The sequence below is a fragment of the Pelophylax lessonae genome (genome assembly GCF_965119305.1).
Source record: "Pelophylax lessonae genome assembly, chromosome: 5".
NCBI lineage: Eukaryota > Metazoa > Chordata > Amphibia > Anura > Ranidae > Pelophylax > Pelophylax lessonae.
In genome coordinates this window covers 314,949,087-315,021,175 of record NC_138772.1, presented here as the reverse complement: position 1 = coordinate 315,021,175, position 72,089 = coordinate 314,949,087, and the positions used below count along the sequence as shown (strand labels likewise).

The 72,089-nt window shown below is 41.8% G+C and overlaps 1 protein-coding gene across 1 annotated transcript; it reads left to right on the top strand.

The window, feature by feature from the left end:
- Positions 1–14,060: 14,060 nt before the first annotated feature.
- Positions 14,061–46,952, top strand: LOC309555700 (MARVEL domain-containing protein 3-like). The gene is made up of 3 exons (XM_082257745.1): positions 14,061–14,244; positions 16,727–16,902; positions 46,179–46,952. The coding sequence occupies exons 1-3, from the start codon at positions 14,078–14,080 to the stop codon at positions 46,868–46,870; spliced, it is 1,035 nt and encodes a 344-aa protein (XP_082113871.1). The 5' UTR covers positions 14,061–14,077; the 3' UTR covers positions 46,871–46,952.
- Positions 46,953–72,089: the final 25,137 nt, after the last annotated feature.

The following is a 72,089-nucleotide window of genomic DNA, read 5'->3' as shown; positions in this document are numbered from 1 at the left end:
ACTTTGTCTAACAAATTTCTGAGACTATACTGCCAGTGTGCACTAATGGTGACAATGCTAGGCCTAAACCGACTGGGTAGGCACTGTCCATACAAATTAAAGGAAATGGGAGAAGGGAACAAAGGGGACTTGCTGGATGGCTTTACAGGAGGGACAGTCCTTTATGCTGTTCCTCTGCCAGGGGCCCTTTTAAGAAGCATTTGTGCAGTTAATGACAGTTTTTTAAAAGAAAAACAGCATGCAGTATATGTTTGGTAAAGATGCAGTAAAGGTGTGGTGTAGGTGCAGTATACTTTAATGTACTGCCTTCAGTAACTCGGTTCTACTAACACAAGGAACAATGGACAATTAGCCCTCTCATATAAAATTAATTGGCTGCTTCAATACAGCCCACCTAACACAAAACAATATGTTGTGTTGGGCACATATGTTAACATAACACATGGTTTAAAGCTGGCCTTAATATATATACAGTAATCCCCCGCTACATCGCGGTTCAGTTTTTGCGGTCCCGGTAATTCGCGTTTTTTTTTTGTAATGTTATTTTACTTTATAAATCATTAAAAATGAAAGATTTTTGTGTTTTCCATAGCTCTTGCTCTGTCTCTAAGTATCTTTTATGTGTTTAAATGAGTTTCTATTGTTTTAAAAGTGTGTTTAAAGACCTTAAAATGCTTCTACACGTACAGTGACAGTAAAAAAACATGCCTACAATGCATTTTAATAGGGTTTTTCTATTTCGCGGAATTTCACTTTTCGCGGCTGGGTCCGGAACGTAACCCCCGCAATGGAGGGGGGTTTACTGTACACTATATTACCAAAAGTATTGGGGCGCCTGCCTTTACACCCACATGAACTTTAATGGCGTCCTAGTCTCAAATTATCCATAGGGTTCAACATTGAATTCTCACCTTTTGCAGCTATAACAGCTTCAACTCTTCTGGGAAGGCTGCCCACAAGGTTTAGGACTGTGTCTATGGGAATGTTTGACCATTCTTCCAGAAGCACATTTGTGAGGTTAGGCACTGATGTTGGAGAGAGGACCTGGCTCGTAGTCTGCTCTCAAATTCATTCCAAAAGTGTTCTATTGCGTTTTGGGTTGGGACTCTGTGCAGGTTAGTCAAGCTCCTCCACCCCAAACTCGTTCATCCATGTCTTCATGAACCTTTATGGACCAATACTTTGGGTAATCTAGTGTACCTCTTTTTTAACCCTTCATTTTAATTAGGCAACTGAATAAATTCAACTAGAGATTGGATTGCATTATTGCTAATTTTGCCATTAAAAACCACTTGCCGACTGGCTGACTGGGAATGTATGCTATGATTTTGACATTTAATACTGGGGTTAAGGCAGCAGCCAGCAGCTAGCTGGCTTTCAGATAAAAGTGACCTTGGCACCGGATTCAACAGGGGATCACTTTTATAGGCAGCAGGAGAGGAGCTTACTGGAGCCGTCGGTAAGCCTGGAACCGATCAGATGCGGCTGGGGGGGTGGCGCAAGACAGCCCCCACACAGCTCTATGCCCTTGGAGGACCTGAACAACCTCGACGACCACTCCAGTTCGGGGGCTTAAAGACATTTTTTTTTTTTTTTTGTCAAAGTGTCAATTTTTTTGCTTTTACTTTCAATAGTTTTTTATTGATTTTTGCAAATACAAGAAATGAAGATACAAATAACATACACAATGTTCCAAGCATTAAATACAGCAGTTCCAACAGGTTTAAAGGCGTCAAACAAAACAACGGTATTGCCATATAGAAACATGGGATCATCATACAGCAGTAGGACTTGTCAAGATTCACCATATAGGACCATATAGAGTTCACGGAAGAGCAGGCGCATTGAGTGAGCGGTACCAACCTAACCATGCTTGCCACACTAAGAGGGTCTTTAAGTAATTCCCTCTACTGGAGGCAAACATTAGCTCATACGTACAATGGGTGTGGACCAAGTCTAAGACAGATTGAACAGAGGGGGGATGTAAACCTTTCCAATTTCTGGTGATAGTCAATCTGGCCGCCAGGAGCACATGAGTAATGATGTGCCTAGAATCGTGAGGGTAGTCCTCTATTGTAAGATTTAGCAGGGCAAGGGCTGGGGAGGGTGCCACGGTAGTGTGTGTGATTTCCTCCAATTTGTTAAATATGTCTAGCCAGTACTGTCTCAGGAGTGGGCAGTCCCATAGAATATGGAATATATCACCTGTGTGACCGCATAGTCTCCAGCAGAGCGGGGACGTCGATTTGTAAAACGTAGCCAACTTGGAGGGCGTCAAGTGCCAACGAAGGGTAATCTTGATTGTTTGTTCCCAAAGTGCTGAACATTTTGTGTGCTTGTATGCATGACGGAGTGCCGTTTTCCATTGGCATGGTGTGTAAGTATGCTTCAGGTCCGCCTCCCATTGCAGGAGAGGACGAGATAATTTTTTTAAATGTCAAAAAGGGAAGTGATTGGCGCTGCCAGGAAAGTAGGTTAATGGGAAATCTGGGTAAGGCTCCTATAGTTCAAGACCAAGTTCAACACATGCAAATGCACATAGAATGTATGTGGGAATGAGAACTATATAAGTAATAGGATATAAAAACACAATGGGTGTGTAATATGTGTGTAAAATTAACACTATGTGCTGATACCAAATCAATAAATAAATAAATGTGTTCAATACCTAATAGACTTATTGAGACTCAACATAAATAAGCAAATATATGTAAATGTAGGTATAAAAATATAAAAGCATATAAAGATAGTATTAATAAATTATGGTGATATAGAGAGTTAGTGTGCAAAGGTGCTAAAAAATAAATATAGTGCACTAATCAAACTAAATAAGGTGCATTCCGAATAGTCATAACCATCTATTCAATAAAGTGCAACTGCATACTCATAAGCAATGAAAATAAATAATTGGGTGAACTACACTGGTGACAATATAAACACTAGTAAATAAATAAGTGCAGCCGTGCAAATAACTATATAAATTATGAAAGTGAGAACCATATAAATTCAAAGGCTCAAAAAGCAGGTTCTGTGTATTTTAAAATTGTCCAAAAATAGTGCAATCAGAGCTGGTACAGAAATCATAAAGTTCTATAGTCCATATAAGGATGGAGTAAGGTGCTCTTTTTTTCTATGAAGCCGGGAGTGCAGTGAGTGGTTGGAAGATAGGGTGCTCCCCCTCTCCTGGGGTCCTGTGCTTACCGGATGTCCGTACCCCTACAGGGGTAAATGGCGGGTCGATAACAGGGATCGCTCCCATACACCGGCAATCTGGTTCCGTCCTATCCTTCCTATTACCACTCGTATCCACTCCTTGCTCCGGTACACATAGGGGTTAAAGCATCAGGGAGAGAGCTCCAGTACAATTCCCGGGTATATGAAAAAGGGGAAAAACAGAAGCCTCCGATAGTGCAGGATTGCCTTTAAAACTTTTATTTAGATTCCAAAAAAGACATGTACTCACATAAAATCAACATGCAGCGCATCCGTATGGCATAGGGTCCGCAACTACCTCGTTCGCGGTGCTCGCCTGGGATCAGCGTGCGTCCCAACCGCCGGATATGCGTTCCTAGCCTCGGGATCGTTCAGACGGAAGTGATGTGGTCACGTTCTCGACGCGTTTCATCACACTGACGTCATCTGGAGAAGCGTTGACCACGTCTATTCCGTCTGTTTAAGTATTAAGAGGTTACCAGGCAACTTAGTGGAGGAATGTGCAAATGTAAATTCTCCGGCCATTCATCGCAAGGGGCCATGTAATGTCATCTATTGCTAGGCAAACATATTTGGTACGGGCATAACATTAAAAAATCTACTCGCTATTTGGCAAATAGAAAAAGAGGGGATATCTGAATATAATCTGTTGCTAGGCAGAATTGTATTACTGAAAAACGGGCTAATGGATGGTAAACAAAGAGACAGGAAACCTGTGTGCTCAAGTTCCGTCTCCCCATGCTCACTTACTCACATAAGTAGCATATTTGTTGGCGGCATATATGTAATTAATCTCAAGGGGGATTCATATATAATATATGTCAATAAGGACTAGTCTATGCAAATACCGATAAAAAGAATTAATTAAAAACGGGGTTATTTTATATTACAGATAATAAAAATAATTGATCAGGCATTATGTAATATGGAATTCGGGGGGTATTTTGTATAATTATTTGGATGAGGTCCAGAGAAGGCATATTATATGTATAGTATAATGATGGAACTATTTAATCTGATACAATGTTATTATGTTAATTGGACTTTGCTTAATGGTCATCATAGGGGGATTAATTTAAGTCAGGGTAGTTCTATCTCAAAATAGGTTAAAAAATTAATGTATAAAAATACTTAAAAAATCTTAAAAAATCATTCAATTAATGCTATCCAAGGAACAGATTTTTTATATAATCTATGTATAATCAGATAAACTTTGGCACCAGTGGACTGGTAAACTCTCAATACTATAATTAATATGTTAATCACAATTACCAATACAGGAATAATATATGAAAAATATATATATACATATATAAATACAAATAATAAAAATAAATTTAGATAAATAAAAAAAATATTAAATATAGCAGGTCTCTCTAGGTCAAGATCATGAAAGACACTAAGAAGTGAAAGTCGAATTATATGTGTAATATGTGCTAAAGGGCCCGAAAATGAAAATAAGTGGAAAAAATAGATGTGACCCTTATAGAACTGAAATTAAAGGTGAACAGTAGTGTATATACTAAAGACTAAAAATGTGCTTAAAAGTTTAAATATAGAAGGTGTAAAATTATATAGATATTGTAAAAATTTAAATAAAAATAGATAAAATTATGGCATAACTTGGTTGCAGTATAAAATTGGTAAAACCTGACATGACAATTCAAACATAATTAATTTAGTGGTTGGAAATGAAGCAATTCAGATCTATATCAAGGTTCAACCCTCCAGGTTGGAGTGATTCCAATTGGAAAATCCATTTCGTTTCGTTTTTAGAGATTTTTCTCGTTTTATTCTCTCCCCTCCAATGTGCTCTTATAGTATCGATGCCATAAAATAATAGTCCCTTGGGATTCTTATCGTGCGTTTCCAGAAAATGTCTGGATAACCCATGTTTGGGGAAACCCTTTTTGATGTTTTTAATATGTTCTCTTATACGCACATATAGCGGTCTAGTGGTCCTGCCCACGTATTGTTTATGGCACGGGCACTCAATAACGTAAGTGACGTGAGTGCTGGAGCATGTAATCAGCTCATTAATTTTGAATTTCCGTTTATTGGCAAAGGATCTAAATTCCGTCATCTTTCTTGGTTGTGCTGTATTATTTTTGCATGCAAGGCATTTACGGCATCTTATAAACCCTTTTAGATCGGGAAAGATTTGTATTTGTTTGGGTGGGTCTATCACATTATGAACTAACCTATTCCTGAGTGCAGGTGCTTTCCGATAGATAAATTTTGGTTTGCTGGGTAGGATCTTAGCCAAAGTCCTATCTGATCTTAAAATCGGCCAATATTTTTTAAAAATAGTTTCCATTTGTTTATATTGATTATTAAAACCAGTGATAAAAGCAAGGTCAAAATCATTTCTATTGTTCTTGGGTTTCTCTATCAATAACTCCTCTCTTCTCATGTTCCTAACTTTATCCATGGTTATCTCAAGTATTTTCTTATCATATCCCTTTTCAATAAATTTCTCAGTGAGTGTTTTTGCTTGTGCGTTATATTCTTCAATCCTGCCACAATTTCTTCTTAACCTCATATATTGCCCCTTTGGTATATTCTGCTTCCACTTGGGGTGATGGCAGCTTGATGTAGGGATATACCCATTCTTGTCTGTTGGTTTAAAAAAAGTCCTTGTAGAAAGCATATCATTATCTTTAAAAATTTGTAGGTCTAGAAAGTCAACTTGTCTTAGATCCTGGTTACTTGTAAATTTGATCCCATACTGATTGTTATTCAGTTCCCTAATGAAGGAGTCCAATGTATCTGATGGTCCACTCCATATCATAAAGATATCGTCTATGTATCTTCGGTAAAGACTCAAATGGGGCCTTTGCGTATTATGAATGAGTTCTTCTTCTAGTAGGTTCATAAATAAATTAGCTACGCTGGGGGCGTATCTAGCCCCCATTGCAACACCTTTCGTTTGGACGTAAAAATCACTTGAATGCCAGAAGTAGTTACTAGACATAGCCAGTTGTAATCCTTCCAAAATGTAATTTAAATGCGTTTGTTTCAGGTTGGAGTCCTCGTGTAATGCTCTCTTTACCCCTTTTAGTCCGTCCTTCTGCCTAATGCTCGTATACAGTGAATTAGCGTCCACTGTAACCAAAAAACTATGTTCCTCTACCTTTTAAATTTTGTAGTTCCCTAATGAGTTGTGCACTGTCTTTTAGATACGATTTCCCTTTAGGTACCAGTGGTTGGAGGTATTGATCCAAATATTCCCCCAGTCTTGAAAATTTTTTTGCTTTTAAAGGTTAAAAAGATGTGGGGGGTCTTTTTTGAAAAAAAAAAAAGTAACATAAATAAGAAAAAATACATTTAAAGCACCGCATCCCTCCGTGCTCACGTGCAGAAGCAAACTCATACGTAAGTCACGCCCGCATATGTAAATGGAGTTTAAACCACAAGTGAGGTATTGCCACGATCATTGGAGTGAGAGCAACCATTCTCTCTAACTCCAAACCGGTAAACATTTTTAAACGTCGCCTATGGAAATTTTATGTATCGTAGTTTGTCGCCATTCCACAAGCATGCACAATTTTAAAACATGACATGTTGGGTATCTATTTACTTGGCATAACCTCATAATTACCATATTTATCGGCGTATAACACGCACTTTTTTTCCCCTGAAAAAATAGTGCAAACAATGGGTGCGTGTTATACATTTTTTTTTTTTTTTTTTAGCAATGTGGGGGGGGGGGGGGGAGGAATCGGCGGTCCGGAGGAGTGGTGTCAGGCTGGCCGTCCCGCCTCTCCTGGCCCCGGGACAGCCCTGTCAGCGTATTCTGCAGTTAGGAAAAAATCTGCGCCAGCCCCTTCTTATAAATCCTTCCTTCATTATATCACGCTCATGTCAAAACGCTGCCACTAAATACCTTGCTTGTTTCCTTCTTTCTGGCCGCACTCCTCCTCCTCTGAGTGATCGGTCATTCAACGTCAGAGGAGAGCGGTCACATGATCGCCCATTCAACGTCAGAGGAGAGTGGTCACATGATCGGATTTGAAAGAACGGCGCTAACAAGGTATTTAGAGGCATCGGTTTACTATTACACTGACAATGTAGGAAGCATCTATGAAAAGGGGCTGGCAGTGATTTTTTTCCTTTTACTTTAGAGTACGCTTGCAGGGCTGTCCCAGGAGACTCCTGGTAATGCATGGGGGCTGCAGTTTAAAGGGGGCTGTAGAAAGGGAGAAAAAGTTAATGTATAACCCAATTCATCTCCAACACACCTCAAATCCCTCCCAAGTCCCACAACTACAATACATGTAGGGGCTAAACTGGGAAGTACTGGGGTGTAGAGGTACTAGGATGGAGACAGTGGAATGTATGACTCCTCTTGACACCCCCTCTAGATTCAAAGCTGCTGTGTCCTACTGTGCATTAGGGAACTGTGTAATGTAAAGGGGGACTGTATAATGAAAGGGGCTGTACTATTATTTTTATTTGATTAAAATGTTTCTTTCCTGAAACTTCCTTCTTAAAATGAAGGTGCGTGTTATATGCCGGTGCGTGTTATACACCTATAAATACGGTATACAAATAAATGGGCTAACTTTACTGTTTGTTTTTGTTTTTTGTTTTTTTTTTATTTATTAAAGTGACTTCTTTCCCAAAAAATTGTGCTTGAAAGACCATTGCGCAAATACAGTAAGACATAAAATATGGCAATGACTGCCATTTTGTTCTCTAGGGTCTCTGCTAAAAAAAATATATATAAATGTTTGGGGGTTCTAAGTAATTTTCTTGCAAAACATCTTAATTTTAAACAACAAATGGAAGAAAAAAGCCTGGTCTTTAGGTGATTTATTGCATGAAAGTGACTCAATTCAACCATATTTTACTTATAGATGGAGCCACTCGAGTCAGACCTGGTATTCTTAGGTGTCTTGGATATTTCATTATGTATATATTATGTGTATGTATGTATATATATATATATATATATAAAAAATATATATATTATGTATATTTAATTAAGTAGAGAGTGTACAGCTTGTATAACAGTGTACATTTGTTGTCCCCTCAAAATACCTCAACACACAGCCATTAATGTCTAAACCGCTGGCAACAAAAGTGAGTACACCCCTACGTTAAAATGTCCAAATTGGGCCCAGAGTGTCAATATTTTGTGTTAAAAGGTATACATGGTGGCGTGAGCAAAAGGCATAGGGAACTAATAATTATCCATAGGGCTGTCATGTAGACTGCCCTTATTGTCCTTATAGTGTGTAAGAGAACAGTCTTTGTGCTCAGGGCCAGCCTAGTGGGGAATGGAAGCAATCTCCAGACATGTAAGGGAACAGAGAGAAAAACAGGCACCTCTGAGTAAGGACTGTAAACATTTATTTGGCAAAGTACATTAAAAACTTACATGGAAGTAAGTAAATGCAGATGTGTGGATCGTCCGGTGTCCGGGGTCAGCATGGGGCTACTGCTTTAGGTCGGCTGTGCTCACAAGTCTCCAGTTCCTGTCCAGCAGGAAGTGTTGTAACGTAGGAGGATGAGTCTGAGGCCTGGACCACAGGGTGAGCCACAATGTTGCCATCTAGGATCTTCCAGTATGCTTACGATGAGTTTTGGAGCATGCGCACTACGGTGGAATACCAGCGCGCGCTCCTTTATCAAGCTAGATTCCAGACACCGGACGATCCACACATCTGCATTTACTTACTTCCATGTAAGTTTTTAATGTACTTTACCAAATAAATGTTTACAGTCCTTACTCAGAGGCGCCTGTTTTCTCTCTGTTCAATATTATGTGTGGCCACTATTATTTTTCAGTACTGCCTTAACTCCCTTGGGCATGGAGTTCACCAGAGCTTTACAGGTTGCCACTGGAGTCCTCTTCTACTCCTCCATGATGAAATCACAGAGCTGGTGAATGTTAGAGACCTTGTGCTCCTCCACCTTCTGTTTTGAGGATGCCCCACAGATACTAAATAGGGTTTAGGTCTGGAGATATGCTTGGCCAATCCCTCACCTTTACCTTCAGCTTCCTTAGCAAGGCAGTGTTCGTCTTGGAGGTCTGTTTGGGGTAGTTATCATGTAGGAATATTTCCCTGAGACCCAGTCTCCGAAGGGAAGGGGATCATGCTCTGCTTCAGTATGTCACAGTACATGTTGGCATTAATGGTTCCCTCAATGAACTGTAATTCCCCAGTTTCGGCAGCACTCATGACACTCTCACCACCATGCTTGACTGTAGGCAAGACACCCTTGTCTTTGTACTCCTCACCTGGTTGCCGCAGCATACACGCTTGACACCATCTGAGCCAAATACATTTATCCTGCTCTCCTCCAGACCACAGGACATGGTTCCAGTAATCCATGTCCTTAGTCTGCTTGTCTTCAGCAAACAGTTTGCAGGCTTTGTTTTGCATAATCTTTAAAAGGGGCTTCCTTCTGGGACAACAGCCATGCAGACCAATTTAATGCAGTGTACGGCGTATGGTCCGTGCACTGACAGGCTGACCCACCCACCCCTTCAAACTCTGCAGCAATGCTGGCAGCACTCCTACATCTATTTCCCAAAGACAACCTCTGGATACGACGCTGAGCATGTGCACTCAATTTCTTTGGTCAACCATGGCGAGGCCTGTTCTGAATGGAAACTGTCCTGTTAAACCGCTGTATGGTCTTGGCCACCATGCTGCAGCTCAGGTACAGGGTCTTGGCAATCTTCTTATAGCCTAGGCCAGTGATGGCGAACCTTGTCAGCTCAGATGTTTTGGAACTACATTTCCCATGATGCTCAACTACACTGCAGAGTGCAGGAGCATCATGGGAAATGTAGTTCCAAAACGTCTGGGGTGCCAAGGTTCGCCATCACTGGCCTAGGCCATCTTTATGTAGAGCAACAATTCTTTTTTTCAGATCCGCAGAAGTTCTTTGCCATGAGGTGCCATGTTGAACTTCCAGTGACCAGTATGAGAGAGCGAGAGCAATAACACCAAATTTAACAAACCTGCTCCCCATTCACACCTGAGACCATGTAGCACTAACAAGTCACATGACACTGGGGAGGGAAAATGGCTTATCGGGCTCAATTTGGACATTTTCACTTAGGGGTGTACTCACTTTTGTTGCCAGTGGTTTAGACATTTTTTGGCTGTGTGTTGAGTTATCTTGAGTGGACAGCAAATTTACACTATTATACAAGCTGTATACTCACTACTTTACATTGTAGCAAAGTATAATTTCTTCAGTGTTGTCACATGAAAAGATATAATAAAATATTTACATAGGTGAGGGGTGTACTCCTTTTTTGTGAGATACGGTATATGTAGCACTGTCCCTGTAGGGCTTGCTGTGTAATGACTTCTTGGGTCTCCTCTGATTTACCAGCAGACAGTCACTAAGTGACAATTCACTCATCCATCCTTTCTCCCAGTTGCTCGTTACTCAATAAACAGTTCAGGGGATTTGGGTTTTGGTATTTATTGTGGAACTTGGATGGGAGAAGGGAACAGTGGGATACTCCAACTTGAACTATTTACAGTTAAGGACAACTCTCACTTGGCCTCACCGGGTTATTTGTGGAAGCAGACACACTGCTTTAACCAGTTCTGGACCGGGAGGATTTGCCCCCTTAATGACCCGGCCATTTTTTGTGATTCGGCACTGCGTTACTTTAACGGAAAATTGCGTGGTCGGATGACGCTGTACCAAAATAAAATTGATGTAATTTTTTTCCCACAAATAGAGCTTTGTTTTGGGGGGTATTTGATCACCTGTGCAATTTTATTTATTTATTTATTTTTTGTGCGCTATAAACGAAAAAAGAGCGACAATTCTCAAAAAAAAAAGAAAAAAAAAAGAAAAAAAAAAAATATATATATATATATATATATATATATATATATATAGTACAGACCCAAAGTTTGGACCCACCTTCTTATTCAAAGAGTTTTCTTTCTTTTCATGACTATGAAAATTGTAGAGTCACACTTCCAAGAGGTAGTCACCTGAAATGGTTTTCACTTCATGGGTGTGCCCTGTCCGGTTTAATAAGTGTGATTTCTTGCCTTATAAATGGCGTTGGGACCATAAGTTGTGTTGTGCAGAAGTCAGGTGGATACACAGCTGATAGTCCTACTGAATAGACTGTTAGAATCAGGGCTGTCTTTAACACAGGGCAAAAGGGGCAGCTGCCCCGGGTCTAGTCATTGTTGTGGGGCCCAAAGCAGCTGCCCCTTGAGCCCCCAAATAGTTAAGTGGATTCAAGAGGGCCCAAGAAACTTTTTGCCCAGGGTCCAATCAAGAATAAAGACGGCCCTGGTTAGAATTTGTATTATAGCAAGAAAAAAGCAGCTAAGTACAGGAAAACGAGTGGCAGAAGAGACTTGTTTGGGCTAAAGAACACAAGGAATGGACATTAGACCAGTGGAAATCTGTGCTTTGGTCTGATGAGTCCAAATTTGAGATCTTTGGTTCCAACCACCGTGTCTTTGTGCGACGCAGAAAAGGTGAACGGATGGACTCTACATGCCTGGTTCCCACCGTGAAGCATGGAGGAGGTGGTGTGATGGTGTGGGGGTGCTTTGCTGGTGACACTGTTGGGGATTTATTCCAAATTGAAGGCATACTGAACCAGCATGGCTACCACAGCATCTTGCAGCGGCATGCTATTCCATCAGGTTTGCGTTTAGTTGGACCATCATTTATTTTTCAACAGGACAATGACCCCAAACACACCTCCAGGCTGTGTAAGGGCTATTTGACCAAGAAGGAGAGTGATGGGGTGCTGCGCCAGATGACCTGGCCTCCACAGTCACCGGACCTGAACCCAATAGAGATGGTTTGGGGTGAGCTGGACCGCAGAGTGAAGGCAAAAGGGCCAACAAGTGCTAAGCATCTCTGGGAACTCCTTCAAGACTGTTTTAAGACCATTTCAGGTGACTACCTCTTGAAGCTCATCAAGAGAATGCCAAGAGTGTGCAAAGCCGTAATCAAAGCAAAAGGTGGCTACTTTGAAGAACCTAGAATATGACATATTTTCAGTTGTTTCACACTTTTTTGTTATGTATATAATTCCAGATGTGTTAATTCATAGTTTTGATGCCTTCAGTGTAAATCTACAATTTTCATAGTCATGAAAATAAAGAAAACTCTTTGAATGAGAAGGCGGGTCCAAACTTTTGGTCTGAACTGATATATATATATATATATATATATATATATATATATATATATATATATATATATATATATATATATATATATATATATATATATATATATATATAATATATTTTTTTTTTCATATTCTGCTATATAACATTCCCAAAAAAAATTAAATGTCAAAATTTTTCATCCTTTTAGGCCAATTTGTATTTTGTCACATATTTTTGATTGGTTTGTGCAAAAGTTATCGCGTCTACAAACTAGGGGAAAGATTTATGTCATTTTTATTTATCTATTTTTTACTAGCGATCTGCGATTTTTTTTTTTTTTTTTTTTTTTTTTTTTTTTTATGTAGGATTGCGGCAGACATATCGGACCCCTAACTGACCTTTTTGACACTTTTGGGGGGACCAGTGACATTACTACTGTAATCAGTGCTAAAAATATGCACTGTTACTATAATAATGACATTGGCTGGGAAGGGGTTAACCTAGTTGGTGATCAAGGGGTTAAATGTAAGCCTAGGGGCGTATTTACTAACTGTGGGGGGTTGGGCTTTTGAAATGATCATAGAGACCTGTGATCCTATATAGAAGGATCACAGGTGCTCTGTGATCATTTCAGAGCAAAGAACGGTCTGCTGTGTTTTCAACAGCTGCCCGTCCTTCTCTCTCAGCGGGGAGCGATCGCGGGTGCCGGTGGCAATCGGGGCCGTTGGCCCCATGCATTGGCATCCCCGCTGCCGAGTTGGGGTGGGAGCATGCCCCCCAGCACCAGGCGTGCGACCGACATATGCCTACGTCAGTTCGCGCAGGAGGGGCTGCCTGCCGCAGTATAACTGTGGCGGGTGGTCCGTAACTGGTTAACCATACTGCCACTTGTATGGAAGAATTAAGTCCTCTTGCCCTCTCTCTAGCAGCAGACTTGATGCAACTACATTATCTTCAGGACACTCTCTAGCATCCCCTAGACTGACACCCATCCACTGACTCTTCTAGCAGAAGGGGATGGCCCTCACAAAACAGGCCCTATGACACAGATTTGCACTGTAGGCAGAATCAGATACCCCCCCCCCCCAGTGTCTCTATGGCAGCTTCTAAAGAGGGGCAGCCGCCCCCTCCATTTGGGACCCTGCTCTCCAGCTGAAAGACCAAGAGCACATGTGCTATTGGCATTTATACAGTATCCCAGCATGCACTTTCCTCTGCCAATCACCAGGGCTGTGCTAAATGCCTGTGCACTAATTTGTCAGGTTTCCTCCCACTGACTAATATGCCTCTCTATTGGACCAGTGTGAAACAGTTCAGATAAGCTGAGCTGCACCTGAGCACCATGAACAGACCTCAGTAGCAGATCCTGCTCTTTGAGCAATATAAATTTTACCTAGCCATCTCTCTGGTAAGCAGAAAGACCCCAAAAACTATACTCTCTCTCTTCTAGCACCTACCTAGGAGGGTGCTACATATACAAATTAATGCCATAGTACCCAATTTACATTGTGCTGTTTTGTGCCATATTATTATAGTAGCAAGGAAAATTGGATAGTAAAAAAAAAATGATTACTAGAACCACATGCTGAAAATTCTATCCATACATATGGTATCAATTTTTTTTGCTGCTAATTACATTGGAGTTCCAGATGTATCTCATATGCTATGTCATTCTCAACTTAGCACTGAGAAGATTATCACTGTTCTACTGCACGCCTTGTGGGCTTCTATGAGCAACAATGTCGCGTTCCCAGAGAAGCGCAAATAGCGACAGGATTCCACCGTCCCAAAAATCCTACAATGATAGATCAAGGAGAGAACGCCCTAGCCACAATGGTTCAACAAATCAAGACCATCCTAGATACCAAGCTGACCATGAAAGGAGAGACCGGAGATCACATGAAAGGTATTGTGTCTGTTGGAATTCTGAAGCCATATTTGCAATGTCTCATGTTTAAAATGTTTGAAGGAATAGTTATCCATAGCAACTAGGCTCTTGTTTGCTCTTCCACCCCACACAAAAAAAATGACAATTGCAGTATGATTAGATACTGGTCTAAGCTGCATGACAAATTAAGCCCAGAGAGAGCCGTCAAGTTGCAGGACCGGTAAACAAAATGAAAGAACCGTGTACTTTTTACTGATATGCTTGGATGTACGACATCAGACTTGAACCCTGACTATTTGAAACATGGAAGGATTAGAATATCTGTCAGGTTTGTTTGTGTCTCTGTTGAGGATATTTTCATGTCAGGACAGGAAGTGTAGGGAAATCTCCCTAATGCGGGAAACAAAGTAATAAAGCCTTTACAGAGTTCCTAAACCTATCTCTTATTGCTGTGTCTATCACATTTGCCAGTATATTCCTTATAACGGAGAAAGTGGTATTGTCCTATTGGTATGCTGTGTTAAATAGATGTGTACATCTGAGGACTAAATGGACAGAAGTGCAAGTCCTTTTGGCAGCTTAAACCACTCCCATACATGTATTTCATCTTTATGTTCACATGTTTACCTGGACTTCTGCTTTAACAAAGTTAGCACAGTCATAGGTAAAGTATAAAGAAAGAAGTAAAGGAGTTTGTTCTGCACTTTACAGGCGGTATCCACTGCTTAGATCGGCAGCTGGCTCAGCATCTCAGCTGCGACACTGGGAGACTGAGCTAGCTCTCCCTCCCCAGCCTAGCACTGTACGGTAGAGCAGAGAGCCGCTGACTGACAGTGCCGGCTCTCTGCTCAGAGTTGAGGGGTGATCAGGATGATTAGCAGTGTTTGATCACTCAGTTCTCACTGCAGAGCTGGTGGGGGATACGTGCAGCATCGGATTGATGCTGCATCCACTTAGGTGAGTATAAGGTTTTTTTTTTTTTTTTTAAAAACCCAATACTTTTCTTTTAAAGGCAGATGTTTTATTTTAGATTTGGATAGAATTGAGGGAGGATAGAACTGCTGTCAGTTTTTTATTGCCCTCTGTGTCCCCATGAGGAGATTCACTCTCTCTAATTATCCTGATCACAACTGTCACTGGGGATGAAAGTGAGGGCAAATCCAAAATTTTGAACAGGAACAGAGAGAAATTTTTTTCCGATGGGAACACTTTTTCTGTGACAAATGTCTTAAGGGGGATTTCCCTCACACTGGAAAGATATCCTTTCTCTTCCTGTTGCATGTACCGGAGAGTATGTAAAGGGAAATCCTCCCCTACTCTGTCCAAAATAAAATATAATCCTCCCCTACTCTGTACAAAATAAAATATAAAAACATTTGGCTTTGGATGTACTTTGAAAATAATCAGAGACTTTAAATATTGCTGTAATTAAGAAGAGTAGGTGACCAGGGGATTGGTGGATGCCACAATATATGAACTGTCATAGGAGGCCTTTCAGTCTCTGGTTTTTCATCAATATATTTAAGATATCTCTCCCATGAAATCAAATCAATATTAATAAATTCCAGTAGACGCTAGAGCAATCGTATACATTCAAAGCATGGAGTGTTAAAGTTCTTCAAAAAGTCAATGCTGAAGTCCCACACATAATATGACTGCCAATAACTGTTCCAATCGCGCAGAACAAAATGTGATTATCCCACTCCGTAATCAATAACCTCAAGTGCTCACCCTATGAGAGTCTCACTCACCAGATGGATACGCCTTACATATAAATGCTCAACATAAATCGTTCAGAATGCCCCACTCCTTATAAAGGATCTTCCAATAGGCTGGTGTGACTGATAATCAGGTGGTTCCTCAGATATTAAGCATAGAAAAGGGGGAACTCGCATAGTGGATTACCATTAAAAACATTCAAATTTATTAAACATCCAATAACTAATCAAAAACAGAATGGTGTCAAAGGCATATCACATATTCCACCTGATCACTTAGCAGTGCAATTGGCTGTCCCACACATCCTCTATTGGTGTGCCAATATACCGGCTCTCACCCGGCTCATAGGGCCCTTTTGAAAAAAATCAGTGGATGAAACTCTGCATCAGGGTGCAGCTGCACGGCGATCTTCTTTGAAGTTATACACTATCCTTGGAGGTGTTGACGCAACTTAGAGAAAGCTATGAGGCAGATGAGAGCTCCTCATAGTATAGGGGAGCATGCACATCTATGACTGTCAATCACAGGCTGTGTACTGGAGCTCTTCTCCCCCATCACCAATTATCTCTTGGAGTCAGGAAAAGCTTCAGAAGTGACCAATGCAGATAACATAGGAACAAGGCAGCAGAGAGAAATCGCCCTCCGCTCTTTGAATAGAGACAAGTACACAATATAGAAGGATGTGTTGTGTTCATATTTCATGTCTGAGGTGTACAGCCACTTTAAGGGAAAACTTCAAATTACTCTTAGAAGAAAACATTTCTGTGTATTTTATATGCAGGTTGTCTACACAGACCCCAGTACGAAATCAAAATTCTAGAGCACCAACAGTTATTTCAGATCATCATTCAAGGTACGGTAGACCATCCCCTTCACAGTACAATCATCCTACTCCGAGAAGCCATACGGAGAGGCGGACCTTCTCAGAAAAGTGCTCCAATCTATGTTCACGAAGAGGTATTTATGCTGAATATATACAATTGTAATTTAATCATTTTCCTAAATATTTTAAATATAAACCCTTAAATACTTTACCTTTTTAATGTTGATTCTTATTGACTTTCTTATTGACCTAAATGACTAAAGACTGCTATTTGCATGTCTTAGGCCAGCCATACGCAGTTTGAGGAACAGGAACCAGCTGAGATTCGAACCGTTAAGGGGCAGGCTAAATGTACCACGTTGAACGATCGATCAACTTGGGTTCGACCAGTCTGCTATAGCCGCTAGCGATAATCATTGACTTCTCCCAGTGGGGGCGGCTTCCCCTGCTCGCCCCCGCCAGATTAGACAATGGCTGGGTAGGAGTGATTGCCCTGTCAGCACTATTTGTGTTGATGGGGGAATCATGCAAATTTCTTTCCTGCAACCCCTGGTTGCTGGAAAGAAACTCACACCAGGTATGGCCTGCCTTACCAGCTAGTGATCTTTGCTATTAGTTAATTAATATTGCCTCTCCGCTAGTATAGTAATTAGAGTGAACAAAGAGCCAAACATCTGCAGCCTTCTGGAAACTATAAAACTGTTTTTGATTAATTTTATGTTTTTTGCTTACATTGCCTCATCACTAAATAGTCCAGTATTGTGACTCTTGTGCCTCCTACTACACAGAGTGGGAGAAAGCATTGCATTCTTGTAGTTCTTGCATTACTGGACTTGTTCCCTCGGTTTGCACAGGTATTGGTAACCCAGAAGGCAGTGGAGAGCACCAAATCCATCTTTCTGCATGAGTACTTAGTGGCAGGAATGAGTGTAAAATTAACCACTTCGGGACCCCCTTAATGACCAGACCATTTTTTGTGATCGGGCACTGCGTTACTTGACAATTGTGCGGTCGTGCAACGCTGTACCCAAATAAAATTGATGTCCTTTTTTTCCACAAATAGAGCTTTCTTTTGGTGGTATTTGATCACCTCTGCAATTTTTTTTTTTTTATGAACAAAAAAAGAGCGACAATTCTGAAATAAACATATTTTTTACTTTCTGCTATAGAACATTCCCAATGAAAAAAAAATGTTTTCATCATTTTAGGCCAATATGTATTGTGCTACATATTTTTGGTAAAATAAATCCCAATAAGTGTATATTTACAAGGTACAAGAGCTTCTTTGGGGCGTCATGCGATTTTTTTTTTTGCGCAATGTTACCGCGATTCGGCAACTTCGCACATCGTTTGGGGTGCTATTGCAAATCACGGGCAACGCACAGGCATCCCGCGATTCACAATGATTTCCGGATCGCGGGCAGAATCGCGGTGATTCTGCCCGCGATCGATACGCTGACATGTGAATGAAGCCTAAGTTCTAGAACCCTCCAGTAGTTCCAGAAGCCAGGGGGAGAGAATAGAGATTCAACCCTTGGAGCTTTGCCATCTAACTCTAAACAAATGAATCCTGGCTTCTCTGACTACAGAGGAGCCAGCCAGACTAAATTTTATCACACTGCAACACAGAGGGTGCTACATAAAGTATTAGCGGGAGTTTGGCTTCAATTTGTTACTGTATCTAAATCTGCTAGTACATCTAACGCACCCTTCCCCTCAGACTGACAATGTAGCTGTCCAAATCTGTCCCCTGTGCTCCTTCATCCAGAGTAAAGGCACTATAATATAGGAGGTGTGTTACTGGGCAGATCACCACAGGAAAACAGAGGGAAAAAATCCTAAAAAAAGAAAACTACAGGATCTAATGATTGGTAATCTGCAATATACTATATTTAAGGTTTGCGGTTTAAGACCTTTTTAAATTCTACTAGCAGTGATTTGTAGTATGTGGCTCTATTTTTTATCTCTGAGGCCATCTATCTTGTGAGTATAGCAATGGAGGAGCTTTGTTTGTTTGGCGAAATCGTTGTGGGTTTTGACTGGCAATTTTCAACTTTTTACTATTAAATCTTGAAAAAAAAATTTGGCCAAATATGCTATTTATCAGTTAGATATATTCAGAGCAGTCGTTAGAAACCACGAGGCCCATACATCCAACCTGACAAGGCCCCCCCCCCCCCCTCCTCCAAAACAAAAAAAAAAAAGTTTTCTTTCCTTGAGTTATGAATGAATACAGTGAGTAATCAGCACCCATCACTCATTGTGTTCATTTAGGAAAGGAAGGGGATCCTGAAGGATCCTATTGTGTGCTTGCTGCTGCCAGTGGTAGGGAGAAAAGGGAAGCTGGTGCACTGTGGGGGTGGGGGCACATAGGGGGGCCTAGGCAGCTGGGAAAAACATATGGTGCACTGGGAGGGTGATGGGTGCAGCAGGAGGGGGCAATTACTGGAATCAATCACCTGTATGAATCTCTCTGCAGCACCTGAAAGCAAGCAGGACAGAGAGGAGAAGAAACCAGCTTTCTGCAGCTGCAGAGAGAGCCATACAGGGGATTGGTTCTAGTAATTGCCCCCCCTGCTGTGCTGATCACCCTGGGTCCCATACAGGAGGACTCGTGGTACCCCGTTTTTCACGGCCCTGGATATATTCACTAAATGACATGATAATCATTCACTAGATATAATGTTATGGTATGCAAGTCTCCTAATAAAACACACTGGGGGGGTAGTTAATAAAGCATTTACCACTTTTTTCTGGCGGAAATTTCCTTTTAGAATTTCCTGTGTCTAATTCAGACAAGCATTTTGGTAACATTTGCCGAGCAGGGCCAAGTCCTGCTGTCTGTGTCAATGTACGCAGCAGTGGGACTCGGGAGCGAGCCCGCAGGGGTGCCCCCATGGAAGTCAGCTTTTCGTGGGGGCACCTGATGAAAAGGAGGGGCCTGGAGCTTCGGCAAGGCACTCAAAAAGAAGAGGTTTGGGGCTGCTCTGTGCAAAACAAATGCACAGAACAGGTAAGTATAGGCATGTTTGTTATTTTTATTTACACAAAAACAAGGGTTTACAACCCCTTTAAGTCCGGCTTTGAACTAAAATTCAGAGGTATGCAAGTACTCAAAATGGGGAATGTCTGTGCTGAGAAGTCTTGAATGACCATTTTTTGCTCTGTACCCAACCCCATTTAGCTGTTGACTAGGAGATTCCCAGGCAAAAGCTAAATTTAAGCAAAGGGGCTAGGGATACTGGTGATGTCATTACCCAGATATCGCACTGGGTAATGACCCAGATATCGCATGGCCACTTTTGGGAAATTACTTGAGTCCTAGAGGTGACCTATGGAATCGAGAACTAGTCCCTATAGTCTTAGCACCTTTTGGGTGGGTTGAACCTGATAGGGAACGAACTGAGAGACTAAATCCCCATCATATCGGCTATACTTTTGATACTTTGAGTACCACTTTAACCACTTAAAGCGGTTGTAAACCCTATTAAAAAAAAAAAAAAAAAAAAAAAAACCTGCAAGACAAAGGCATAATGAGCTAGTATGCATTGCATACTAGCCCATTATGTTTAACTTACCTTAAAACGAAGCCCCGACACGGACCCCCGGACATCGATGCGGGCGCTGCCATGATCCCTCGTCGTCTCTTCCGGGTTCGGCGGCTCCGGCGCGCTGATTGGCCGAAAGAGACGGCTCCAGCGCGCTGATTGGCCGGAGCCGCGATGACGTCACTCCCGCGCATGCGCGCGGGAGTGATTTTTCCGGCAAGCTCCCGGCAAGATAATTGAAGGTCCCCCCGGACCTTCAGAGCGCATGCGCCGCTCGCGCGAGCGGCTGCATGCACTGTAAATATCTCCTAAACCGTGCCGGTTTAGGAGATATTATTTGTACCTACAGGTAAGCCTTATTATAGGCTTACCTGTAGGTAAAAATGTCAAAAAGCGGGATACAACCGCTTTAAGCCCTGGAAGATTTTACCCCCTTCCTGACCAGGGCCTATCTTGCGATTCGGCACTGCGTGACTTTAACGGACAATTGCGCGGTCGTGCGACGCTGCTTTTTTTTTATCATGCGCTATAAACAAAAAAAGAGCGTCAATTTTGCAAAAATAACAATATTTTTCAAATTTTTTTTATATGAAATTCCCCCCAAAAAAATTTAAAAATCAAAATTTAACATTTTAGGCCAATTTGTTTTATGCTACCTATGTTTGGTAAAAAAAATCACAAAAGCATATTTTGATTGGTTTGCGCAAAAGTTATTGTGTTTACTAACTAAGGGAAAGATTTTTGTAATTTTTGTTGTTGTTTTTTTAACGAATAATGGCTGCGATCTGCGATTTTTTGTTTTTGCGGGACTGCGACATTGCGGCGGACAGATCGGACCCTTGACTGACATTTTTGAAACTTTTGGGGTTACCAGTGACATTACTACAGTAATCAGTGCTATACATGTGCACTGTTACTGTAAAATGACACTGGCAGTGAAGGAGTTAACTTTATTTGAGAAGGAGGGGTTAAGTGTGTCCCTAGGGGCGTGCTTCTAACTGTGATTGGATGTGGCTTGAGGTGTAAGAACAGAGATCAACGCTCCTACATAGCAGAACCGTATGATCTCCATTCTTACACAGGGAAGAATGACAGGCGGCTTTGTTTGCATTAGCCGCCTGCCTTTCTCCTGCTGTAACGGACAATCGCAAGTGCCTGGCGGACATCCGGTCTGCCGGGCACACGCGCGGGGGGGTCCGTGAACAAGCGCTGGCGGTAGCGCGCCTCCGGCAGCGCTCGCTCGCTCCCTAGAGCCTCACAGGCTAGCAACGCAGTACTACGTCGCTTTGCCTGTGAGGGGCTGACTGCCGCAGTAAATATACTGACGGCAGTCGGCAAGTGGTTAACAGTTTACAATCTTTTCTTTCAGTTAAGCAAAGGGTTTGTATAAAGAGGAACTGTTAAACTACTCCTAAATGATGATTGTTTACATCAAGGCCATGCAACAATGTGTTGTAAAAAAAAGTAAACCTACCTACAGTTTGTCAGTGGATGCATTGAAAATATTTGGAAGTGCATGTAAAATTTGTACATTTAGCCCCCCATTCACACCGGTGCAGCTTTGAAATCGTGCTACTTCAGTGCAATTTCAATGCCACTCATCAGTGCCATTTGCACTGCCGATTTCATTGCGACTTTACTTAACCGAAGTCTATACAAGTCGCAATGAAACTGGCAAAAAGTAGTGCAGGAATCTTTTTCATGATCGCTGCAACACAAGTCGCTGTGATACGAACGATTCCATTGCCGGCAATAGGATGCGACTTGTCATGTGATTTGGAACTGTTAAATTGCATGAAAAGTCGCACCAGTGTGAACGGGGGATAAGCTACGAAAGGGATGCTGCTAAATGTTACAATGTTGGGCCTCAATAAGCTAAACTGCAAAATAAGTCAATTTAATGAGTTGCTTTCTGAGAAACTGGATATAAGATTATTCACTGCACAGGGTTATTGTATCACACACAAAGGAGTAGCAGCAAAGAATATCCGTATTTTTATTTATTTTTTTAAATCTATCCTTCCAGGTTCAATACAGACAACAACATTTTCCTATCTAGCTCTTGTTGATTACTTGTGTGTAAAGAAGAATGACCTCAATTCTTTGCTTTTAGCACATCGACAGGAATTTCTGGCAGCTAGTAGTGATCACGAGCAACAAGCCAATGAATGCATTGTGTGTGAAAAATGACACTATGGGTTTCTTAGCCATTGACAGAGTTTAATAGTGATACGGATGTTAGATGACTGCATCATACCAGTGATTTTTTTTTTTTTTTTCGGTTTTCAGTTCTAGTGTCTGGATGAAAAAAACAATCCTTTTTTTTGCACAAGCAAGTAAGGGCTCTTTCACACGGGCGGTCCGATCAGATCCGCCTGTCAGTTTTTTAGGCGGATCTGATCGGATCCTCCATGCAGCTCTGTGGGGCAGCGGGTGTCAGCGGAGACACCTCCGCTGACACCCGCTGCCATCCGTATCCGATCCTGTCCGTGAAATCTGGACAGATGGAAACCCTATTTTTCCATCCGTTCAGGGATCGTATCGGATCGGATGAGAGTGGACAGGCGGTCCGCTCTCATACGATCCCCCATAGAGAGCAGCAGGGGCTGTGACACCTCCCTCTCCGCACTGCAAGCGGAGACAGAGCTGTCACCGCTGAGCAGCACGGATCCGTCAACGGAGGCGGACCGTGTGAAAGAGCCCTAAATACATCTGAAGGCCTTTTTGGACAAGTTTTTCTTGTACTATTTAGCTGGAAACTAACTTAGGTTATCATGTACCTGTCTATGGCCCCTCTTATACTATGAGTTCTACTCTCCTTTGCTATATATAAATATCTGTAATTTTGTTTTGTTCGTTTCATTTCACATCTCATTTGGTGGACTGACGTGCAGTATCTCTATGATACTCTCCTGCAGTTTCTGTTGTAAAAGAGTCACAGTTATAGGTATAACCATTTTCCTAGGAACTCGCTAACCTAGTGTAGCACCCTCTTAGGTAGGTGCTAGTGAGAGAGTATAGTTTTTGGCTCTGTCTGCCTATCAGAGGAGCAGCAGGGAAATCTATATTGCTTTCTGCCTACCAGAGAGCAGGGTCTGTGAGTTAGGTCTGCTCAGTGTGTTCAGTGTGTGATTCATTGGGTCTAGATAATGTTTTCACACTGGTCCAAAAGGGAGGCATGTTGGACGGTGGGAGAAAACCTGACCAATGAGTACAGAGGCCTTGATACAGTCCCAGTGATTGGAAGAGACTTGCTGTCAGTGCGTTATGGGATACTCTATAAAAGCCAGGAGCACATGTGCAGAGTCCCAGAGAGAGGATGGCAGCTGCTGCCTTCTCTGTAGCAATGGCATGCGGTTACAGGCTGTTGGCCTGGGGATAAGAGGAAAGGGACTGAACCCAGAGGCCCAGGAGAACTGACTGGAGAGACACTGGAGACCCTCGAAAAAACAGTATAGTGAGTACAGGGGATAATGTCCAGGGGCCTGACCTGAGGGGGTCACCCTAGTATAGGATAGTCAGAGGACGGGTGTCCAGTCTGTGGAGTGAAAGGGGATACTAGGCAGAAATCCCGAAAGATAATCTACCCAATTAAGTCATCTGTACAGAGGCTTGACCTAAATTCATCTAGTGGCAAGGTGAATCTGCAGCCGGGCTGCACCTTCAGACAGGAGTCCTCATCCGTTGTTCAATTTGGAGTATCCCACTCTTCCCTTCTCCCATCCCTATTTAAAATAAAACACCAAAAACAACTACATACCCCTGGACTGATCATTGACTGAGCCAAAGAAGTAGAGTGTTAATCTGTGAATGCCAATGTTGCTAACGGTACCCCAGGGGGGACCCGAGAGTGTATTATCCAGCAATCTTCAAAGGGGCAGTGCTACAATAGCAACACTATTGCAATACATGTAATTAAAGCATATCCAAAGCTATTTTTTTTTTATTTGGATGAAACTCACTCTATAATTGTCTTGGAGCTAGGAGCTAACAAACTTAGCAACATTATTGTAATACGTGTAATTACATTTGGATAGTGATGATTAGTTTGAACCTCTGTTGGGTTTTTATACACTAAAGGCCCATACACACTTGATGGAAATCGGACGAAATATCCTCCGATTTTTTTTCTCTCTCTTGCTCAGCGTTCATAACCATTTTTAGTTGACAGTGCATAAATGTTCACCACGAAATTTCTCGTCCAATTTTTTTTTTTTTTGGGGTCATTTGTTCCTAGACTTCCGGGTTGTCAGCAACTTCAGATCATGCGCGGTCTTTCGTATCCGATTTTTCACGGACGTACTGCATACACATTAAACGAAAATTGGTCGCCTGGGGACGGACGATAAAAATTTTGGTGTTTGTCCCTCCATTTTTGTTGTAAATGACGGCATCGGCTGCTGAAAGTTGTGTACACACTAGCCGAAAATCGTGCGATTTTACCTCGGACTGGAATTTTCGGCAGATTTTCTACTAGTGTGTACCCCACTTGACAGTCCCCAGTGAGGAACCTCACTCTCTATTTGCCTTGGTGATCACTGTTATTAGACCTGATAAGGTTCAATCCCAACTTTTTAATTTGTTGTGTAATGCTCATGCTCATGGCCAACAGCAATGAGCAACTTGATGTTTACAGAATGAACACAAGACGAATTGGCATACAATTGCAGAGTTTTGCCGAAATGGGACTTTTGTTTCTTTACGAGATGAATTGACAATACAATCAGAATGGTAGGAAGATATGCAATAGTGCTGAACAAAGAAAAACAGTCAATAAAACTATCTTGATAACAGGGATATTTGATTATTTTCTAAACTTGACAATAGAGTATAACAGTGTATAAGAAAAGTACACATGCAAAACAAACACTGTAGCACATATCCGAACAAATACAGTTTCTTGCAGTTCCCTGGAAAAGGGGTTATCTCACTATGAGGCTGAATGAAGCTGTTAGTTCAGGTAGTGGGTTGTAGAGATCCTATGTAGGCTCCACCAAGGTAAGGTTGGATGAGTCTTCAGTTTGGAGGTTCAGGTGGCTGAATGCAAGTCCACCCATGCATTGCAGTGTCCACTGTGATAGGGGATTACATAGAAGATGTATACTTTGGTGCTCACCGATGTCCCCCATGCAGGACACAAAGTTGTAAAGTCCAATGCCTGGTGACAGCTCTCCTGTCCACTCTCCACTGTCCTTTCTGACGTGGTCCTTTTGAGCCCTGAAAGGCTGGAAACCATGCAACTTATATGTTGCACCCACTGTTGGACAAGGTGGGTAAAGCGGAACCCCACCACAGCCTGTCACAGAACAGGAATAGAGAGAAATGTTTCAGTGGGACACTTGTAGGCAGGTTAAAATATGTGCACAGTTAAGTTAGCCTGCATCCGACTCAGGCTGAGGGAAAAGGGTAATTGTCTTAGCTCAGTTCCTAAATTTTTTCATCTTAGCTGGCCCACCTATGCTATAAAAAGGGGGACAGGTAAGGTCCACAGCTGGTTGAAGTGGGAACAAGAATGCAGGTATTGGAGAATCTTGTTGCAGTCTTTGTGGCTCAGCTGAAGGAACCAGGAATAGCAGAGGACATCCAAGTCATGGACAATGGCACAATGGACTCTCACTTCATGGAAGTATGTCTGGGCTAACACATCATCTTAGTTCAGATTAGGGACAGGACGTTGTTCATATTGAACTGTATACCACATCCTGTTGAGTAAAGTCACATTAACCGTTGTGAGCCTAGTCTTAAGTGATTCAAAGGGGTGCATGTTAGTTCTGGAGTATTCCAAAGAACTTGCATCTGTAAATGCAATAAGGGGTATGAAGTAACACTAATACAAAAAGGTTAACTTTGCTAGACAAGGAGTGTGTAACCAAGTGAAAGAACAAGCTACAAGCAATCGGTCGTTAGGCATTGTACCTTAAAAGGGGTTTAGGCCCCTCACATTTTTGTAAATATTTTATTATATCTTTTCATGTGACAACACTGAAGAAATGAAACTTTGCTACAATGTAAAGTAATGAATGTACAGTTTGTATAACAGTGTAAATTTTCTGTACACCCCTAAGTGAAAATGTCTAAATTGAGCCCAATTGGCCATTTTCCCTCCCTGATGTCATGTGACTCGTTAGTGTTACAAGGTCTCAGATGTGAATGGGAAGCAGGTGTGTTTAAATGTAGTGTTATTGCTCTCACTCTCTCATACTGGTCACTGGAAGTTCAACATGGCACCCCATGGCAAAATACTCTCTGAGGATCTGAAAAAAAGAATTGTTGCTCTACATAAAGATGGCCTAGGCTATAGGAAGATTGCTGAGACCCTGAAACTGAGCTGCACAGTGGCCAAGACCATACAGCAGTTTAACAGGACAGGTTCCACTCAGAACAGGCCTTGTCATGGTCGACCAAAGAAGTTGAGTGCACGTGCTCAGCGTCATATCTAGAGTTTGTCTTTGGAAAATAGATGTATGAGTGCTGTCAGTATTGCTGCAGAGGGGTGGGAGTTCAGCCTATCAGTGCTCAGACTATACGCCGCTCACTGCATCAAATCGGTCTGCATGGCTGCCATCCCAGAAGGAAGATTCTTCTAAAGATGATGCACAAGAAAGCCTGCAAACAGCTTGCTGAAGACAAGCAGACTAAGGACATGGATTACTGGAACCATGTCCTGTGGTCTAATTGGCAAGATAAACTTATTTGGTTCAGATGGTGTCAAGCGCGTGTGGCTACAACCAGGTGAGGAGTACAAAGACAAGTGTGTCTTGCCTATAGTCAAGCATGGTGGTGGGAATGTTTAGATCTGGGGCTGCATGAGTGCTGCCAATACTGGAGAGCTACAATTCATTGAGGGAACCATGAATGCCAACATGTACTGTGACATACTGAAACGGAGAATGATCCCCTCCCCCTCCCGGAGACTGAACCGCAGGACAGTATTCCAACATAACGACCCAAAAACACCTCCAAGACGACCACTGCCTTGCTAAAGAAGCTGAGGGTAAAGGTGATGGACTGGCTAAGCATGTCTCCAGACCTAAACCCTATTGAGCATCTGTGGGGCATCCTCAAAGGGAAGTTGGAGGAGCGTAAAGTCTGTAACATCAACCAGCTCCGTGATGTCATCATGGAGGAGTTGAAGAGGACTCCAGTGGCAAACTATGAAGCTCTGGTGAACTCCATGCCCAAGAGGGTTAAGGCAGTGCTTGGAAATAATGGTCGCCACACAAAACATTGACACTTTGGGCCCAGTTTGGACATTTTAACTTAGGGGTGTACTCGCTTTTGTTGCCAGCAGTTTAGACATTGGCTGTGTGTTGAGTTATTTTGAAGGGACAGCAAATTTACACTGTTAGTGCCCGTTCACATACGAGCGACGCTACTTCGCACCGCGACCTCCGAGGTCGCGGTGCGAGCAGCGCGCCACGACCTCGGAGCGGCCGCCACGGACTTCATAACATTGAAGTCTATGGCGGTCGCCTCCTGGTCGCCCCAAAGAAGCTCCGGACCCTTTTTCTAAGTCGGAGCGACTTGTGTCGCTCCTATTAGAACGGGTCCGCAGCTTTCCTATGGGAGGCGACCTACGGCGACCTGTGAGGCGACCAGGTCGCCTTAGTGTGAACGGGGGCTCATACAAGCTGTATACTCACTACTTTACATTGTAGCAACGTGTCATTTCTTCTGTGTTGTCACATGAAAATATATATTTGGTGTACTCACTTTTTGTGAGATACTGTATATATGCAAAAAATGATAAAAAAACCTAATTAAGGGCTTATATACACAGATATTCTGGCTGTTTAAATGAATCGTTTGTTCATGTGGCTGGAGCACTCTTTGGGAAAGCAGCACCTGTACGAACACAGCTGCAGGTCCCAATTTGACAGTTGTGCAGGTGCAGGTGAGTGGCCACGAATGAACACTGTCTGTGTTCGGGGCTGTACACTTGCACCCACATGCCTGTCAAATTATAATCTGTGGCTATGTTCGCAATGCTGCTTCATCCCCAAAGTGTAACATAGGCCCAGAGCAGTGCCCCTCTGCAGTAGCTCTTCCTCTCCTGACAGGACTCCTTGAGAGCAGTGGGAGTTATTGGCTCCTGCTACTGTCAGTCAAATCTGGTGAGAAGGGCACAAGGGGTGGGGCCAAGCCACACTGTGTGTGACTATGGAAGCATACAGTCCTGCTCAGAAGCATGCCCACACAAGTGCTCCCTTAGCACACAGCTTGCTGAGGGGGCACTCATAGAAGAGGAGGAATAGAGGGTGCCAGCAGGGGATCCAAAAAAACGAAGTAAGCAATATAATTGAACAGAGCAGGTACAGTAAGTATAACATATTTGTTATTTTAAGGGGAAAAAAAAGCATTTACAACCACTTTAAGGTGATTACTCTATTTGTCCTGGTAACCACTGTCATTGGGTTTTAAAGTGAGCGAAAATCTAAAATTTTGAGTTGTCACCAGAAAGGGTACACTACAATTTTCCCTATAAATGTTTATTATACTGTTATATGATTATTTTGAAAACAACGTTATAAAAAGCAGTTTGGTAATAATGATCTGCTTTGGATGTCAAATATTTTATGTGCACCTCATTCTTTTATTTAAAACCTTCTACAGCTCACTGATCATGCCTATATACTGTGAGCTTATCATTTTTATAAAGGGGTTCCCTGGAACCTGAAAAGCCTTTTAAGGGTTCCTTCAGAGTAAAATTGTTGAGGGGCTGCTCTACAGCATGCTGGAATGGGACAAGCTTGTCTAGTCAGGATTTTTTTGTTTAATCCAATTAAAATGTAACAATTCTAAAAGTAAATATAATATGGTATATGTAAACCACAGGCTAAAATCTTTAGGGTTTACAGCATAATACTTCATTGTTCTCTGAGATTCAAACAAATGTGGCAGCCCCAATCATGCCATAATTATTGCATTATATAAGAGGCCATTGGCTGGAAAGCCCTCATAATTAAAAGCAAAAGCCCAGTAAATAATAGAAATACAATTTAGATTTGTAATTGTATATTAAAATACCACAGATAGTCCACTGAGGAGAGCTGACTCCAGGCTATTGTCCAAATAACAAAAAACACATTTTCGTTTATTAGTTTAATGTGATATCACACATTTTTCTGATTTAAAAACAATGAAACTAGTTTTTCCCCTTTAATAAAACAATAAGGTTTTATATAGCTGAACGAAAAATAAAATGTATGCATATACATGACACATATAGGCGAGCTGAAATATTCTGGTGTTGGTACAATCTATACATCTCTATCTATTATGTATTTCTCTGACCAGCATACAGTATATACAGTCAGGTCCATAAATATTGGGACATCGACACAATTCTAATATTTTTGGCTCTATACACCACCACAATGGATTTGAAATGAAACAAACATGATGTGCTTTACCTGCAGACTTTCAGCTTTATTTTGAGGGTATTTAAATCCAAATCAGGTGAACGGTGTAGGAATTACAACAGTTTGTATATGTGCCTCCCACTTTTTAAGGGACCAAAAGTAATGGGACAATTGGCTGCTCAGCTGTTCCATGGCCAGGTGTGTTTTATTCCCTCATTATCCCATTTACAAGGAGCAGATAAAAGGTCCAGAGTTCATTTCAAGTGTGCTATTTGCATTTGGAATCTGTTGCTGTCAACTCTCAATATGAGATCCAAAGAGCTGTCACTATCAGTGAAGCAAGCCATCATTAGGCTGAAAAAACAAAACCAACCCATCAGAGAGATAGCAAAAACATTAGGTGTGGCCAAATCAACTGTTTGGAACATCCTTAAAAAGAAAGAACGCACCGGTGAGCTCAGCAACACCAAAAGACCCAGAAGACCATGGAAAACAACTGTGGTGGATGACCAAAGAATTCTTTCCCTGGTGAAGAAAACACCCTTCACAACAGTTGGCCAGATCAAGAACACTCTCCAGGAGGTAGGTGTATGTGTGTCAAAGTCAACAATCAAGAGAAGACTTCACCAGAGTGAATACAGAGGGTTCACCACAAGATGTAAACCATTGGTGAGCCTCAAAAACAGGAAGGCCAGATTAGAGTTTGCCAAACAACATCTAAAAAAGCCTTCACAGTTCTGGAACAACATCCTATGGACAGATGAGACCAAGATCAACTTGTGCCAGAGTGATGGGAAGAGAAGAGTATGGAGAAGGAAAGGAACTGCTCATAATCCAAAGCATACCACCTCATCAGTGAAGCATGGTGGTGGTAGTGTCATGGCGTGGGCATGTATGGCTGCCAATGGAACTGGTTCTCTTGTATTTATTGATGATGTGACTGCTGACAAAAGCAGCAGGATGAATTCTGAAGTGTTTGGGGCAATATTATCTGCTCCTATTCAGCCAAATGCTTCAGAACTCATTGGACGGCGCTTCACAGTGCAGATGGACAATGACCTGAAGTATACTGTGAAAGCAACCAATGAGTTTAAGGGAAAGAAGTGAAATGTTATGCAATGGCCAAGTCAATCACCTGACCTGAATCCGATTGAGCATGCATTTTACTTGCTAAAGACAAAACTGAAGGGAAAATGCCCCAAGTACAACCAGGAACTGAAGTAGAGGCCTGGCAGAGCATCACCAGGGATGAAACCCAGCATCTGGTGATGTCTATGCATTCCAGACTTCAGGCTGTAATTGACTGCAAAGGATTTGCAACCAAGTATTAAAAAGTGAAAGTTTGATTTATGATTGTTAATTTGTCCCATTACTTTTGGTCCCTTAAGTGGGAGGCACATATACAAACTGTTATAATTCCTACACTGTTCACCTGATTTGGATGTAAATACCCTCAAATTAAAGCTGAAAGTCTGCAGTTTAAGCACATCTTGTTTGTTTCATTTCAAATCCATTGTGGTGGTGTATAGAGCCAAAAAGATTAGAATTGTGTTGAGGTCCCAATATTTATGGACCTGACTGACTGTATTTCTTACTCAATGTGTAATGCTGACAGGTAAAACTAATACAATCAATTATCTTGTTACAATGGCACCTGCTAGGATTTGAGCGACTTTGACAAGGTCCAAATTGTAATAGCTAGGCGACTGGCTCAGAGAAACTCCAAAACTGCAAGTTTTGTGGGATGTACCCTGTCTGCGGTGGTCAGGGCCTACCAAAAGCCATCCAAGAAAGGAAAAACTTGCTAACCAACATCCGGGTCATGGGCGGCAAAGGTTAATCACATTGGCCCATTAAGTCCAATCCAATAGAAGAGCTTCTGTAGCTCAGATTGCTGAAAAAGTTAAGGAAGTATAGCCTAAGCTTTTTTGGCTATACTTCCCCTATGGATTACAGGAGTGCAATCCTTTCTGCATTCCTGTGACCCGTTTTCAGCTGACAGGGGGCTAAAGCCCGCTAACAGCTATTGTTAGAGGCTCTGAATACAGTAGTTCTTAACCACGTGGTCAAAATCTGCCCAAAAGCCTGGACCAGCAGCTAGCTCAGCCTCTCAGTGAGCTGCTTAGAGCCTGAGCCAGCCACTTCCAGCCCCTCCACCAGTGAGCGTTAGAGGGGCAGAACAAAGAGACGGTGACTGACAGTCACCAGATCTCTTTAGGTTGAGGACAGAGCGTTTAGCCATCAGTGGTGTTTAATCGCTCAGTTCTTGGTCTTAAAGGTGTATGTAAACCATAACAATAAACGTCTCTTATTCGGTGTCTTTTGGTTTAATAAAGTGGATGTAAACCTCTGAAATTAAAAATGAACAAAGCATATCCTATTATAGTGTATACTTGCCTTGAACCAAAGCACCCAGTGGGATTTTAGTCTTATCTGCATGAGACACTTTTGAGTATCTATGCCCACACCAAGCAATCCAGGAAGACATCCCCTCCAGCACATTGCAGGTGACTGGACAGCTTCAGCTGTGCATGTTTTCCTACGGGACTGTGTAGAATGGGTTGTGTCCATTCCCTCCACTCAGGTCTCAGTTAGCATTCATCTACCTGCCCTATGTTGTGCAGTGTGTGACATCAGATCCCCATCACTGCCTTCTAAAGCTCAGAAATGCTAATGTAAAATGTGTGCTCTAGGAGGCTAGAAGAGCCAGAGCTGCAGATAAACAGGTACAACTTAAGAGGATCTGTTTCATCTGTGTATCACCTAAGGCTGGTCAATTCAGTGGGTAAATGTAAGGCTTACAACAACATTGAGCGCATATTGTTAAATCTGTTTAATAAGTGTGAGGCTGGGTTCACATATGTGCGAATTAAATGTGGGTTTCCCTGCATCCAATTTGCATGACCGAGGAGTGTGACTGGCTCCGATTAGAGCCGGTTCACACAGGTCACGGGCGGCCATGGAGCTGATTGCAAAAGGGTCCTGTGCGTGTTTGGGCACTGTTCAGGTGCACATTCGGGCGCGTGTGAACAGACATGCACCGGACCCCAGGCACGAACCCACAGCTAAACATATGTGAACCCAGCCTAAATAAAAGCCAGTTGATTCTGCCAGAAATATTGTCAGATGATGGCTTCCTTCTGCTGTGCTGTTATCAGCTTACCTCTAAAGGACTACAGAACACTGCCCTCTGTTATGGAGAAGAGGCAGCGGTGTTTGTGGTCTTGTCCTAGGGTGAAAATTCTCAGTGAATACAGTGCATTGAGTGAACCTTGCTACCCTACAACAGAAAGTTGCTGGCAGGGTCCAGGTAAAAATAAAGGAAACACAAGATGAAAATAGAAAACTAATGCAGCTGCCACATCTAAGGATTGGTAAGCTACAATTTTTTCCATTATTGTTACGGGCATTTACGAGCAGCCCGGAAATGGGCTAAAATTTACGGCTGCCCGAAATATATGGGCGGTTGGCAACACTCATCCCCGCCAATATAATCTTCTAGTGCGACAGGGGGGAATACACTAAGGGGATGTCACAGGCTGTCAAAAAAAGAGCCCAACTATGCCCATCTTTTCTGCCCAGCTTCTCCATTTATCGAATCTGTACTACAGCTTCTGTGAATGAAATTAGATCTACGAATGCAGGATGGGCAGATGATTGAAATGTCTGCTTCTCTGAATGAAGAAGCAGGGTGGAAAGTGTGGGCATAGCCGGGAACTCTTGATAAAAATCTGGAACAGCCTCTTAGTTGTATTACCCCCACCCGCCGTAGAATTTCTACTAACAGAAGAGAAATCAGCACAATGGACATATTCTACTGACTGTGTGATGTCCCTTGTGCTTATTTTTATTTATTTGGCTTTAAGCATCTGACAGATTTTGATTTAAATACAGTACAATTTGATTTTAAAATATATTATATTTATAGCTGTTACATAATAAAGTAGTAAACAGGCAAAAAATTTGGGGGAGCATATCCATGTATTTCCAAAGCTGCTGCAGCTATGAACCAAAAGACATATATATTAAAAAAGAATAGCGCGCAAATGCAAAAGAAATTACTACCAAATCTGAAGAGAGTCCATAAATAAAAATGGGGGTTTGGTCCCACCATATGGCCATATCGTGCTCAAGCCCACTACTGCGTCAAAGTACCCCATTATCAGTGGTTCCTACACTATCCATGAAAAAGAGATGAATCCAGCCTTTCTAACCCTTGGAGATAATACTCCTTGCTGGGAGAGATGTGCAAATGCACTACAGGGGACTCCTCCTATATCCACTTGATGGTGGACACTGATTGAGTACAGGTGTGTGTGGGGGGTGGGGAGGGCTGTTCAACCTCGATAGTCTGGTCAGACCGAATACATAATAAACAGGCAAAAAATTTGGGGGAGCATACCCATGTATTTCCAAAGCTGCTGCAGCTATGAACCAAAAGACATATATATTAAAAAAGAATAGCGCGCAAATGCAAAAGAAATTACTACCAAATCTAAAGAGAGTCCATAAATAAAAATGGGGGTTTGGTCCCACCATATGGCCATATCGTGCTCAAGCCCACTACTGCGTCAAAGTACCCCATTATCAGTGGGTCCTACACTATCCATGAAAAAGAGATGAATCCAGCCTTTCTAACCCTTGGAGATAATACTCCTTGCTGGGAGAGATGTGCAAATGCACTACAGGGGACTCCTCCTATATCCACTTGATGGTGGACACTGATTGAGTACAGGTGTGTGTGAGGGGTGGGGAGGGCTGCTCAACCTCGATAGTCTGGTCAGACCAAATACATAATAAACAGGCAAAAAATTTGGGGGAGCATACCCATGTATTTCCAAAGCTGCTGCAGCTATGAACCAAAAGACATATATATTAAAAAAGAATAGCGCGCTAGGTTAGAAAGGGTTAGAAAGGCTGGATTCATCTCTTTTTCATGGATAGTGTAGGACCCACTGATAATGGGGTACTTTGACGCAGTAGTGGGCTTGAGCACGATATGGCCATATGGTTGGACCAAACCCCCATTTTTATTTATGGACTCTCTTCAGATTTGGTAGTTATTTTTTTTTGCATTTGCGCGCTATTCTTTTTTAATATATATGTCTTTTGGTTCATAGCTGCAGCAGCTTTGGAAATACATGGGTATGCTCCCCCAAATTTTTTGCCTGTTTATTATGTATTCGGTCTGACCAGACTATCGAGGTTGAACAGCCCTCCCCACCCCCCACACACACCTGTACTCAATCAGTGTCCACCATCAAGTGGATATAGGAGGAGTCCCCTGTAGTGCATTTGCACATCCTTCCCAGCAAGGAGTATTATCTCCAAGGGTTAGAAAGGCTGGATTCATCTCTTTTTCATGGATAGTGTAGGACCCACTGATAATGGGGTACTTTGACGCAGTAGTGGGCTTGAGCACGATATGGCCATATGGTGGGACCAAACCCCCATTTTTATTTATGGACTCTCTTCAGATTTGGTAGTTATTTCTTTTGCATTTGCGCGCTATTCTTTTTTAATACATAATAAAGTAGATCTATAAATTTCTCTGCAAACTGCAGTTATGTAGAAAAATGTCATAAGCGGTCTCAGAAATGCTCTTTCCATTTATATAAATAAATCAAATTTCTGATGTATTAATTCTTTTAGTATTTCCCATATAATTTTTAACATGCATTTCTAACAAATAACTGTGGCTTTAATTGGCTTCATTGCTTCGGCTTTTCACAGGTATGTTGCAGCTGGTGGAGATTCTTCTAAACCTGTTGATCTTGATATGTGCTTCAACTACTGAAAGTGCATCAGCTGGATTTTCCAGCATTGGAGGATTTGGCAGTACTTACTACTACAACATGGGCTATGCCATGAGTGGATTTGTAGGGAACGAAGTAGATCAGGTTGCACAATTAGATTTACAGTACAGCCAAATGAAGCTGCCCACTGTGTATGCTGCCGTTGCCATCAGTCTTCTTATGCTCGCTTTGACATTGTCATTTTTGTCAGCCAGTTGCATGTCTAATGTTACCAATAACAGAAAGTTTTTACTGTCTGAAGTGGTCATAAATGTGATATCTGCCCTCATCTATATTGTGTGTGTTGCACTCTATATTCACTTTATTAAACAGATTAACGCTACAGAATTGTGTAAGCAACGCGAGTCCCTCTACCATCGTCATGGCTACAGTTCCGTGAACTGTGACATAATGGGCACAGAGATGGCAGCATCTGTGCTTGCTGTCATTCTCATAGTCCTATATGTGGCTAGTGCAGTGGTTTCAGGTCTGTTGTTGCGAAATACCAAATCGAATGGAAAAGTCTCAGGCTCAGAGGCCTTGAAAACCACTAAAGACAACAATTCCCAACTGTTCAGCCTCACAAATGACACTATAAAACCAGAAGAGAATTCATTTATTGGACGTAATATTTAACATGAAGTTTGCATTGGATTGTGATTTTTTTTCAACACAACTGGAACTCAGTGGTTAAAGACTAGCAACTGATCAACACAAACACTTCATTGTAAAATGGTGTGTTTATAGTACACATCTACTACATTGGGTTTACATGGTCTTTGTACAGTCAAAGACCACCCCAGGAAAGACCACAATTTACTTTCTTAAAAGAAATGAAGGGGTCAGTCCACCCAATATTTTTGATAAATGCTGGAGATTTAAATCCCCTGGAAATTTCTTATATCTCTCTGAGACTCTATTGGTGAGCTATCTGTGCTTGAGTTCCTGGGTCTTCACGCGATCATCCCCATAATGAGGGGTTCCCACTATCCTTATTGGATTCTTTGTGATATATAATGTAATAAAGGATCATTTAAAATGCCAAGGTAGACAGGAACACCCAAAACTCCCAGATCGGTGGAAACCGAGTGTGGAATTAAGAAGCAAGTGTGTTAACTTTTTTTATTGCCTATACTTTGGCGCCATTGGACTTTGGGTCTTTTTTTAGCCTAACTAGAAAGCAGTTCTTTACAGCAGGAGCTGTGAAAATGTGAAAATCTTCCACTGGAGCTAGTTGTAGCCAACTAACTTGATTGCCCCTAAAAAGGGCTGGATGTATTCCTAATTGAACAAAATATAACAATATTAATGCCTATAAATAAAAAACATTTAAAGATTGTTTATCAAGGGGGTATCTGACTGCCTTTGGGAATCGGGAAGGATTTTTTTCCATGTTGGAGTGAATTGAATCCTGTTTTGAGACCGGTTTTCGTCTTTCTTCGGATCTACTATATTTTTGGGGTTCTGGGGATGCAAGTATTTAAATATAGTATTTGTCTTTTTGTTGAATTTGCTGGACATGTATCTGTTTTTGTAACCACTACGCTAACTTACCGGACACAAGTTTTGGTGTCCCAAGGCATATCAGAAGACAAAGGCTAAATAGGTTCTCCAGGCACCACATAAAAAAAAAAATTGTTTGGGCTGACCCTTTAATGAACTACTGTAAATATAACTGCTTAAACCGTTAGCATTTGTTACAGACGTTATACATATTCAAGCTGGGTCTATCATGAAGAGGTGTCTAATAGCCTCTAAAACATGTTTCTTGCTCACTGTAATTGTATGACATTGGAGATGAATCAGTTTAAGTATAGGTCAAGCTATAGAAGTTTTAAAGCGGTATTAAACCACAAAACAAAAATGTAATATATTACATCTTACCAATCTCTAGTTGTGGTAGCTGCTTTTCGTTTTTTCCTTTTTTTTTTTTTTTTTTTTTTTTTTTTTTTTTTTTAGGATTTTTTCTCTTTATTTCACCTGGGGATCAAGCCAGTAACACACTTCTGTCTTAGAGTGTTTGCATTCTGGATGAAATAGTTAAGCAGATGCCTTTTGAATAGCAGCATTGTCAGTTTGGAGAGAAGGTTGTATAATGCTTGGAACACACGTATCGAAATTGGGTCAGTTGAAAACCTAATAAAGTAAGTTGAAAAACAACAGACTTATGCCCCGTACACACGTGCAGATTATCTGAAGACTTTTGTCTTCAGAGTTACCTTTTCTATGTAGTGCAAGGGCCTGCCGGATTGCATACAAATTGAAAGTGTTTAGGTTTGACCTCATATTATATGGTTTTGGTAAGTCTGCAGACAAAAGTCTTCAGATAATCTGCACGTGTGTACGGGGCATTACTGACTGAATTACCAGATAGGTAAAGGAAAAAAAGCCTAAAAAAAAAAAGAAAATGAATGCAGACCGGACCAACTGATAAGCTGCAATTTTAATCAATTTTTGTTTTTGGGTTTAATATCACTTTAAGTAATAATTCTGTAGATTTCAAAATATTACAGTGCCTTGAAAAAGTATTTATACCTCCTTGAAATTTTCCACATTTTGTCATGTTACAACTAAAAATGTAAATGTAATTTATTGGTATTTTATGTGATAGTCCAACACAAAGTGGCACATAATTGTGAATTGGAAGGAAAATGATAAATGGTTTTCAAATTTTTTTACAAATATCTAATAAGTGTGGCGTGCATTTGTATTCAGCCCCCGAGTCAATACTTTGTAGAACCACCTGTAGAACCAAAAGACACTGTATGGTGACCAAAAAACCATTAAAACCTTTTGCCTGGAATACTGCTTTAACGGGCTATACTAATGTAAAATGATTCCATACCACCCATTTATTAAAAATTTGGGATATAAAACGTTAACAGTATTAAGGGTGATCAGTATTACCTTAAGAAGGCTATCCAAAATATTATTTAGTGCCCAAATAAAAAAAATCTAAATACTAACATTCAGTATAATTTTAAAAATAAAAAAAATTTGAGGAAATGTTTATCATACACTGAACCTTATACAATATAAGGATCGACTATAGAACATAGTGTGTAGTTATTTCTAGTTAATTGTAACCCAATGAGTTATGGATTACAAAATGACCTTCACCAGTAGTGGGTGATAGATTTTACACACTGTCTGAAATATGTTCATAGCAAGTTTTATTGACCATAATATACCTATGCTACTAGTAGCGACAGGCAGTTAAAGAGAAACTTTAGAGATGACATATTGTGAGTAATTTTAATTGTTTGAATGCTAGACATTTTGATGTAATGTTCACACTTTACCTGCTTGTTCTGTATTTGAATTATTGTATTACATGTACAGTTTTGTAGATTGTCCCTATATTTGCTCTCTGTATTAGTACTGTTGTCACTCAGCCAGCCTGATGAACAAGTGCGGACAGGGCTGGGACAAGGGGTGGGCAGGAGGGATGGCTGCCCTGGGTGGAAAAGTTTATTGCAGGGATTGGGGGATCCTAAACCTAACCCTAAGGGAAGCGGGGGCATAGTTTGGCATTGTTGCCCTGGGCGCTGGATGACATTGTCCTGGCACTGAGTGCGGAGATAAAATCACATTGGCTGGATTGGCTAGATTTCTAGAGAGATACAAGTGGAGATAACTGAATAAAAATTAGGTTGGCTTTGTGCTAGTTTTTTAGAAGATTTAATAAAAATCAGAATAAACCTAATCACATAAAAGAACAATTGTTGATTACCGTTGGAAATTGGATATCGGTCAATGTAATTTTTCAAAATACCATTGAATGGCCCACACACTTGCCTGACCTAAATCCAATAGAACATCTCTGGGACATTATGCTTCAGTCCATCAGACGCCGCCAGGTTGCACCTCAGTCTGATCAGGAGGAAATGACCATCCGTCATTTCATTAGGAGCATGCCCCAATAATGTCAGGCATGCATACAAGCACGTGGGGGCCATAGAAAATACTGAGTACTATTCTGAGTTGCTGCAATGAAATTTCAGCAAAATGGACTAGCCTGCTGCATCGTTTTTTCACTTTGATTTTTGTGGTGTCTTTGAATTCAGCCCTCCGTAGGTTCGTAATTTTAATTTCCATCAAATGATGTGGCATCCTTTCTTCCTAACACATTACTTCAGTATAGATATCCGGCATGATATCTTTCCTCATTGAGATCTAATGTGTTTTCATAGTGTTCCTTTAATTTTTTTGAGCAGTGTATAAAGGTCTTATCCATCTGAGCATGTTGGGATCAAGTCCCGAATGATGTAATGTCGGCAACATAATATCCAGTTCTACTCTGTGAAATGCTTTTTCAGCATATGTAGACAGAAGAATAAGAGAATCAGTGTAGTTGCAAAATTATTAATTGCAGACTGGCAATTTCACAAATTGTTATTAATACAAGTATTTATGCTGGAGGACAGTTACAATTCAGAGGACATCCAGTATTGCTTAAAGCAGCCAAATACTGTAATTCCTATGTTAGTTTATTAAAGGGAAAAAAGCAGAAGTGGTGCCTGGACTGGGCCATGATAATCAAATAGCTTTGGGTTTTTTTCAGGTTTACTATACCTCAGTAATAGAAAATGTATATTTTATAGTGGCACTTTTAACCTAGATTTTTGCTGTACTTATTATTTTTCCACTACCTCAGAGTTACCACTTTTAGAGGCAGCATAGGTTATCTTTCTTGTGCAATGCTGGCCATACACCAGTAGAATTTCATCTAAAATTGCTGTTTTCAGATCATTCATATAATTTTCCAATAGGGTCAAATCCATAATGACTATAGTGACCACAATGAGAACATTCAAAAGGCAGGATGGAATTTTTTTTTGCAGAACAAAATTTTCACTGTGTTTGTGGTTTTCATTCAGGAGAATTCGTACATATTGCAAAAAAAACCTATTTAGTATGTCTGGGTTTCCATTCAAGTTGGATAGAATTTTAAGGGCTTTCAAGTTAAATGTAGTTGAAGGCACCTGAAATAAAAAGAATATTCAAAAAAGTTTAGTTGAAGGCAAGAAAGAATGTTCTGATTTTCCTATAAATATTTGAACAAATAGTTAAAACAGCAATATTTTTACTGTGCATGGCCACCTTTTATAATACAAGGTGCAATGATAGGAATCCTGTTTTGGTTACAGTGATACTTAGCTGCTATTAGCATGTTACTGCAAAAAAAAAAAAAATGCATACCAGTGATGCGGACTGAGTGGCTCCAAAGAAAGAATTGATTGAAAGAAAGAGTTGATAAAATATATGGAGGTACAATGAGAAGGATCTTTTTTGTCAATGCATTATTTCAATTTACTGTTTAACATTACGAAAGTCTGCTGTATTAATAAAACAGTACTTTAAACACCACTGCTTGGCTTTCTTTATTCCATTAGAATTTAATGCCATATTAATCTGTTGGTATAAATTCGCTAAATACATTTCTAGGTTTATCAAACAAAAGGTTTAGTCTTTAGAAAGATAGCCTGAGTAACAAATTCTGTCCCTTTCCAGCAATTTGCAGAGAAGGACCCTTGCTCTCTCTGTGGAAGCAGTGATCTCTCTGCGAGGTCCAACATGCCTCCTGCTGAGTAAGAGCTAGTGCTCCCAACTAGGGATGATTGAACGGTTCGGGTCGACCATCGGTTCGACCTAAACATTGGGTGTTTGAAATTCGGCCGAATTCCGAACTTTTACTGCAAAAAGTTCGGAATTCAGTCACCCGAACCCCCCAAAATGCAATGGGACAGGAAGTGGGCTTTAAAAGCTCGTGATTGGCCCAGAAACGTCAGTAAAAGCCAATGAGGGGGCAGGAGTCTGATAGGAACGTGATTGGAGTGACTACGGGGACCAGAGGCCAACCGGGAGTGAATACGCCCCCCAGTATATAACATAGCCCCGCCTAACCTCTAGCACTGTAATACAGAGGCTTTGGAAGAGAGTGGAAGCATTTGTGTTTCTCCTGCTGTGTTAAACAACGTTGCTGCATAGCCGATTGCTTGTAAAGCTCCAGATCAGCAGAAGAGCAGTCAGCTAACAGAAAGATTGTCAGTGTAGTTAGAAATACAGCGCTGTTTGAGTTAGAAAAAAAAAAAAATTTAAAGGGACAGTGTCAGTTAGAAATTATCTTCTGCTGTATGGAGCTGTTCTTTTAGTGTGAGGAAAGGGATATGCAGTGTAGTTAGGGTACTATATACCACTATAGTTAGATTTAATAATCTAGTTTTTGTAGGGATACTTTTAAGTGTTAGGGTTCCGTCTAGTAAGCACGTTGCACTGCTGATATATCTACAGCAGGTATACGTGCTTGCTAGTCAGCTATTGTGCAAAATACATCTCAGCGATACACATATCTGCTGTATTTAGCGACAACTTTGGGTCGCATAGCAGTGTGCATTTATCAGTTGAATTTCACCGCGCAGAGTTGCCAAAGCCTCAGTGACAACTTAACGGCTGTTCTTGTTGTAACCGTTAAGTCCACTGCAAAAGGCTTTGCTACTCTGTGTCACACAAATCTTCTTTATTTAGCGACAACTTTGGGTTGCATAGCAATGTGCGTCTTGCAGGCGATTTTCACATCACACAGTTGATAAAGCCTCAGTGACAACTATACATAAATTAAAATTCATCACAAAAAAAAACGGATTATTTTTCTTAGAATTTCAGTAGCGCAGGGATGGTGTTACCCTCCTTTCATAAAGTGCATAAATTGCATAAATAATCCAAAACATCCAACTAAGCAAGAACAGAGTCCTTCAAAAGTCTTTGTTTATGTAGTGCCAGAGCAATACACAGTGCCTTTAATGCAGGGTCATTGGTGTCAGTTATAGGAACCTCCGTACAATGTCACCACCAACAGCTCTGGCACTACATAAACAAAGACTTTTGAAGGACTCTGTTCTTGCTTAGTTGGATGTTTTGGATTATTTATGCAATTTATGCACTTTATTTATTTGCACTTTATGAAAGGAGGGTAACACCATCCCTGCGCTACTGAAATTCTAAGAAAAATCTGTTTTTTTTTGTGATGAATTTGAATTTATGTATAGTTGTCACTGAGGCTTTATTAACTGTGCGATGTGAAAATCACCTGCAAGACGTACACTGCTATGCGACCAAAAGTTGTCGCTAAATAAAGCAGATGTGTGTGACGCAGAGTAGCAAAGCCTTTTGCAGTGGACTTAAAGCCTCAGTGACAAGTTAATGCCTGTTCTTGTTGTAAGCTTTAAGTCCACTGCAAAAGGCGTCACACACATCTGCTTTATTAGGAGCAAAAGAAAGGCGCAATTAAGCAAAAAAGTCATTTTTGAAGGTTTGGCATGCTATAATTCTGGTTCTGGACATGCTACAGAGCTGAAACTTCACAGGTACGCTTTTTAGACCCCCAGACACTAAATCCAAAGAAATCTCATTTTTTTTCTCAATAATTATTTTAATAATTGGCTCTCTATCAAAAACGACAATTTTTAAAAACTTTTTTTGCCTGATTCATAGTCCCTGGGGCATGACCCAGAACCCTAGGCACTATTTAGGGGCATTTATTAGGTTTTAGGGCTTCAAAATTGTGTGATTTTTGATTCCCGAAGTTCGGGTCCCATTGATTTAAATGGGGTTCGGGAATACGAACCGACCTTTCGGGAAATTCGGGTGTTCTGGTCGAACCGAACTTTTCAAAAGTTCGATCATCCCTACTCCCAACCAGCAAGGAGCATGAGCTTTGCCAATTACAGAACTATTGTGTTGACTCCGCATGGGCAGGGGGGGGTCACAAAATGTAAACATAATTTTGACATTGTATTTTAGTTCTAGCCTACTCCTATTAGTCTAAACAATCTTGAAGTCTGTAAACTCACTTCGTGAAGATCTCTACACGTTTACTTCCTTGAATTCTGTAACACGCATTTACTATGCCCCGTTAGTAGGCACTGCCATGTCACACAAATTACAGAGCCTGCCTTCTGAATTACAAAAGTGCTAAAAGAAGGCATTTCCGCAGGCATAGTCAGCAGCTAAATCATTGCTTGCAAGCAGCAAGGTACTGTGGGAAATGTAGTCCTTAGAAATTGAAAGTAAACTGCAGAGGAGAAGCTGCAATGCATGTCAAGGAATTTATGGAAAGAAATGGCCAGTAGACAGGCAGAACTGGTGGTACAATACTGTGACCATATTAGCCCTTTAACCACAATGCGAGCCACTTTTACCCCCTTCCTGCCCAGGTAAATTTTTGCAGTCATGCAACCCCGTACCCAAATGACATTCTTGTCGTCTTTTTTTTTTTTTTTTTTTTTTTTCACACAAATAGAGCTTTCCTTTGGACGTATTTAATCGCCACTGTTTTTTCTTTCTTTTTTTTGTTCAATTTAAAAAGCTGGAACATTTTGAAAAATTTATGCCAAACTGTATTCTGCTACATTTCTTTGGTGAAAATAACCCAAATCAGTTTTTATTATCTAGTCTGTAGAGTCCACAAACTATGGTGTATATATTTGAAAATTAATCATTCCTGATGTATTGACAGTCTACCTCATTTTTTGAGGCCTGAAAAAGTCAAGACCATACAAATATCCCCCAAATGACCCGGTTTTGGAAAGAAAAGACAGTCCAATGTGTTTAGTAAGAGGCATGGCGAGTTTTTTTGAAGTTTTATTTTTTTTGTCACAGTTTTTAGGAAAATGAAATAAAATAAAAAAAATTTTTTTTTTTTCACAATTTTTATTTTTTTACATACAGTCACCAGTGCAGTACAGTATCATCATATACCTCCAAAACAAGAAGAGGTGACCTCACTCTGGTACGCTTATGAGTAAGCGATCAACCGTATCGTGAAACGTGTCAACCAGTATACCTGTTCCTGTGATGTACTGTCAAGTTTGTTACCTGTGGTGAAGAATAAAACCCTTCTATGTTTTCATCTAATCCTGAGTGCGGTCACCTCTACTTGTTTTGGATCGTTATTTGGACTGTGGATCCGACTCGCACCTGGAACGTTGTCTCACCTGAGCGGCTCTGTCTGTGTAAGGATTTAGCCGTCATATACCTGGTGTGGCGGTGATCAGGGACACTGACTTGTGTGTGACAGTATGTGAAAACAAAACACAAGCAAAAGTTTTTTACATTTTTTTTTTTTTACTTTCTTTTTTTTATGATTTTTTTGTAACCCACTGTGACCAGAGCAATACATTGTTTATGTAGTAACACTGTACTACTCTGGGGAGTGATCAGGATTTTTTTTTTTTTTTTTTTTACTCATTTTGATTGCTTATACCAGTGAATTTCACTGTTATAAGCAAGCTTTTTTACTAAATGAAACGGATTCATTCAGTGTGTATTGCTGTGATTAGCTGTGATTGGCCACAGCTACTCACATGGTACACATGGGCTGTGATTGGCCCTGTCTGTACTATGTGTTCACCATGACCAATCACAACTAGCAACACAATTGTACATAATGAATGACATGCAAGGAAGCCATCCATAGTTTACAAATGTTATGTGGTCTGCTGTGATTGGTCTTGGTACTGGCAGCAGGCCAGTACACCGATCAATTATCGTCTGTGTCCAGTGGGCACAGCCATTGACAGATCGTGCCACTGCGCAGCCTGGAAAGTTTCATATGACATCCATCCAGAGTGACGAATGTGCTGTCCAGTTGTCATTTGACAAAAGGCTGGGTGGGAAGTGGTCAAAGAGACTGTTTTAGATTACCAAGACACTGTCACTTTGACCTTAATTGGCAAAGAGCCCCACCGATCCCCTGATACTCCCCTTGCTAGTGTTCTCTCTTTGCATCTGTCTCCTTTGCAGTTGACAAAAATCACCAGTGCTTCAAGGTATGGGGGAGCAAGTGACCTCTTATGTGATGGTGCAGCAGCCAGTTACTAGGTTCATCTGGACAAGGTGACCGCATTCTCTTTACATGTACATGGCCTGATTCACTTCAAATTTTGAAAACAATTTTAATCTATGGTTGTGTTCTCCTTTCACAAATAAAAAAAAAAAAACAAATTTCCTTAACAACGAACTTAACCCTTTAAATCATCTTTACCTCCCTTCCAGCAATTGACACCCATTTTATTTCTAAAGCCTGGCCCCAGACTCACTTTGAATCTATGGTTGAGTTCTTTTTTAAGAAAATTTTTTTTTAGCCAAATGGGAGCAATTTCACCACCACCACCTGTGAAAGCGCTAACCACGTTTTCGCACTATCTTTGGGCACCCTTCTACACCCAGTGCATATGTGCAAATAGATCAATGACTATTCGCTATTATTCTGTATGCAAGGCACTCAGAAGGTGACAACATAAACAGAAAGTGAGGAAACAGGTTTAACAACTCTGATCTTTACAAGCATGACAACTATCTGAGTTTCACAAAATAGAAAACCTATCTTGAAATATATTGTGGTATTCTGCTCATTTACCATCTAGTTTTCCCAAGAGATTGCAGTGTCTAAGCATTGAGATACGTACCTTATTTGTAACAGTTAGCTATTGCAATACAAGTAATGAACCTGTATATAATATAAAGCACAAATCGTTTTTTATATATATGACAAGACCATTTTTATTTGACTTTAAATCATATCCAAAGCTAAAAAACCATCACTGCTTTGCTATGATCTTAGAAAATACTGTATGAATATTTATTTTTAGGTTTTATGATATATTAAGTGCTAATCACCTTTTTGTGTTCTCTTTCTCTATAGGTGTCCTGCAATTCGTGGAAATACTATGTGGTGTTTTAGTGCTGATTTGTGTTGTTGCATCATTTGCTGTAATAACTGGCTACACGTCTGCTGCTGGGTTTGGTTCTTTCAGTATTGATTCCATGTACACTCCATTTGAAGGAGCAGAACTGCAGCGAGTAAGGGATGCTGACCAGCAGTATAGTCAACTGCGCGCCCCAGGAGTATATGGTGGAGTGGGCTTCAGCTTGACTATATGTGTCCTTACAATTGTGTTCCTTGTTCTGGGTGCTAAGCCCATACATAGGGTGTCCATCAAGGTGCTTTATGTAGAGGTCATTTTTGATTCCATTGCTTGTTTGGGTTACGTTGTTGCAGTTGGCCTGTACCTGCACTTTATCAAACAGGTGAACGCTACAAATGTCTGCAAAACTAGAGAGCAGCTTTATGCAGGCCGAGGTTATACCTGGATGAACTGTGAGGTGCAAGGGGGTGACGCTGCTGTTGCCATATTTGGCCTAATTGCTGCATGTGTATATTTGCCAAGCTCCATATTGTGTGGATTATACATCAGGACTGTACGCGATTTCAGGAAACATCACATGTCCCATGAGTATCCTCCATCTGCCTACAGTGACAACCCACACCAATCGGATAAATACAACAGAGAAAACCAAGAAGAGACTCCATTTCAACCAAGTACACTTGTATAAGTGCTTCCAAGAGACATTGGGATAAAAAAAAGGACTGTTGTTCTGAATGCAAATTTACCTGTAAATAGTATTATGTTTCTACTTTTACCTTTAATACAGCAAGCTAGATTAGCCATAAAGGTGTCTAACTGTAGACTTTATGGCTTTAATTTAGATTCGATTCATGCTAGCAGCTTTAATATGCTCAGATGATTGCTTAAGGGAGAATTTTGCGAGAGATTAACATGGAGCACTATAATCTTACATATATGGGGCTATCAAAAGATAACCAAACCCGAGAACCAAAGTTTTATATATTGCAGCTTAGCAGTCCTTAAAGTGTTACTAAACTCAGGACCCTGCACTCGCTATATTGGGTCTCACACAGAACATGAAAATGCAATTATTTTAGAAAATATAAACTGCTAAAAACCTTTTCTCATCAGCAGTGTATAGCAGTCTTGTGACTTCTATCAGTGTCCAGCTGAGCACTGGTTAATACTTGTAGGAGGAGCTTTCATTCTCCACTGACTGTCCTATGAGGATGCATGACCCATGACCCTCTGTCTGAACAGTGCTAATTGGCCCTGTGCTGATCACATGACTCCTCCCCCCCAAAAAAAAAAAAATCTCTAGCAATACACACCAAACTGAGCATGTGCAGAGTGCTTCAAAGGCTCTATCAGCAGCTGTATTAAGGAAAGTAAAAGAAGGGGAGGATCAGAGAAGACAGGATCAAACACCATTTTTACACACACTGCAGAGGATTAACTCCTTAGGTACCACAGTGAGTATACCAAGCATGCTTTACTGCATAAACAGACTGATTTTACTGTTGTGAGTTTAGTAACACTTTTAAAGTGTAACTCCACTTTTGTTGAGAAAAAACATTCCCCTCTGGGTGATCTCTGTATATTGCAAGGATTATAACAACCTTTGTTGCAGATTCCTACCTTTTTGTTATTCTGAAGAAATCGGTTTGTTCCTCTTTGCCCCATGTTCTGAGTAGGTCTAATGGGAGTGGCTTCATAATTATAAATCAGCTGTGCACCTGCGGAGCTCTAATGAGGAAATCTGCATGGCCTGCATCCCTTTAGATGTGTTTCTATTGGGAGTATCTCACCAAAAATGACCTTTTTGTTGCAGGGGATGCCAGAAATCTGACTTGTATCTTAGGCAGACTTCTGGGAAAATTAGCGAGCCAATCACACAAGCAGGAAATTATGTTTCTGGGGTGTGCTCAGTACATTCTGTGTAGAGAACAGCTCCAAGTAGCCATATTGCATTGCATTTCCAGAAAATTACAGCGGCTGCAGATTGAAAAGGAAAGGGAATTTTTAATAACATTCAATTACAATATGATTTGTGTCGCAGATGTATACGCTATATTTTTTTTTTCTATGCTATTTTTTTCCCCCCACAAAAGTGGCATTACCCTTTAAATGTGGCTGTATTATTTTTTTACCTTATTTAGGCTATGAACCTGTTTAGCAGGTATGGAAAATACCAGAAATGCAGTGGCCTTGTCACTTCCTGTGAGCTGAACTGAAAGCAAAAACAATGCTATCCTTTTTGTGTAAACTCTTAATCCCTCATCTGCCATGTAATGGAGATGAATAAACAGGGTGAACAAAAGAAGTCGTGTCTGAAGTCCAGCCTGGGTAACAACCATGACTTCTTGCATTGATGCAGCGGAGAAGTGATCTAGCCACCCAGGGACAGGAAGTGTGTTATTTGCAGGAAGGATCAGGGACCGAAGTGGCATGTACCCTGGGCACAATGTTATGTAGAGGGGAAGGAGTCTGGGACCACCGAATTCTCCAGCTGCCTCACTGAGAGGACTAACGTCAGTGTCCTGTCATAAGTAGCAGAGGCCTTGATCACTTCTGAAGGGAGGATTCTGCATTCCCCTCCCTTCAATAGCAGCCTACTGTGTGGAGGACAGGAGGGTGCCTGCTGAAAACACATCTTCTCGGTACAGCCATCTAAAACGCTGATACAACTGCTCTGCCACCCGCACTCCTAAATGGCCATGTTATACTGTAACTTTGAACCTGGCCAGAAGAAAAGACTGATATCCCTCTAGATTGCACCAAGAGACAGCCAGTTCAATAAACACTATCTCCCAGTGACAGGCTGCATGAATTGAATGCTGCAGAAAGACTGTCTAGGCATCACGTTGTACCAGCAAACATAGGTTGGAAAAAAAAGACACAAGTCCATCTGGCTCAACCAATAAAAAACAAAAAACAGTAAAGAAAGCACAGCCATACAATCCCATATACACAATCCTATACCTGCAGTTGATCCAGAGGAAGGCAAAAAACCCCAGCAAAGCATGATTCAATTTGCTACAGCAGGGGAACAAAATTCCTTCCTGATCCCCTGAGAGGCAATCAGATATTCCCTGGATCAACTTTACCTTTAAATATTAGTTTTATATTTAAATATATATACATTTATATTATGTACACCCAGGAAAGAATCCAGGCCTAAAGCAATCTAGTGAGCTAGCCAGAACCCCCTCTGGAGGGAGTCTATTCCACATTTTTACAGCTCTTACGATGAAGAAACCTTTCCATATTTGGAGACAAAATCTGTTTTCCCTCTAGATGTAAAGAGTGCCCCCTTGTCCTCTGTGATGACCTTAAAGTGAATAACTCAACACCAAGTTCATTATATGGACCCCTTATGTATTTATACATGTTGATCATGTCCTCCCTCTCCTCTTCTCAAGAGAGAATACATTTTTCACCTAGTACACATTACATATGGTTTAGCTTTGAGCTAAGTCCCAAATAAAAGTTGAAAACTAGAAAAGGACTGGCAAACTGCAAAGTATGATTTATTTGGGTTTAGATACACTTTAGGTACAATAACATCAGCCAATCACTATCCATGGTGTAGTCTTCGTCCCTATAAAAAAAATCTGCTACGGGATAATGAACTATGTATATCAGCACTGCTGTTTGTACTGCCTTATTTAAAAGATTGAGATTTTATTGGAAAATGTTGGCTAATAGATCAATAGTTTTCCCATGTCAATTCAGACATCAGCAGAGAGCCTTACCTAAAAAAAAAAAAGAAAATGACATGGGCGACTAAAGAATACGGTGTGTGCTGTCATTGTATTCAGGAACAATTGTCTGTGTTGACCTCCTAATTTACAATCTTACATCAGTGGGTAAACTATGGGGATTTATAGATCAACTGCACTTACTAAGCACTGTGGCTCAAATCAATCTTGTAATTTGTTTCTCAGATAAAGCAGTAAAAATGTAAATATGTAATATATGAAAAGCATTAAAGAGATTTTATCATAATTAATTGTATTGGATATAAGATGTGATGATAGGATAGTAGACATTTCCTTGTAGAGTTAGCTTTAGGTACCAAAAGGACAGCAGTTAAATACTGCTCCATTAAAGCTGAACTCCAGACAAATATGAAAAAATGAATATACCGTATTTTCCGGCGTATAAGACGACTGGGCGTATAAGACGACCCCCCTAATTTTCCAGTTAAAACATTGGTTTTGGGCTATACTCGCCGTATAAGACTACCCTCCTTCTGAAGCAAGGCAACACCATTGAAAAACATCAGATTTCTCATAGATCTCCAAGGTACCCCAAGTACTGTAATACATGTAATCTCTCATAATATCTCCAAGGTACCCTAAGTATTACCAGTAGATGTAATCTCAAGACGCTGGCTGTGCGGGAATCCTGTACCGGTATACCGTATGTACCGTAGCTTCGGCTACATACAGTATACCGCGCTGAGCCAATCACAGTGAGCGATGTATTCTATTATTGAATGCAAAGCCTTCTCAGATTGGCAGAGTCAGAAAGGAGGGCTGATGTTACTCCGCAAATCCGAGCAGGCTTTGCATTCAATAATAGAATACATCGCTCTCCCTGATTGGCTCAGCGCGGTACACTGTATGTAGCCTGAGCTACGGTACATACGGTATACCGGTACAGGATTCCCACACGGCCAGCGTCTTGAGAGATTACATCTACCAGTAATACTTATACTTAGATTACCTTGGAGATATTATACTCGGCGTATAAGACGACCCCCCATTTTTGGGGGATTTTTTTGAGGTTCAAAAGTAATCTTATACGCCAGAAAATACAGTAGTTATTCCTACTTACTTGGCTTATTACTAGTTACTTATAATCCTCTTGCATCAACACTCAGGCTGAGAGAAGGAGGGGAAGCACTGGGGGACAATGAGGTGAGCGGCACATTCACTCCTGTTTACAGGGTCAAACTGCATGTCAATTTGCAGCCTATTGCTGGCAATGGGAGCGTCCCAATTGGTGTGACACCTCACTGATTTCCAAAAGTTGTTCCTGCACTACTTTTGGCGACTTCGGGGTAATTTCAATAGACCTCTAAGCATGAACCCGAGCACAGATGTCTTTCAAGTCGTCCCCGAAGCCAGACTGAAATGTGGCTTTGAAACCGTGCCAGTTCAGATGAATTTGCACGATTTCAAAACCGCGTTCAGTGTGAATGAGGGATAAATGTTCTAGCAAAAAACATGCTACCAGTAGAAGCAAACAAAGGGTTAAAATAATCACTCTGCTGCTGCTTCTTCATAGTCCAATCACATGCTGGGGGGGCAGGGATGTGACCTATCAGTACTACTTTAAGTGTAACCAAAGGCCAAACTTTTTTTAAATTTTGGATAGAGTAAAGGCCCGTACACACGTTAAGAAAATCTGTAGGGAAAATTCGTCCAACGACCGATCTGCTGATTTTTGGATTGTTAGTATGGTGCTTTCGACAGCCAACTCCAACTTTTCGGCTGACAAAATCCTGATGTGCAGGCTATAAAATTTTTGTCGTCCGTCAAAACAACGTCCGATTTTCGTCTCATTAGTACAGATTTTGACTGAAAAAAATCTTAAGAGCAAGACTAGGCATGCTCAGAGATGAAAGAACACATACAAAGCAATCCAACACATGACATCACTTCTGAAGTAGAATTCTGTCGTACGGGAAAATTCGTATGAAAATAACCTCTTCACTTTCCACATCAGACTAGCATGCCACAAAAACGGACGACAAATCGTTTGATAATCTGATCGTGTGTAAGGGGCTTAAGGGAGGGTTGTTACCCCTTTGGGGGGTTTTCGTTATCGGTTTCCCATACGGGATATTTCCCTTCACTTCCTGTCCCATATCCAAAACAGGAAGTGAGAGGAAATCCCTCCAAAGTGAGGCATGACCGTAACACCAGGGTCTCCAGAACTACTGTCTTCATTGGGAGATTTCCTCTCTATTACTGCTCTGATGTCAACCCAAAATTTGGTATTTTATTTTACTTTCGATGGTAATGGTAAACAGAGTAGGTAAACCTCCCTAATGGGGACACAGACGGCAATAAAAAGTGACAGGTGTTTTAATCCGTCTCCACTCTATTTAAAACAAAACAAAAAAGTTTTGCCTTTCCCAAGGCTTCGTTCACATATCCCGGATCGCAGGCAGAATCACTGCAATTCTGCCCGCGATTCCGGATCACGGCAAATTGCAGGATGCCCGCGTTTTTTCTGTCACTTCCAATGACACCCCAAACGCAGCGCATTTTTTTGGCGCCCACGAATAGCAATAAAATCACACAAACAGAATCATGGGACGCCTGTCGCCGCAAAAAAGTACAAGAACTTCTTTTGAGTGACAGGCATCCTGCGATTTTGTTTGCACGACTTTACCGCAATTTGTCAAGTGACAATCATGGCAAAATCGCGCCGCGGTTTGGGGTGCCATTGGAAGTGACGAAAAAATCACATGAGCGTTCTGCCATTTGCCATGATTCAGAATCGCGGCAGAATTGCGGGGATTTTGCCTACGATCCGGGGCGTCAATATCTGAACGGAGCCTTACACTTACACGGATTTACAGTGTAGTGGAAGTAAACGCTCACGTCTTTTAAAGCAAAGAAGTTGCCATCTTAGCCTCTGTTTGATCTGCAGTTACCATGGTGCTGCACATGTGATTAGATATGACACCAGCCATTTGATGGCTTGACCGTTCAGTTGAAATGACATGCATCTGTGAGTATTACTTATTCACGACATGTCTTCAATGTAACTGCTTTGGGAAGCAGTTAAATCGATGGGTTTAGTTCCTCTTGAAAGCACAGCTGAAGTCTTCCTATAACAGACTGTGAGCAGGCAGGTTTGGATCGCAAAAGACATATGCAATACCTGTTCTGCAATAAAAAAAAACACCTACCTGCCTGCTCGCAGTCTTTTACGGCATTTAAAGTAAGCCGCACAGGCGCAGCTCAACTTATAGTGCCGACCCTGTCCCTGTGTGCTGGTATGACTGACTCCCGTGCAAGTGCAGCTTTTAAGTCATCCTGAGCTGACCAATCAAAATGCTCGAAGATCGCCACCTGGGGAGAAGATGCCGGTGATAAACCCAAACTTTTCTGGCACTTTTCCACTGCAAGTACCGGCTCGGCTCTACTCGGCCCTGCTTGGCCTGGTTTGCTTTTCCACTGCTGGTACCGCATGGTATAGTGTCGGAACGGTTCGGTACGGTACGGTATGGTTTGCTTTTCCTCTAAAGTAGTACTAAAGTTAAGTGGGTGGGATAACAACGGGGTGGGTGGGATTCTCTGACCAATCAGTGGCTAGTAGTGACTGCATGCAAATTATTGTGGGATATGGTACCAGGTATGGTACCTCTTGGAACCACAATCGAGGTGGTACTGTTTTCGAGAGCCGTACCGTTCGGTTCCATGCAGTGGAAAAGCGCCACCGTACCGAACCGTTCCTACACTGTACCATGCGGTTCCAGCAGTGGAAAAGCACAAAAGCGAGCCGAACCGTTCGGTTCCATGCAGTGGAAAAGCGCCATTAGAGAGGAGGTAAGTTTAATGACTTTAGCTCAGTTTTAACTGTAATGTCAACTGTGTCAGGATGTTAAAGATGTAGAATAGATTAATGAAATCATAAGCACACAATGCATTAAAAACGTGTCTGGATAAATGACGATGGGTTTACTAAATCAATGTGCATAAATGTTTAGTTGCATGCTGTCACCGTATAATCACTACATGGTAACTGTACTGACCACATGGACATATGTATATAAAAACTTGAAGCCCAACTCCAGTCAAAAATGAAATTTAAAATGTGCATTACTTACTTTATTCTTGATTCCAAACACATCTATGAGCCAAAGTAATTTCCTGCTCTGGGGAGCAGGAAAATTTTCCTGTTCGTTATCTTCTTGGGCACTGGTCCCTTTCCCACCCACATGTGTTCTCCTGCATCTGGAGCCTATGAGAAAGGACCTGACCACTTGAAGTGTGGCCTCCATTATTAGGAGATGACCGCATCATACAAGCAGTGGACACCCCAAAATAAGGAAGTAAACCGAAAGAGAGAAAAGGATTCTCCTGTGGCCATGGCTTCAAGTAAGTAAAATGGGCACATGGATATTTTTTACATACTAGTGTTTAGTTAGGAGTGTGAGTGAGTGTGTGTGGAAGGGGGGTGCCAATATCCTTTTAGGCTTTAAAGATGAAAACAAGCAAATTAAAAAAGATTGGATAAATATAATATTTTTTATCTGACTTTCAACTGAAATTCCCATTAAAAATGCACAAGTACTGTTAGGGTGAAAGTATCAGATTTCCTTTATTTAACTCTGTCCTCTGGATTTCCAACAATCTATATTAATTAGCTCATAACTACAAATCTTTAAAGATACAAACTTGGTGTAGCACTACCCCCATGAGGACCGTTGGACGGATTTGTACCCCACTAGTTGCCCTGACCTTGCAAGTCCTCCGACACCACTGACACCCTGGATTCAGACATTCCTATTGTGATCAAAGACAGAGACGCACAGTCAAATTAAACTGTTGAATCTTGTTTATTGAGGTTTCAAAAGCATTAGAATTTAGTAACATAAACTTTCTACTTGCAGAGAGTTTACTATGACAAATAATCCTGATGGCAGAGAACAGTCAAAAAAGAACAATAACGGCTTGCAGTATTTGTATACAGAGAACACTTATACAAGATAAACTGACTCTATAGATTGAGATCTATAGATGCAGGCCAAGAAGAGCAGAGGAATGACCCTTATAACTCTGTAATTAGTTTAATATAAGCAAATTAACCTTGAAGTCTTAAGCCCCGTACACACGATAAGAAATTCGGAAGGGAAATTTCGTCCGACGACCGATCTTCCGATTTTCGGATTGTTAGTATGGTGCATTCGACCATTCGACAGCCAACTCCAACTTTTCGGCTGACAAAATCCTGATGTGCAGGCTATAAAATTTTTGTCCTCTGTCAACACACGTCCGATTTTCGTCTCATTAGTACAGATTTTGACGGGGAAAAATCTTATGAGCAAGACTAGGCATGCTCAGAGACGAAAGAACACATACAAACACATCAAACACATGACATCACTTCTGAAGTAGAATTCTGTCGTACGGGAAAATTCGTATGAAAATAACCTCTTCACTTTCCACATCAGACTAGCATGCCACAAAAACGGAAGACAGATCGTTCGATCTGTCTGATCGTATGTACGGGGCTTTAAACCGCTCACTTAGTAAACAAAGTCCTGGGTGAAAGTAGGGCCTTTAGGGCACTAAAGGTGTTAATCCCATGTGTGTTGGGTGTGGTTATGTTGTAGTCTCTCAAAAGGAGAAGCTATATTGTGTCTTCAGCTAGCTCTTTAGAGATGCACTTGAAGTAGTTTGACAAGTAGGATTAGATAAAAATAGTTTTATAGTGTCTGGATGAGCAGGGTGAACACTGTGGCTGCTCAGTTGAAAGTAAAGCCTCGTACACACGCACAGATTGTTGGCCAACCGATCGGCCGTCTTTTGTCCAGTGTTGTTTGTTGGTTGAAATGTGCTCTAGACTTGCAGTGGACTTTTGTTGGCCAACAAAAACCAACTTCAGAAGTGATGTCATGTGATGGTTTACTTTCCGTGTGTTTTTTCTTCTCTGAGCATGCCCAGTCTTGCTCATCTGATTTTTGTCTGCCGAAATCTGTACTGACTGAGGAACAATCAGCCGTTCTTTGTTGGCCAGCAAAAATTTTATAGCATGCACACCAGATTTTTTTCGGCCGAAAATTCGCAGTTGGTTGTCGGAAACATCATACTAACAAGCCTACAATCGGCAGATCGGACATTGGCTAACAATTTACGGCCAACAATCTGTGCGTGTCTACGGGGCTTAAAGCCCCGTACACACGCACCGATTGTCGGCCGAACGATCGGCCGTCTTATGTCCGGTGCTGTCCTGTAGGTTGAAAAGTGCTAAAGACTGCACATGAATTTTGTCGGCCAACAGCAGCCGACTGCAGAAGTGATGTCATGTGATGGTTAACTTTCTGTGTGTTTTTTCTTCTCTGAGCATGCCCAGTCTTGCTCTTCTGCTGTTTGTCAGCCGAATTCTGTACTGACTGACGAACAATCGGCCGTTCTGGTGTTGGCCAACAAAAATTTTAAAGGCTGCACACCAGATTCTGTTCGGCCGAAAAGTCGCAGTCGGTTGTCTGAAGCATTATACTAACAAGCCGACAATCGGCCGATCGGACGGTGGCCGAATATTTACGGCCGACAATCGCTACGTGTGTACGGGCCTTAAGTGTGGCACAAAGTTCTCCTACAGAGTACTAGCTCTGAGGAAACCGACGCAAAGTCGGTGAAACGCGTCAGCGGTAGCGTCAATTGAACTGCACACTCTGGATCAGCCTTCTCTGCGAGCCTCTGACTCATGCACGGCCAGCCCCTCACGGCTCCCCCGGCTCTAGACTCGCCGCACCGGATATGACGTCAGGCTGCCACTGACGGACCTACACGCCGTTACCAGGAAGAAGGCTTGAGCGAGCACGGGAGGGAATGCCGAAAGAGGAATCTAGGTGCCGGCTGAGTCACCGAAAAATACACAGAGGTATGGACTTATGATTATTTTGGCTGCACTTTCTTTCATCGCTACCCATTGCAACATTACGGAGGACCTTGAGTTGATTACTTCCATCCTTTTATGCATACTCCGGACAGTTAATTGGAATCCTCAAACGTTCAGCATTCCGTTTTCAGCATTGGAACGTACATCCTTCTGTTAACACTTAATGTTTTCACCGGAATTATATGCATTATTCTTGGTACTCCCTTCATTCATGTGGAATCATCTCTAACCTGATCTTTACTTCAACATAGGAGCAATAGCCTCTTCTCTTACAGCAGATAATCAGCACACTTGAATGGCTGAGGAACTAATCATATTGTATTAATATTCAGGAATTGCTTCAGACCGCCAACTTCATGCTATTTATATTGTTTGCCCAGTGATAGCGTGTCACACACGTTTTTTCTACAGGACAACCATCGGTGCGTCTATGGACTCTCCTTAGATGATCACACAGCAGATTACACTCTCATGTTGCACACGGTAGTATGCTTAATTGCATCAGCCTGATTGCAATACCTGTTCCAGGCTCGAGTCATGTGCATGTTCTCTTGTTGGTTTTAATAGTTCTTATACAGTGGGTACGGAAAGTATTCAGACCCCCTTACATTTTTCACTCTTTGTTATATTGCAGCCATTTGCTAAAATCATTTAAGTTCATTCTTCTTCCTCATGAATGTACACATAGCACCCCATACTGACAGAAAAACACAGAATTGTTGACATTGTTGCAGATTTATTAAAAAAGAAAAACTGAAATATCACATGGTCCTAAGTATTCAGACCCTTTGCTCAGTATTTAGTAGAAGCCCCCTTTTGATCTAATACAGCCAGGAGTCTTTTTGGGAAAGATGCAACAAGTCTTTCACACCTGGATTTGGGGATCCTCTGCCATTCCTCCTTGCAGATCCTCTCCAGTTCTGTCAGGTTGGATGGTAAACGTTGGTGGACAGACATTTTTAGGTCTCTCCAGAGATGCTCAATTAAGTTTAAGTCAGGGCTCTGGCTGGGCCATTCAAGAACAGTCACGGAGTTGTTTTGAAGCCACTCCTTCGTTATTTTAGCTGTGTGCTTAGGGTCATTGTCTTGTTGGAAGGTAAACCTTCGGCCCAGTCTGAGGTCCAGAGCACTCTGGAGAAGGTTTTTGTCCAGGATATCCCTGAACTTGGCCGCATTCATCTTTCCCTCGATTGCAACCAGTCGTCCTGTCCCTGCAGCTGAAAAACACCCCCACAGCATGATGCTGCCACCACCATGCTTCACTGTTGGGACTGTATTGGACAGGTGATGAGCAGTGCCTGGTTTTCTCCACACATACCGCTTAGAATTAAGGCCAAAAATTTATATTTTGGTCTCATCAGACCAGAGAATCTTATTTCTCACCATCTTGGAGTCCTTCAGGTGTTTTTTAGCAAACTCCATGCGGGCTTTCATGTGTCTTACACTGAGGAGAGACTTCCGTCGGGCCACTCTGCCATAAAGCCCTGACTGGTGGAGGGCTGCAGTGATGGTTGACTTTCTACAACTTTCTCCCATCTCCTGACTGCATCTCTGGAGCTCAGCCACAGTGATCTTTGGGTTCTTATTTACCTCTCTCACCAAGGCTCTTCTCCCCCGATAGCTCAGTTTGGCCGGACGGCCAGCTCTAGGAAGGGTTCTGGTCGTCCCAAACGTCTTCCATTTGAGGATTATGGAGGCCACTGTGCTCTTAGGAACCTTAAGTGCAGCAGAAATCTTTTTGTAACCTTGGCCAGATCTGTGCCTTGCCACAATTCTGTCTCTGAGCTCTTCAGGCAGTTCCTTTGACCTCATGATTGTCATTTGCTCTGACATGCATTGTGATCTGGAAGGTCTTATATAGACAGGTGTGTGGCTTTCCTAATCAAGTCCAATCAGTATAATCAAACACAGCTGGACTCAAATGAAGGTGTAGAACCATCTCAAGGATGATCAGAAGAAATGGAAAGCACCTGAGTTAAATATATGAGTGTCACAGCAAAGGGTCTGAATACTTAGGACCATGTGATATTTCAGTTTTTCTTTTTTTAATAAATCTGCAACAATGTCAACAATTCTGTGTTTTTCTGTCAGTATGGGGTGCTATGTGTACATTCATGAGGAAGAAGAATGAACTTAAATGATTTTAGCAAATGGCTGCAATATAACAAAGAGTGAAAAATTTAAGGGGGTCTGAATACTTTCCGTACCCACTGTACATTGTGTTGTCTTGTGTGTTACATGTGCAAACTACTTTTTCCAGGCATAAGTGCCCAATAAATTTATCTTGTTTAGCATTATACTCTAATCATTGTCTCATTGGTACTGTGAGTTGATCGCTTTTCTGTGGGGGTGGGTTGGAGGGCTACCTTGCTTTCTACCCACTCTCCCCCTTTTCTTTTTTGTTTATATATGCTTTGATCAACGGGTACCGGATGAGTCACATATATCCTTTTGATACCCTTTATACTTTTTGACCAGTATTAGAGGCCAATACGGGAACATATCCACTATATTTTTCAAAGTTCTCCTACAGATTACTTTCTGGGAAACAGCTACGGTGTCTGCATGAGGTGTCTTTTGTTAAAGAAATTGGGCAGGTGCCCATTCCCCCAATCCCAAAAATCTTCTGGGATGAGAAGTCGTGGAAATTACCCTTTACGTCAGTGCAGTACTACTTTCTCTACTATTTAATTATACTGTGCATATAAACACAATTATACTGTGCGAATGAAAAAACATATAGTAAATGCATATAAATCAACTCTACTTATACAAAATCCCTAACCAACAACAACCTTCTTTTTATATAAATTCTTATGCTATGTTGTGTTCCAAAAAAATACTCTCAGAATGTTCCACAGTATGCTTCTACCTTCAACTCCTATATGTGACATTAAGAACAAATTAGATCCACCCTGCTGAAAAAAATCAAAGACCTTGTAAAATAATTCAGTCCAAGTGATAAGCATGTATTCAAAGTTCCCTGTGATCCACTGCAATGCACTCCTTCCTTCACCAGGTGCTGACTCTTCACCAAAGATGTGGTCTAACCTTTGAGATACAATCTGTATGTTACAGAGGTCCTTTCCCCTTTAGGGGCTTCAATAGCACTCTCCTCCTATTCTCATCTACGTTTTCATGTTAGTGTTGGTGGGTGGGCTTCCTAAATAGATTAGAGACGACTGAGCAGCACAGGAGATTCAAATTTAACTTTTTTGTGTCTCGAAATAGAACTAGAAATTTTAGCTTTTAGCCGAGCCCTCACTGTTATCACAGGACTGAAGTTCATAGATGCCAGCAAAAACTGAGCAGACTATTGAGCTCCTTATGAAAAAGGGGGTTGTGTACCAGCGCTATGGAGTTTCAGTACAAAATCAATTAGTGGTGTAAGCTGCCTCCAACCTACCTCTGAGGTAGTAGATTAGGGAAAATGCAAGAAATGTTGGACCCGGCGCTACCACTTTTAAATTAGTATTGTGCAAATATGTGCTTTATGTGCTATAAAAGTGCATGTAGTGCAATCAATACATAGAAAGTGCTACGTGCCGTTAAAAACATCAATAGGTTTAACCTGGGCTGTGCTCAGTGTACCACATTAAAAGTGTCATATATCTTACATCTGTATAAAGTGCCAAGTGCTAATAATACCAAGTGCCACGTGTTGTGATCCGTGCTAAAAACAATATATGGCGCCGGCGGATGGTCCACCAAAAAGCACCGCTGCTTACCGCACTCTTAAGCCTTTGACTCAACACTTCTTGGTCACTAGAACAAAGAATAAACCTCCATTGCATAGCATATGTTGTGTATAGCAAAATAACTTAGCATCCACTCACAGTTTGGGGAGTTCACTATCAGCTTGAAAGGTGTTCGCCGGGCCGCTTCCGCGTTCCACCGGCTCAAACCACCCTGTTTGAGGTTTTATGCAGATGTATGATATATGACACTTTTAATGTGGTACACTGAGCACAGCCCAGGTTAAACCTATTGATGTTTTTAACGGCACGTAGCACTTTCTATGTATTGATTGCACTACATGCACTTTTATAGCACATAAAGCACATATTTGCACAATACTAATTTAAAAGTGGTAGCGCCGGGTCCAACATTTCTTGCATTTTCCCTATTGAGCTCCTTAGCGCTTGGTCTAAAGCTCTGGCTCATATAAATGAGTCTTGAGGCAGTTATAAAAATTGAAAACTTACAAGGCTACACCTAAACGCTGTCTTGGGTAGCGGGCTGCTCACACTTAATCTATATAAGAATAAGGGCTATTAGCCTGAGAAAAAAATATTTATAATAACATTAATTTAATCAGAGCAGAATGTTCTTGGTATGTGATGGAAAACAGGGGGTGGTGAGTGATGTCAATCTGTTGGTTAGAAGTAATTGGGATCTGAGGTCATGCCACCCATAGTTCACCTGTAAGTATATGGAGATGCTTGTGGATGGAGTCCTATTTGACTTCTATTACTCTATGGGACACTAGCTCTAAGATTGCCTCACCAAACCTTTTTGCTTGGACGCCTTGACTGCAGAGTACAAGGAAATCTGTGCTCAAGGTAATACAGTGGCTACCACTGCAGATCTCAGATCTTGACACTTGCATGTTTTGCCTGGCCATCATGTCAATCAAATGGCTTCAATATTTCCTGAGTCACTGACCAGGAACAAGTAGGCAAAATGTGTTCTGACTTCACTGAATGAATGCTTGTTCCGGGTCAGTGGTTGGAATACGTTGTTCATGTATTTTGTGCAACAACATCAGCCAGTAGATGGCAGTATTTAAAAGTTTGTAGCTGCATCTATGGTTAAGCTTTAGGTCTATATATTTTCTCTGTATAATAAAGTTTCCTTTTCCCGTTGTTCCGTGAAAAAACCATACACGTGAAAATTCCCTACCCTCGTCACTTCCGGTGCACCTAAGTCATTGAACAGCTGAGGAGCTTACTAGTGCGCATGCTCGGAGGGTAGGGAATTTTCACGGTAGTGTGTTGTAACGTTACACCACATCAGCTGTTGCGGCGGGTACATTAAAGGTTACATTAACCACTTGCCGACTGCCGCACGACTATTTACGTCGGAAGTCAGCCCCTCACAGGCAGAGCGACGTAGGGCTACGTCGCTAGCCTGTAAGGGTTTTGGGAGCGAGCGCGCGCCGCCAGATGCATGCTCCCGCTCGGTCACTGACCCCCCCCGCGCGTGTGCCCGGCGGACCCGATGTCCACCGGGCACTCGCGATCGTCCGTGACAGCGGGAGAAAGGCAGGCGGCTAGTGTAAACAAAGCCGCCTGTCAGTCTCCCCTGTGTAAGAATGGTGATCAAACGGTTCTACTATGTAGGACCGTTGATCACTGTTCTTACACATCAAGCCACAGCCAATCACAGTTAGAAACACGCCCCTAGGGACACACTTAACCCCTCTATCTCAAAAAAAGTTAACCCCTTCACTGCCAGTGTAATTTTTACAGTAACCGTGCATATGTATAAGACTGATTACTGTAGTAATGTCACTGGTAACCCCAAAAGTGTCAAAAATGTCAGTCAAGGGTCCAATCTGTCCGCCGCAATGTCGCAGTCCCGCAAAAAAAATTGCAGATCGCCGCCATTACGCGTTAAAAAAAAACAACAAAAATGACAAAAATCTTTCCCTTTGTTAGTAAACGCAATAACTTCAAGTTATTGCGTCAAAATACGCTTTTTGCGTTTTTTTTTTTTTTTTTTTTTTAACCAAACATGGTAAAAAAAAAAATGGCCTAAAATGTTAAAAAATTTTGATTTTTTACATTTTTTTGGGGAATTTCATATAAAAAAAATGTGAAAAATATTGTTATTTTTGCAAAATATTCGCTTTTTTTGTTTATAGCGCATGATCAAAAAATTGCACAGGTGATCAAATACCACCAAAAGAAAGCTCTGTTTGTGAGAAAAAAAGGACGCCAAATTCGTTTAGGTACAGCGTCGCACGACCGCGCAATTGTCCGTTAAAGTCACGCAGTGCCGAATCGCAAAATAGGCCCTGGTCAGGAAGGGGGTAAAATCTTCCGGGGCTTAAGTGGTTAAAACAGCTCGGCTGCAACATGAATCATCTCCGCTCCTACCCCTGTCACTTCCCTGATCTTGGCTACTAAATGTAAAAGCGGCAAGATCTCCGTGATTTAGATTTCATAGACCCGCCGCCGCTTTTACATTTAGTAGCCGAGATCAGGGAAGTGACAGGGGTAGGAGTGGAGATGATTCATGTTGCAGCCGAGCTGTTTTAATGTAACCGCCGCAACAGCTAAACCGGTGTAACGTTACAACACACTACCGTGAAAATTCCCTACCCTCCGAGCATGCACAATGCTAAGCTCCTCAGCTGTTCAATGACGTATCCGGAGCTGTGAGCATGCGCACTGCTAGGCTGCCCAGCTGTGCCATTACGTTTCTGACAGGAAGTGACGTAGGTATGGAATTTTCACGAGGTATGGTTTTCTAACGTTACACCGCCTGCAGTTAAAGTGCTTGTAACACCCCCCCCCCCCCCCCAAAAAAAAGAAGAAAAGATCCTGTTCCCTTAAAGCATGTATGCAGTGCTTGCGCTGTGTAATTTTTGTTTTACCTAAAAAACTTGGCTGATCCTGCCTGGTCTGCACTCCCCCACTGTAAACTAACCACAGTTGTTTATCATGGCTGCTGAGCCCTGACATTGTGATCAGTTTACATGCCTCTGCCATCCGCAGCTCTCCTCTGCCCTCCTCTCCCTCATCCTCTCCCCCCTTCCCTCCCTGCCTTGGTCCCTTTCCTCCCCACTCCTTCCCTTCCTGCTGCTTTACAATCTGTATTATAAATATACAGTATCTCACAAAAGTGAGTACACCCCCTCACATTTTTGTAAATATCTTATTCTATCTTTTCATGTGACAACACTGAAGAAATTACACTTTGCTACAATGTAAAGTAGTGAGTGTACAGCTTGTATAACAGTGTGAATTTGCTGTCCCCTCCAAATAACTCAACACACAGCCATTAATGTCTAAACCGCTGGCAGAAAAAGTGAGTCCACCCCTAAGTGACAATGTCCAAATTGGGCCCAAAGTGTCAATATTTTGTGTGGCCACCATTATTTTCCAGCACTGCCTTAACCCTCTTGGGCATGGAGTTCATCAGAGCTCCACATGTTGCCACTGGAGCCCTCTTCCACTCCTCCATGATGACATCACGGAGATGGTGGATGTTGGACACCTTGTGCTCCTCCACCTTCTGTTTGAGAATGCCCCACAGATGCTCAATAGGGTTTAGGTCTTGGCCAGTCCATCACCTTAAAGTGGTTGTAAACCAACTTTGTTGAGATTTCCCTATAGGTAAGCCTATATTAAGGCTTACCTATAGGTGCGGTAAATATCTTCTAAACTTGCACCGTTTAGCAGAAATATACACAGAGTATGCAGCCGATGACATCATCGGCGCATGCGCTCTGAAGGAATAGCCACCTGTGCCGTTCCTTCAGAGTCCTGTGCCGTGACCGGCGGCTCTCATGTGCATGCGCGGGAGTGATGTAATTGTGCCTCCAGCCAATCAGATGGCCGGAGGACACAAACCAGGAAGCAGGACGGCCGAACATGTCGACCGTCCTGTTGCTGAGTGGGCAGCACTGCGGGGGCTTCGTTTTAAGGTAAGTATTTCATAATGAGCTAGTATGCGATGCATACTAGCTTATTTTTCCTTTGTCTTTACAGGTTTTTATTTTTCTAATTTTTGTACCGAGGGTTTATGTTCTCTTTAACCCTCAGCTTCTTTAACAAGGCAGCGGTCGTCTTGGAGGTGTGTTTGGGGTCGTTATCATGTTGGAATTCTGCCCTGCAGCCCAGTCTCTGAAGGAAGGGGATCATGCTCTGATTCAGTATGTCACAGTACATGTTGGCATTCATGGTTCCCTCAATGAACTGTAGCTCCCCAGTGCCAGACCATGGCACTACCACCCCCATGCTTGACTGTAGGCAAGACACACTTGGTCTTTGTACTCCTTACCTGGTTGGCGCCACACACACATGACACCATCTGAACCAAATAAGTTTATCTTGGTCTCATTAGATCACAGGACATGGTTCCAGTAATCCATGTCCTTTGTCTGCTTGTCTTCAGCCACAACTTTTTTTAAGGAGTGGCAGTCCTGGTGCTGGAATTTTTCCAGGATGGGCGGTGCTATTTTTTGGTTGGGTTTGGCTCTTCTACCTATTTAGACATTCTCTTCTGTGATAAGTGGGTTCTAGCTGAGGTAGCCTGCTAACACCCTTCAAATGTTGCATGTACATGCTTTGTGCAATGACATCCTACTGTTTGCCCATGCAATGCCAATGGCTGCATGCAGAGGCATATTTGGGCACCATTACACATGCAGCCAGAAGGCGAGGATTTGGATGGCTGGTGCAGTGGCCAAAAAAAAATAGCAGCAACATGGGAACAGGATGTTTGGGACCCTTCTGGATGTCACGGCAGGTACAATTTAATACACATTTATGAGATATTGTAAGCTATCAGCTTTAGAACAATGGAAAACCTGTATGTACTAACCTCCTCAGAGGGGAGTTTTTTTTACTTACATTCAACGTCTTGAATTTACAGACTCTCTCACTAGAGGACTATAAGGCTGTTCACTGCTCTTACCCCTAGGATTCTGCAAGGGTAAGTTTGGCCACATACTGGTGGATATACATCTCATATTTTTACCATCTTTGCTTAAGGTACATACACTATATTACGAAAAGTATTGGGACACCTGCCTTTACAGGCACATAAACTTTAATGGTATCCCAGTCTTAGTATGTAGGGTTCAATATTGAGTTGGCCCACGTTTTGCAGCTATAACAGCTTCAACTCTTCTGGGAAGGCTGTCCACAAGGTTTAGGAGTGTGTCTATGAGAATGTTTAACCATTGTTTTAGAAGCGCATTTGTGAGATCAGGCACTGATGTGGACGAGAATGCCTGGCTCACAGTCTCTGCTCTAATTCATCCCAAAAGTGTTCTATCGGGTTGAGGTCAGGACTCTGTGCATTCCAGACAAGTTCCTCCACCCCAAACTTGCTCATCCATGTCTTTATGGCCTGCACAGTGTCCTAACCTAAACCCGATAGAACACATTTGGGATGAATTGGAGTGGACACTGCAAGCCAGGCCTTCTCGTCCACATTAGTGCCTGACCTAACAAATGCGCTTCTGGAAGAATGGTCAAATTTTCCAATACGTTTGGTAATATAGTGTATATATAGGATGTGGGCAGGGAGGGTGATCAGTGCAGTGGGGGAGGGGGCAATTACAGGGACGACTCCCCTGTAAGACTCTCTCTAAAGCAACTGAAAGCCAGCTTCTCCTCCTCCTCTCCCTCCAGCTGACTTTAATTTGCTGCAGAGAGAGCCTTAAGCCCCGTACACACATACCGGTCGTCGGCCGAACGATCGGCCGTCTTTTGTCCCCGGGCTGTCGTGTCCGCTGAAAAGTGCAAAAGACTGCACACTAATTTTGTCCGCCGACTGCAGAAGTGATGTCATGTGATGGTTAACTTTCCCTGTGTTTTTTCTTTTCTGAGCATGCCCAGTCTTGCAAATCCGCTGTCTGTCGGCCGAATTCTGTACTGACTGGCGAACAATCAGCCGTTCTGGTGTCGGGATACAAAAATTTTAATGCTTGCACGACAGATTCTGTTCGGGCGAAAGTGTGCTGTCGGCTGTCGGAAGCATCATACTAACAAGCCGAAAATCGGCCGATCGGTCGTCGGCCGAATATTTACGGCCGACAATCGCTACGTGTGTACGGGCCTTAAGTGTGGCACAAAGTTCTCCTACAGAGTACTAGATCTGAGGAAACCGACGCAAAGTCGGTGAAACGCGTCAGCGGTAGCGTCAATCGAACTGCACACTCTGGATCAGCCTTCTCTGTGAGCCTCTGACTCATGCACGGCCGGCCCCTCACGGCTCCCCGTGTACGGGCCTATACAGGGGTATTGGTTCCTGTAATTGACCCCTGCTTCACTGATCACCTTCCCTGTGAAACATCTTCGCCCCCCCCCCCCCCGTGTGTCCCCCTTCCCGCAGCACTTCTGGCTTCCCTCTTACCCTCTCCAGCTGGCTGCTGCGAGCACACAGGATGGGAGATCATGTCATATTTACTAGCCCTTACTTTCCTGAATGAACACAAGGAGTGATCAGTACCGATCAATTGCTGTGTTCATTCATATCTAAAGCATAGTAAACCATGTTTACTATGCTTCAGTTTGTGAATGAACAGGAGCCTCTGTACAGAAGGCTTTCTGTGCATTCACTGTCCAGTCCAGCTGAGGCTGCGGAGAAAGGGATTGAGGAATCGCAAAAGTGAGACAACAGGGGTCTGTTGTTTACACCCCTGATATTTTGCCAATGAACCCCTTTACCGATATTGTGAGAAAATAAATAATTAACAAATTTTTATAATTGTAAAAAAAATGAATAAAAACATAAGGGTCATTCACATGGGTTCTTTGGCCTCTCCGTGAGGTCCTGGGAAACTGAGAAGGCCAAATCTGGCAAGAAGATGCTGTACTGTGCAAAAGCACTTTTTGCAGGATTTTCCAATCTTCCATTTTCCCAAGGTCCTGAGAGAAGGCGCAGCAACCTGGGGAGTAATATGAATATGCTTTACATTTTATTACATTGTTTTCTACTATGCTTTGCATAGCCTAGGTTTACACTTGTACAAGTCGGGAACACTCACAAAATCCACACGCATTTTAGACTTCATGGAAAAATGGACTGCTCTTTAGCAAAAGCTCATTCTTATTGGCCACCCCACGCATCAGCAAATATTGTATGTTTATGGGTGCATGAAACTACATGGCTCTGTGTGGCTGTATTAATAAAAAAGAGCAGCTGATTTCTTTCCCTGCTTTTCTCGCAGGTATAGCAGCATTATTTGATGCACATACACAGATCCCAAATTAGTGGACCTTGCTTTTTAATGTAACATCTTCTTTAATATAAGAAGGGAAATGTGTTAATCTGTTTTCTTGTTTATTATTCACTGTTTACTACGTTTTTATTAATTGAAGCGGAGTTCCACCCTAAAATGAAAGTTCCGTCTATCTTCTTGCTCCGGGTCACCTGAAAAACAAACGGATAATTTACCTTAATTCCTCTTCCTCCCCACTCGGCGGCCACGGCGAGTCGTCACTTCCTGGCTTGCAATGATTCCTGGGAGCTGAATGTCATCACTCCCAGGAATCAATGCGCCTGCACCGGCCCTGATGTCAGTTCCGGTGCAGGCGCCGTCATACCTTGCTAAACAGCTTCTGGGCATGCCCAGAAGCTGTGCAGGGATGACGCTGCAGCCCCGGAAGTGAAGGTGGGGCCGGTGCAGTGCATCGTGGGACCGAAGAGGACGGAAGAGGACGCAGAAGAGGATCGCGCTGGCTTCAAGCTGCCCACACCTGAGATGGCAGCGCTGGACAATACATTTTCAAGGTAAGTATTTCTTCTTTCAGGTAAGTGCAACCCGGGACAGATCAGAGGCTAGCCATTGTGGAATGCACTAGCCCTGACTGTCCCGGGGGTATTTTTATTAAAAAAAACGTTCCCAGGGTGGAACTCCGCTTTAATCTTGCCTATACATGTGTAGGGATCCGCTGCCCCCTACTGTCAGCTGCTAGTATCACACTGTAATGTATAATTATGTATTTCACTTCCCGATTCGGGAGTTGTTGGGAAAAGATCCTGGAAGGAGGAAGTAGAGGCAGAGAAGGTCTCAGCTACATGTTTTGTCCATGCTACTAATACCAGATTAGAAAAGATGATTTTGGAAGTATTTCTATCCTAAGGGCTCATTCACAAGTGGTAATTATGAAGAACAAGGCAATGATCATTAACCTGCCTATATCATTCATGACTTGTTTTCTTTTTGTTTATGAAGCGATGAAAAAGCTTGAAGAATGCTTGATAAATTTCCATGAAGGTGTTACTTTTCTAATAGGAAGTGCTTAAACAGGAAGTGATGGAGGCAAATTATCTACTTTGAGTCATGGTTAGGTTGTGGTGTGATAGCAGACATTTTTGTGAATTCTCTGCAAAATAGATTCATAAACTTCGATCTCTTAGTAAAGCAGCATGCTTTTAACACAACACAACACTACTGCTCCCTGTGCGAACAGCACTGTGTGTTGCCATTGTAATGTAAAAAAACACACAAGAGGGTGCAGCTCCTTGTGCATTACCACCATACAATTTATTTAATTCCAAAAAACAAATGGATACTCACAAACATACTCAAAACTTAAAAGATCAACAGGCTTGTAACTTATATGCTTCAGCCTTGGGCGGTAATGCCTCGTACACACGCACGATTATCGGCCGACCGATCGTCCGACTTTTGTCCAGAGTTGTGTTGTGTTGGTTGGAATGTGCCTAGACTGCACACAAATTTTCTCGGCCAACAAAAATCTACTTCAGAAGTGATGTCATGTGCTGGTTTACTTTCCGTGTGTTTTTTCTTCTCTGAGCATGCCCAGTCTTGCTCATCAGATTTTTGTCTGCCGAAATCTGTACTGACTGATGGAAAATTGGCCGTTGTGTTGACGGCCAAGAAAAATTTTATAGCCTGCACACCAGATTTTATTCGGCCGAAAAGTCGGAGTCGGTTGTAGAAAGCATCATACTAACAAGCCGGAAATCGGCCGATCTGACGTTGGCCAAAAATTCCCGGCCAATAATCGATGCGTGTGTACGAGGCATTAGTCCCACCATAAAAACATAACATGAAAAAGCTCAGTGCTGGTAATTATAATACTCATGGCAGATGTTAAAGGGCAGTTATGAGGTTTTAAAAATGCTAAATAAATGCTGCCTTAACACAGGGTATTGACACGTGTGTGAATGAGCGCTAATAGTTTAACTGCAGCTGCCCATAGCTTCTTGAGTGTATTGCTAAATCCTCATGACAGAGTATCTTGGTCCTATTACTACCACACTTGCAGAGTGCCAGATACCTAGGACTGCATTCCAAACTGGTTGGGAAACAGCTGGAGTCTTCAGGACTCTGACACAAGAATAGACACCTCATCATCCTCAGGGCCCCTGAAAGGGTACTTTTCTGCAACTTCCAGCTGGGGGTATCTCTAATAATAACTATACAGTATGTTGGCAGGTTGAAATATGTTGATTCTAGCAAATTAGCAGCTGGCTCAGGCTGAAGGAAAGGGTTAACTGTTGTACGCTCAGTTCCCAGACTTTTTGGTCCTTCTTCTTAATCAAATTGGTTGGTTCTGTTCTGCTCCTTGTATCGGGACTGCTACATCTTGCAGTCTGCTGAAGACACTGGGACTTTCAGAGACATCCAAGTCATTGAGAATGCCAAGATGGACTCTCTCCTCACAGAGGTATGCCTGGACAGCCACACTATAGAAGTCAAAGTGTTAGTAAACCCAGGACCCTGCATTCACTATATCTGGTCTCCCACAGTACACAGAACATGGAAAGTAAATTATTTTAGTAAATATAAACTGCTAAATACCTTTTCTCATCAGCAGTATATAGCAGTCATGTGACTTCTATCAGTGTCTGGTTAAAGCTTGTAGGAGGATATTTCATTCTCCTCTGACTGTCCTATGAGGCTGCAGGACCCCTGACCCACTGTCTGGACAGTGCTGATTGGCCCTGTGCTGATCACATGCACCCTCTGAAGAAAGAAAAAAAAACTCTCTGGCAATACACACCAAACTGAGCATGTGCAGAGTGACTACAAAGACTCTGTACTGTCAGGAGATGGATTGGGGCCTATGGAAGAAGGGGAGGATCAGAAAAGACAGGATTAAACAGCTTTTACACAATGCATGGTAATTAATTCCCTTAGGTTCCACAGTGAGTATAACAAGCATTGCTGTACTGCATATACAGACTGATTTTACTGTTGTAGGTTTAGTAACACTTAAAGGTTCAGAATTGGACGTTGTTCACAATGAACTGTTGGCATAACTTGTTCAATAAAGTTACATTAAGTGTTCTAAGCCTGGCCTAAAGTTTTTTTTTTAAAGGAGTGCATGTTAGTTCTAGTGTATCTAAAGAAACAAGAGTCTGTAAAGTACTAAGGGGTATAAAGAAAAGCTGCAAGATTCTGGATAAAATGAGAATCACTATTTTTTTTTGCTTAGAATAAAGATCACAATTCTCGGCATAACATCATCTTTCACATTTTACAAAAAATTGGGCTAACTTTACTGTTTAGTTTTTTTTTTTTAAATTAATTAAAGTTTATTTTTTCCCAAAAAACTGTGTTTGAAAGACTTCTGCACAAATACAGTGTGACATAAAAGATTGCAGCGATCGCCATTTTATTCTCTAGGGTCTCTGCTAAAAATGTGTGTGTGTGTATGTATATGTACAGTGCCTTGCGAAAGTATTCAGCCCCCTTGAACTTTGCGACCTTTTTCCACATTTCAGGCTTCAAACATAAAGCTATAAAACTGTAATTTTTTGTGAAGAATCAACAACAAGTGGGACACAATCATGAAGTGGAACGAAATTTATTGGATATTTCAAACTTTTTTAACAAATAAAAAACTGAAAAATTGGGCGTGCAAAATTATTCAGCCCCCTTAAGTTAATACTTTATAGCGCCACCTTTGGCTACGATTAGAGCTGTAAGTCGCTTGGGGTATGTCTCTATCAGTTTTGCACATCGAGAGACTGAAATTTTTGCCCATTCCTCCTTGCAAAACAGCTCGAGCTCAGTGAGGTTGGATGGAGAGCGTTTGTGAACAGCAGTTTTCAGTTCTTTCCACAGATTCTCGATTGGATTCAGGTCTGGACTTTGACTTGGCCATTCTAACACCTGGATATGTTTATTTGTGAACCATTCCATTGTAGATTTTGCTTTATGTTTTGAATCATTGTCTTGTTGGAAGACAAATCTCCGTCCCAGTCTCAGGTCTTTTGCAGACTCCATCAGGTTTTCTTCCAGAATGGTCCTGTATTTGGCTCCATCCATCTTCCTATCAATTTTAACCATCTTCCCTGTCCCTGCTGAAGAAAAGCAGGCCCAAACCATGATGCTGCCACTACCATGTTTGACAGTGGGGATGGTGTGTTCAGGGTAATGAGCGGTGTTGCTTTTACGCCAAACATAATGTTTTGCATTGTTGCCAAAAAGTTCGATTCTGGTTTTATCTGACCAGAGCACCTTCTTCCACATGTTTGGTGTGTCTCCCAGGTGGCTTGTGGCAAACTTTAAACGACACTTTTTATGGATATCTTTAAGAAATGGCTTTCTTCTTGCC

Excerpts from the sequence above, each read along its gene's own strand:
- LOC309555700 (XM_082257745.1), top strand. The coding sequence starts at position 14,078 with ATGTCGCGTTCCCAGAGAAGCGCAAATAGCGACAGGATTCCACCGTCC. Across the intron at positions 14,245-16,726 it reads GACCGGAGATCACATGAAAG|GTTGTCTACACAGACCCCAG; the intron begins GTATTGTGTCTG and ends TTTTATATGCAG. Across the intron at positions 16,903-46,178 it reads CAATCTATGTTCACGAAGAG|GTGTCCTGCAATTCGTGGAA; the intron begins GTATTTATGCTG and ends CTTTCTCTATAG.